At 35.0% G+C, this 65,051-nt stretch overlaps 3 protein-coding genes, 1 long non-coding RNA gene and 1 other non-coding gene across 13 annotated transcripts; 3 read left to right on the forward strand and 2 right to left on the reverse strand.

Moving 5' to 3' along the window:
- Window positions 1-4,727: 4,727 nt before the first annotated feature.
- Window positions 4,728-4,800, reverse strand: TRNAF-GAA (transfer RNA phenylalanine (anticodon GAA)). Its single transcript has one exon. It is a non-coding gene; the product is annotated as a tRNA-Phe (tRNA).
- A 1,577-nt stretch (window positions 4,801-6,377) lies between these two features.
- On the reverse strand, window positions 6,378-9,821 carry LOC130727529 (GTP-binding protein At2g22870). The gene is made up of 4 exons (XM_057578683.1): window positions 9,183-9,821; window positions 8,907-8,976; window positions 8,093-8,255; window positions 6,378-6,838 (listed from the first exon to the last, which is right to left on the reverse strand). The coding sequence occupies exons 1-4, from the start codon at window positions 9,607-9,609 to the stop codon at window positions 6,620-6,622; spliced, it is 879 nt and encodes a 292-aa protein (XP_057434666.1). The 5' UTR covers window positions 9,610-9,821; the 3' UTR covers window positions 6,378-6,619.
- Window positions 9,822-11,971: 2,150 nt separating this feature from the next.
- Window positions 11,972-15,546, forward strand: LOC130727530 (uncharacterized). Of its 9 annotated transcripts, none has more exons than XR_009015330.1 (8): window positions 11,972-12,426; window positions 12,524-12,657; window positions 12,883-13,543; window positions 13,705-13,818; window positions 13,934-13,985; window positions 14,210-14,520; window positions 14,704-14,795; window positions 15,358-15,546. It is a non-coding gene; the product is annotated as an uncharacterized LOC130727530 (long non-coding RNA). The 9 variants fall into 9 exon arrangements; XR_009015336.1 differs by lacking the exons at window positions 14,704-14,795; window positions 15,358-15,546 and having other exon boundaries at window positions 12,883-12,992; window positions 13,146-13,272; window positions 13,362-13,543; window positions 14,210-14,665; XR_009015331.1 differs by lacking the exon at window positions 14,704-14,795 and having other exon boundaries at window positions 15,358-15,544.
- Window positions 15,547-18,328: 2,782 nt separating this feature from the next.
- On the forward strand, window positions 18,329-26,182 carry LOC130727531 (beta-adaptin-like protein A). Its single transcript, XM_057578685.1, has 11 exons — window positions 18,329-18,634; window positions 19,112-19,628; window positions 20,651-20,775; window positions 21,267-21,465; window positions 22,033-22,261; window positions 22,340-22,506; window positions 22,711-22,920; window positions 23,836-23,946; window positions 24,052-24,228; window positions 24,672-25,112; window positions 25,446-26,182. Exons 1-11 carry the CDS (start codon window positions 18,585-18,587, stop codon window positions 25,734-25,736), a joined length of 2,517 nt encoding a protein of 838 aa, XP_057434668.1. The 5' UTR covers window positions 18,329-18,584; the 3' UTR covers window positions 25,737-26,182.
- A 1,809-nt stretch (window positions 26,183-27,991) lies between these two features.
- LOC130727532 (signal peptide peptidase) lies at window positions 27,992-33,729 on the forward strand. The gene is made up of 12 exons (XM_057578686.1): window positions 27,992-28,174; window positions 28,297-28,412; window positions 28,843-28,958; window positions 29,053-29,204; window positions 29,309-29,394; window positions 29,915-30,042; window positions 30,760-30,810; window positions 31,223-31,309; window positions 31,392-31,461; window positions 32,641-32,777; window positions 32,966-33,043; window positions 33,495-33,729. Exons 2-12 carry the CDS (start codon window positions 28,373-28,375, stop codon window positions 33,573-33,575), a joined length of 1,026 nt encoding a protein of 341 aa, XP_057434669.1. The 5' UTR covers window positions 27,992-28,174; window positions 28,297-28,372; the 3' UTR covers window positions 33,576-33,729.
- Window positions 33,730-65,051: the final 31,322 nt, after the last annotated feature.

Here is a 65,051-nt window from a genome sequence, read left to right on the forward strand (position 1 = left end):
CATTATGTTCTTTTTTATCCTATTCTCTCTTTGCTTAATTTGGTGTTAGTTTAATCCCTAATCACCAACATATTAGAGATTTTAATAATTCATTTAAATTGATTCACAAATAAAAAAATAAAAATAAAAAATTCACTTGGATGGGTCAAAACCTGAATTATGCATTTTGTGGCACTTAAAGGATGCCAGTACTGTTTGAGCCTAATTCAATGGTTGGTGTATTTCGTGGCATTTAAAAGATGCCAATACCAGTTGTGGCATACAAAACCGGCATTTAAGCAAAAAATGCCACAAAACAGTTGTGGCACCTGTAATAGAGGCACTTAAAGGTGAATGCCACTAATAACACTTGGGGCATTTAATAAATGCCACAACTTAACAATATCAATGCCACTAAAAATGCATTTTTTTGTAGTGACTAGTTCATTTAATCTTTATTGATTCATGGTTGATTTAAGATAAGATTTTATTAATTTTAACTTTGGGGCACTTTTTTACTTAGTAAAAAAATTGGGGACCTTTTTTACTTAGTGAGAGAAAAATTAGGGGGCCCCTTCCTTAGATGGCTTTACCTTTGAGCTAACCGTGATCTTATATTTTAAACTAATACTAACAAGCAAAAGACAAAAAAAAAAACAAGCATCCGTCAAATATAAGTATCTCAGACAATACATCAATATATATTAGAAAATAACAACTACTATCAGCTAATTTGATGACGTGGCAACTCCTGGTGCAATCTGCTCCCAGATTAATTCTCCTAAAAAAATTTCACGTGTCATGTCATTAGATAGTTTCTCTTCTCTTGACATGTGTCATTCTATTAGATAACTTCCCTTCTGTTGACACGTGTTCCCTGATTTCAAAACAAATCTTGAAATCGAATTTTAAAAGATTTGTCTTAATTATCTAAAATTTACCTAGATTACTCCTTACTAAATTTATTTCCAAAACAAATTTTGAAACCGTTTTAATTATCTCTTCAAATTAGGAAAAGTCTCAAGCTTAATTTACTGCATATTTACATGAATTCATCGATTTCTCCTTTTATTCTTTCTCATGATCTACAATATAAAAATAAAATATGTAGTGCTGATGAGATTATAAAACATTAAAATTTTAAAAAAAAATTCCCTAATTATCTAAGATACTGCATCAGCCATCTCCTCCCCTATATATACTCGTCAAACCCTCATCCTTCTCTAATCACTTGACAATTTTTTTGAATGTGATAATTTAATCAATCTTGATTTAAACAGGTTATAAATATATTTAATTATTTTGGGTTATTAAAGTAGTTATTATTTGATGGATACGGGGAAGATTACAATATTTGTTTTGATTGGTTTCCAAATATTTAAGAAAATGAAAGTTCTTAATAATCATTCCAGAAATAAGAAATTAATAAAGAAAAAAAATGGGGAAAGAGGAATTTGAAAGAAGGGATGATGGGAGGGAGAGAGAGCCGTGAATTGGGGGTTGGGGGGGAGAGAAGGACAATTAATGGGGAAAGAGGAAAAAATATAGGGAAACTAAAAATTTAAAATGTCATATGAGGGAAACGAGAGAGGAACAAAATTAGGGGTGAAAAAAGACAATTAAGGGGGAATTAATGGAGAAAGAAGAGAGCACATATTGGGAACAACTTAAAAAAAAAAACACAAATTATGAGAAAAAACATGTGGATCAATTTGGAGGCAATGAATATGAGGCTTCCACCTAGGATTTTCACTTAACATATGAACCAATAAAAAAAGCAGATTTATCAGGAACACATAAGCAATTGGGTCTTATAACCCATCTTGCGATAGCAAATTCCCTTGCACTAAGTTTTAAAAATGATGATATCTCAGAAGTTAACGCTTCCAAAGATACATGGGCAGTTGTTGCTACGCTCATTCGGTTGTGGGTAGTCTCAAGCTTCTCTAAGAAGAAATTGCCCCACTCCATGGAATTAGTGCTGATGGATGCAAATGTATTAATAAGTTCTTGATTTCTGTTTATTTTATTGAATCTTCATTGTCCATTCAAATCCTAATATTTTCTTAAATTAATATATGGCTTGTACGATCTATGCTTCTGTAAGGCAGTCTATGATTTACAAGTTACAACTTTTACTTAACGAGGGATCCGTTTATCACATTTCCTTCTTTGGAGTGGGGGAAAGCGGAACAGATTTTAGAACAACCTCCCATGCAAAATCCTGATTTGTATGACTTGGTATAAACACAATGATGTCATACTTTATGATTTATCTTTCACAATCCTGATTTGTGCTACTATTACATTTTTTTCATGATTAATATGTGTTTATCGGCTGCTTTATTGGTGATTCCTTATATCTATGATTTGTGCTATTGTCTTCATGTTACGAGTTCCTGATGATCTCGATAAGGCTTAGAAGAGAAGTCTTTTTGTCAACTTTGCTTAGCATTTCAAACTCTTCTATTTCATCAGCTGTTTAATATATTTTTAATAATCAAGGGATTGATTGATGTATCAAATACAATAGCCATATTCTCCGTGCAACGCACGGGAAAAAAACACTAGTATTGAAGAAATCAATTTAATTGATAAAAACGAATTAAAAAACATAAATATAAATATAAAAATATAGATACTGAAAATATTCAATTAATAATAAACTATTAATTAGTAGTGGGCTAAGTCGACCCAAATCTAGATTAATGATTTGCGCCAGTCTACATTGGTTACGTTATCTCACTCAAACAAAGGCTTATATTAAGTTAAATTTATATGAGAAAAAAAATGTGATGGTCTAGTGTCAAGTTGACGCTAATTAGCATCAGTGTTATGTCTGATATCACAATTTATAGATAATTTATTAAAGCAAAAATCGCATTATAATAACAGTAGTTACAATTAGTAGAGGTTTAAACCGCTGTAAAATCTTGCTTTGATAGTAAAATAGATGCAGTTTGTCGTAACTGACAGAAAAACCACCAGTATATGACCGTCCCAAAAACCACAACTTAATTAATTTAGTGGTGGTTTAGACTGCAACGAATTCATTGACAAACTAACACATTGTGATATGACATATATATGTTTGATTGGAGTTGCTAGTAGTCACTTATAATTCACAATACTTTTGGATGCTGCACTGCATGTCTCTTACTTATAATCTTTGATCTAAATAGTGATTGTTATATGTGAACAAGCTTGCAGTTCTAGTCCTTTGCTTAATTAGGACGTTATCATTCTTTTCCACTGTGTGACCACAAAACAGAGTTTGGGATTGGGGCTGATAACTAACTAACGAACTTTAATTTCAAATCAAATCACATCTTCAGTCACCCCACTCACTTGTTATGTATTAAAAGCTTTTAGATTAAGCTTGACGCTAACTATCATATTGAAACTTGAAAGCTGAATTTCTTCTATCTAATTTAAGCTTTGTTAGATACAGGTTCTATATTTAATTTGAGTTATCATTTGCTTCGTACCTCACTCCTCCCTTTTATTTCCTTGCTTTGCAATTGACTCGTCAAACTACCAATTATTCACACACACAAAAATTGTTGTGTAAAAAATATATAAATAATTTCGTTTTTTTTTATTGAGTTATTGGTAACCAAAGTTTTTTTTTTCGAACTGCAGCAAAATTATTTATTAAAAACCAAAGTTATAATTATTATATTACAATCATCATTTTTAAACACAATATAAAAGACATTTTACATTCATTTCACTATTTTTTTTTATTTTCCTCATATCAAATCACAATATATGTCAAAAATCACTTTACTTCTCATTCCATTTCATTTAATTTTAACTCATTTTCTCAAAATCACATATTATATCTTTCATTTCTCTATTTTTTCTTCCTAATTCTATTTTGGTGTAGTTTGATTTGGAGTGTGATGCATGAATAAAACTTTAATATTATTTTCTCTCATTTTTATTTGGGTGTAATGTAAAGACTTCAAAATATTCTCCATAATAATAACAAGCCATTACATAGTAATAATTAAAGTGATAAAGTAAGATCTAGTGATGTAAAACGGCAGTAAAAAAGGGAACACCGATTGTTATACTCAGTGACGAATCCAGAAATTTGATATTATGAGGGAAAAATTTACATATAAATTTGTATAAATTTTTTTAATATAAACTATTAGAAGTGGGTGCATTTTTTACTAAAGGAAACACACATGAGGACATTTTTTAATAAAGAAGTTATAAAAAAACCACATACTTTTACTATTCAAATGAGAACATTTAACAATGTAGAATACAAGTGAGGGCATTTAGCAATATGGAACACAAGTGAGAACATTTTTTACTAAAAAACTATAAAAAAACCACATACTTTTACTATTCAATTTTGTTTTCTAATGATTTTTTCAAAAAAAAGTGAGGGCACATGCCCTCATGGTGTTACACTTGGATCCGTCCCTGGTTATACTTTTGTGTTAGCACAAACACGTTGAAGGTACACATTGTCACTTCTCATTATCATCATATTGCTGTCTCCACTCGCTAGTTGCACCCGACACTGAATCCACACGAACATCTATCAGTTTTTTCCTTTTAGTACAATCTCTGACTCTATTGCGTGAGAATCTGACAAGATTAAAGAGATATAAAAGGAAAAAAAGCATTCAGTTCCAACTTGCAACCACTCTCAAGTCTCAACTTGCATACACTTTCCTCTGTATAATGATTTGACAAGAAGTGAAAACCAGAGAAATGAAAAATCAAAATGCGGTGAGCGTGGATCGAACACGCGACCTTCAGATCTTCAGTCTGACGCTCTCCCAACTGAGCTATCCCCGCGATGTACTCTAGTCAATGTTATATTATAATTCGAATGTTAACCAGGTCTATTCTAGCATCCCAAGTTCTATAGGTTGAGTAGTAAAATTTAAAGATATATCAAATTAATTGTTGATTCAAAAGTCTATATTTAGAAGAAATGTTATGTACCACTAAACACATGGAAATATGGAATAGATCTTAACAAAAAAAAAACACATGGAATAGATCGACTTGGAGTAATTGATCTAGCTTAACAAAAAATGAGTTTTTTTTTTCTTCTAGTGTGCAATAAAAAAATGGGTTGAAAATACCATAATCTAGTTATTATCATTTTTTTTTTGGTGACAATTATTAGGCATCCTTTTGTGTGTGATTGGAGGTAATAGTGCATTTCTCATTATTTTTGCAACAAATAAATGTGATGGTTTTCTAACAAAAAGACGTGTAAATGTTGATTGTGATAGTTTAGCCAATTGGTTGATTGATAATTAATCCACGAGTCCAAATAAAATGACCGATCCATAGCATTTGAGTTTGTTGGACTTGATTAAATCGAGTTAGGCCTTGTCTTAAATAGTTTGTGTTTTTCTCAAGGAGCTACAATCAACTTGATCTTTCCAAACTAAAAATAATTCCTTTGACATTGAGACAGAGAATAAAATCAATTTTGATCGAGTGACATCACAATTATCTCTCAAAACTTAACCTTAGGAGTAATTTTCAGTAGTCTCTTTCTCAGAAATAGACCATTATCTTTTTTTATTTACAAATAAGACAAAAGACAAAATAAAACTATGTAAAGACAAAACTTAACCATAAATGACGAGCAAGCTCAATTTTCTGCATACCTTTTTCTCATGAATTCCATACAATTTATTGATAAGAACTAATTCCTAAGTTATGAACCTCCTGACAAGTGTCAAGATCCTAACATGAGGAATATTCTAGAAGTATAATTAGGATTAGATATAATTTAGAGTCATTTGGGTCTATTTGTATTTCTTCTGGGCCTTTCAGTAGTCATCCCAGCTGTGTGTGAATTGGGCTCAATGGGCTCGCTATCACTAAACCAATCAATAAATGGTTTTTTTTCACTTATAGCTATGATCTTTAGTTTAACAGTATGTATGCATCCTCTATTGAGAGGATTCTATTTGACCCGAGTGTGGTAAAGATCAAAGGTCTCTCTCTAAGAGCTCGTCTCCTAAGGATTGAACTTTAGACCTCAGGTCAAACAACTTTTAAGTACTCATTGGGTCACTTGTAGGCTTGTACTGTGTTGGAAGAAGAATTTGAGAGAGCAAGCAATTTTTTTAAAGCAAGTATCATTAATACTTTTCCAGTAATTAATAGCAGCCACTCAAAATCCAAACCGACAAATTTATTGAAAATGTTGGACAATTGAACAGGGCTGAAGTAGAACCTCAAGCTTTGTTGTAAATGATTCTTTATCTAGCTTTGTCACTTGCTTTAGGCCCTGTAAGTAAACTGGACAATGCAGAAATAGAACACCATGGAATACAGGTAGATTGATAACCATATTAACTGGTAATCAGCCAAATCTATCAGTAAACGTGTATCTGCAATGATAAATATGAAATAAATAAAACATGCACTTGTTGTAAAAATGCGATACATTTGAGTTTTGATACAATGTAAAGTGTTAATTTAAAGCCATTTCTCTGTTCCTATAAACATAAAATTGAATAATCCGCTGGATATACTGAGTCTCACCTACGAATTGACACTATGAAGAAAAAGATGTAGTGACTTAAACTATAGTCATTTAAGAACTCAAGGTTTTGATGTACCAGCACTAACAACAGGGTGCCATGAACTAGTGCTTCAGCCAGTAATTCCGTAGCTGGGCCATATGGAGGAGTATCTCATCACGACCCTGATGGGTGACACTACTGGTCATGATCCATGGAGGCACTGTTTGAAAGAAGCCACGTATCAAGTCCTGAAAATCATTGACATTTTCTTCTGGTCTTTTGCCTCCGTTCTTTACCTTCTTCCGTTTATCACATTTGGTGAAGATTAATGTCATCGGGATCTGAAAGAAAAACTACATTAACCCTACTCTTATTACCAAACAAACTTATGAACTCTGCAGTTAAGTTTGGAAGTAGAGGGCCAGAGGCTTTCAAGTGGTAGTAGAGCCTGGTTGTCCATCATTGTTTAGATGGACGGATCTTTTCAACACAACGCGACTGACATAGAAGTGTAAGGCAAAACATGGAGCTCCTATTTAAATAGAGGCACTCTGTTCTTAAGAGCTTACATGTACAAACTCTTTAGTTCAAAGAAGGGGAGAGGAGGAGGGGAAAAACAAAACTCCCTTGTTTAGTTTGACATTTACACTTTACAGACTCACTGTCCTGATTCTTCTGAACCTTTATTTTCCCACACCTTATTGGGTTTGGAAGGGGGAGGAAGTGGAAGGAAAAATAGAATTAATATACTTTTATACCCTCGAAAAAGGTGGAGGAAAGGAAGCAGTAAAAACCTTAACTCACATGACCCGAACTAATGTGAAGATGCTAAAGAATTGAGGCTTGCATGATGTGAAATTGAATGAGCTGATCACTTACTAGGGATAATATATGGAAGAATAGTTTTGAAACTAAAAAATAACAAAGGATAGTTTAGTTAGCATAATCCACAAATTATAAGTCACTTGTCATCCACTCCAAATCCCTCCAATTTTGGAGGAAAGGTAAAATATGGATACCCGCCCTCCCTCACCCACCACACATACTACACATTTCCCTCTCAAAATTTGTGAACCAAATTAGGGATTTTTATAAAACTCCTCTCCTCCCCTCTATTACCCGCCACCCCCCCCCCCCAAAACCAAACAGTTAGGTGACTATACATTACTTCTGTACTCATATCATATAGATAGCTCCTAATATAAGTTGTAACTATACATTATTTCTCTTCCATATAGATGAGTTCTAGCTGAGCAAAGCCAGCTTACTTAAAGATGTCATTAAATTATAATCATTTCAGTGATTTCAGCTTACATAACTAAAGGGCATCCCATGCGCACATTATCTACAGGAAAAGATGAAGTGACAGTAAGATAGATACTCAGATGTGCCAGTTAACTGTTATATATCAGGAATTCTATTTAGAAATATCTTGTCTGCAGCTGCATTTAGACAGATAAAGGTAGAAGACAAAGATGAGCCAGACTTCCGCATAACTCATGCCATGACCATTGGTTAGCATATGCAGGATTGATAGGAAACAAAAAGCATTGGCTTCATTAAAACATTTGCTAATAAGAAAAATGATATATTACCTGATTCTGACCCAACCAACTGGCATAATCGAGATCAATTTTTTTAGCGGGAATGCTAGCATCTATTAGAAGGAAAACAGAAACTAAGGTTGACCGGTTAAGGAAATAGTCTTTGGAAAATTTCTCCCAATCCATTCTAAGTTCCTTTGGTGCAGATGCGTACCTAATAAACGAAAAAGTGGTTTATAACTCCCATCGGCTATAAGAATAACGAATAGGATAAAATTATCCATAAGAAGCTATCCTAAAAAAGGCACAAACTATAACTTAAAGAAAGGCCTTCATATAAATAAAAAGTCAAAATAGAACTTGAGCATTTCAAGAACTAACATGGATAATATCTATAGGACAGAAAATGTTTTATACAAATCACAAGACAATACCATATGGATTTCAACCTTGTATAATCTACCCACTAACCAGAGAGAAGTAAAAATACAATAGAATCCCACTGTTCTAAAGTCAGAGACTCAAATTTCATAACTAACATTTGAACACACAGTACATATCAAACATATTAGCCACAAATTCCTTCCAATCTTTAACATGCAGTGAAGGTCCGAATCTTTACCATAAAGTAAGACGTCATGAGCATAGCAGAAGAGAAATGCTAGCAACATACTCTTTTAAACACACATCATGTGATCGGGTTAATTTTAAAAAAGCCAACACTTTGTTTAAAACGTTGTCGATTAATGAGGCAAATGTGTTGAGTTTTTTTAAAATAGATCAGTCATACGGAGTGTGGAAGAGTGTGTCGCTAGCCGTTTTCATAGCACGATTGAGTTTATATAGTAGTAAGTCACAGTCATACCCATATCCAGGCAAATCAACCAGGTACCAGCTATTATTAATCCGAAAATGGTTAATGCATTGAGTCTTCCCTGCAACAGAAAAAGTTCAATACTGTCAATGAATGAATGCATAGAGCAAAAAATAATAATTCAAACAACCTACAAATAAAAAATCCATCAAATTTCTTCACTAAACCTAATTATCATGTGATAACTGACACGAAATGGCACACATGGAAGTAGTAGTTTAGAGCATAAGCACAAGATCAAAGGGAAGCAAGGGTTTAATGGCGGACCAGGTTTCTTCGAAGTCAAGGCGAGTTTCTTGCGGCGAACAAGAGAGTTGAGGAGCGAGGATTTGCCGACATTGGAGCGACCAACGAGGGCGAACTCAGGGAGGCCATCGGAGGGGCAAGCGTCGGTTTCGACGCTGCTTTTGACGAAGTCGGCTTGCAGGACCTGAGCGTCGGAGGCGTAGTCGCTGAGGAGGATGTTGGAGCCGTTGAGAATTCTGGCGGCGGCGGCGTCGAGAGGGAGTTTTGTCTCCGGCGGGATGAAGAGTTTGTCGAGGGGGAAGGGTGGTGGGGAAGAAGGGGTTAGGGTGGTGGTGAGGGTGGATTTGGGTTGGAATAAGAGGGTGGTTTTGGAATAGTGTCGGAGTGAGAGTGATGGGGATAAGGTTAATAAGGAGAAGGGGAATCTGGAGGGGTGAAGAAGAACCATTTCCCTGTAAGGTTGAACAGTGCCACTGTAGGAGAATACACACACCTCTCTTCTCTGCTGAGTGCTGACTGAACTGTGTACTGTGTAGTATACAAGGCAGGAATTGCTCTCTCTGTAATTGAGTCGGAGTGTGGCGGGGGAAGAGAAGGGGAAATATCTCAAGAGGAAGTAATCCTATTTGGATTTGGATGAAGAAGTGAAAATGTAATGAAGGAATATAAGAAGAAATAATATAAAGAGATAGACAAAAGAAAATGAAGTGATTTTAAGTTGTTTGAATTGAGGAGGAAAAAAAGAAAAATGAGTGTAATGAAAATGATACATGATTGTTATTTTATCCATACCACATACCATGAATGAGGAAGTACATCACGAAGTTCGGATATGTAGTTGTTAGGAGCAAGAAGGTCATGGTGTCGTCGTCATTCTCCTCATCTCATCAGCTTCCTCCATTGTTTTGGAAGGGGTTGTGGAAGGTACTAGCACTTTCTCGTTGTAAAGATTTGATCTGGCGTGGGTGCTTGAAGATCCTCCTAGTTCGGGAAGCGCTACGTGCTCGCGGTGTGGAGGTGGATGAGTTGTGTCCTTTTTTGTGGTGGTGGTTTGGAAACTATGGACATGTGTTGTTGTTTTGTCTAATGACTCGAAGTTGGTGGTTTGCAACTCCACTTAGTTTGCGGCTTTGAGGATGAGTTGGAGTTCCATGTGTTCGTTCGGAAGCTGATTCAGAGGCTTGATGTTTGGAGTGTGGTGAAGCTCTGGGTTCTGCTATGTGATTTGGGAAGCGAAGAACAACTTGGTGTTTCTTTGTGGGTTCTGTTATGTTATTTGAAGATCTTGCGCCTGATGTGGCTCATTTGTCATGATTTTGTGCCTTATATCTTGCTGTGTCACTAAAGAGAAATGGTTTCGTCTACGACCTGTAGCAGGTGCATCCTGCATCCAAAGACTACCCTTCATTGTACGAGAGACTTTGGTTGAAGATGTAGATTGGGGTCAACCATCAATCTTCTCGTTATCTAATCCTTTTGATTGGGCGAAAGCCTTGTTAGGAGCGACTTAGTTCACAACATGGATGTGATTCAGGTCGTTTGGTGCAAGCACTGATATATGGCGGAAGAATACCCGTGATGGCTTGCTTATGGCGTCCATCTTAGTGCATAAGACTTGCATTCAGGATGTAGGAGTTCGGGAGCAAGTGTTTGTGCAGCCCAAATGAGTTGCACAGATCCCTCTTGAGGCCTCTAGTATTGCCATCAATGTTGATGGTAGTTGTTGTGGTAGCCTAGTGAGATGAGTTTGGAGGTTACCTTTAAGATGGTGTGAGGGAGTGAGTTTCCTTTCATTCGGAGGTGCGTCAAACATGATTCATATAGAGCTTGCCACCATGCATGGGTTAAAGTTGGCCTAGGACTAAAGTTTAGAAAGGTGGTGCCCTACTATGATTCATTGCAATAAGTCTCTACTCTCAGTGGCGGAACCATGAATTTTGTGAAGCATGGACAAATTTAAGAACCGCAAATCCACGCATGACACAATATATAAATAGTTATAAATTGAAATAAAAAAGACTGGCAATTTTGCTAACAAAAGTGTAACTAACCCGAGTTTCAATCCATTTACACGTGACACGTCTAAGAAGACAATACAAGATAAGAAAAAATGGAAGATACCAATAGTATGCCCTTTTCACTTCGTCTTGAATATTCGGAGCATGCTCATTAATTTGTTTCCTACGACCTAGATCACGCACAATCTTATTTGGATTAAACTCATTGACAACATTAGGCGGAGACTCTACTTTGGGTTTCGGTTGCACAACATTCACATTCTCTATACTTACTCTATCAACCAAAAACATTCTCATCTCTAAAATTTAATAGTCTAAAGTTAATATTCAACGATATAGAAAAAAAAATAACTAATAAATCAAAACCAATTTTTTGTGCTGCTTTTCAAGATCTCCGATTCTCTTGTCTTGAAAAGGGATAATTCTAAAAACAAAACTCTAGAAAGATAACATCACTTCATTTACACTAGCATAAGTTATTTCACAAAAACTTCTTATTTGTCTTTCCCTTCATAAGTGGAAATTCCATAATCCAACAAAATACTTTCACTAAAAATATGAAAGCTAATTTGATGTTCACCTCAATCTATCTATAATCTATAATATATATAAAAGCAAAGTTTCTGCAGCCTTGAGGGCAAAAAAGTCCTTCAATAATTTATTCCAAAAACTATGAAAGCTGGGCATGGATATATTTGTAAAAAAACATTTTATTTCACTCAGATTTGATCTCAGCCGTTGATTCACAATTGTATCAGTTTCACTCCTTCTTTCATTCAATCTGAAACGATTTTCAGTTTAAAAAAATAGAAACGCTTCCCCTTTCACCTTACCTTCGTTCATTTTCTCCTTCTCTGAGCCGTTTCTCTAGGGTTTCAAAATCATTTAAAACCTTCCTCAGAGAATTTCATGTATCTGGCTGCTTCAGTCAAGGATTCGCATTCTTTAGATTATCAGTTTCATTCGCACCCTTTTCTCCCAAAATTTTCAGCGCGCCGTTTGAGAGGAAGAAAGAAGCTTTGGATGATTCGTGATAACTGAGAGTTTGTGAAGCCATGGGCTCTGAACAAGGCGAGGATTGAGTAAGGGTTTTGTGAGTCGGTGAGACGAACTCGGGTGGAGATGCTGGAAGCGGTTTCAGGGGAGAAGTTGAAGTTGTTGATGAGGTAGTTGGTGGTGAATGAGTGTTGTTTGGAGGAGGAAAAGTGGTGAAGAAATGAGGGGGTTTTGATGATGGTGATGTTGAGGTTAGGGCAGAAAAGTTGATGTTTTTTTTGTTACAATCAGATTTTTCAGATCCTTTTTTTTATCATAATTGATGGTTTTGGTTTTATAATTGTTCAGGTGAAGTTGATAAAGGATGGGAGCTTTGATGTTGAGGTTAAGGTCCATGTGATTCGCTGCAATGGAGTATAAGATTGTGGTGGCTGGGTTTGATAATGCTGCAAAGATCACCACCATTTATAAATTGCATTTGGGTGAGGTTCTAATTCCTTCTGTTTTTTTTTTGTATATTATAATCGCCTCTGTTTGATTCTCCATTTTGCCAAATAATCTCTCTTTTGCAACCTTTTGTTTATTACTCTTTGTTTCTCTTCCAAAGTTTGGTTGTGTTTTTTAAGTGGGTGGGATTTGGTTAATGGTTTGAGAGAATTCCTGAATTCCTGATTCCTTCTTTGTTTGGTGATATTGCATGAGTTCAGTGCATATGACTATGGCTGAGGTTTGGCACCGGAAATAGTTCCTTCAATGGTGGTTGTGGCTGGGTGATAGGGTTTTCATGGTGCATTTGGGTTTTTCCGCAATTTTTCAGGTTTGTTTCTCTTTCTGGCGGTTGGGATTCGTTCTCGCGGCTGGCACCCAATCTAAGCTGTTGATTACCTTTGAATCCAAAAATGACTTCTCTCTATTGTAGTTTTAAAGGAAAAAATGTAACACATAACTCCAATTCAATTTTACGTTACAGTCTTATAGATACTTTGAAATTTGAATAGCCTGAAAGTCTGAAACTCCTCCTCAATGCCATTACTAATTAATAACCAATACGGGAACGATTACCATTTCTTCTCACTGCGATTCATCTTCCATATCAGGTAAGGAAATTTCTTTTTATGCATTCTTTCTTCTTCTGATTTTGCCTCACCCCATATTTCTACTCAATACTGTTATCATGCGTTGCCAGTTTGTGTGCAGCGCCGCCACGAACCCATTCACAGTAGGTGTTTCTCTCCGCGTGTTTATATGAGATTTGGTTCTGTAAGTTTCCCATCTTTCAGCTTAATTGAATCCACATGAATTCATTCCTCCATTTGTTCCTTTGCTCCATTTTGCAGGTACTGTGGTACCTATGTGACCCATGATTTTGTAAGTTTTTCACTTCACCTAGCTCATCTTGCTGATTGCTTGCGCCTGAGTTATTTAGGGTTAAATTTATTCTTAAAATGTAATATTTAGGACTACCTAAAATTGGACGGAACAAGTACTATCTTTTCATTTATAATCTTCATTGACTGAATTATTTTCAGACTGCTGTGACTGAATTTAACCATGCTATTGGAGCTCAAGGAATTATGAGTGTAGAATATAAGGAAATTGTTGCTCAATATGGAGAGCTGATTTGGGATCACTTGGTATCAGGGGTAAGTTCTATTGTCCACCCTTTCAACTTTTAGTTTATGGCTTCCTGCTCTTTCCTCTCCTGCAAATTTACTCCTGGACCTTAATGTCAAATGAGAGTTTGATATGGATTTGCAGGTATGTTCACAATTTGCAACTCCCAGAAAACTGCATTCCCATGTCTGATAAGGTACAACAGCTTCACCATATGTTTCTGTTTATAATTGGCATGGTTACTCTTCTCAAGTGTACAACCTTGGATACTGTTATGGGACATCAAGCAAGAAAGTTGAATTACCTACTCGGAGTGATCTGATATACATAAGAGTATCATTATTTGTTTCCAAAAATCAACAATGCAAAACTTGAAGAAAAGTTGAGCATGTACTTGCTGACCTTGGTTCTTTTGGTTAGGGTGGAGAGCATGTGGAACTCCAAATTCAAAAGGAGAAAACAATGGACAATGACCAGGGATCAGGGATGGGCTGTGGCCAGTCAAGGGACAACCGTACAAGAAGGACAACACAGGGCAATCGAGGCACATTTATTATGTGCCTTGATGAACATGACCAGTGGAAGAATAAGGCTAGAGATAAAGGGATTTTGCAAAGAATGGCTGATTTATAAGCAAGAACTCCAAACGCCATACCATTGTAATCGCCTGATACTGTCAGGAGTTAATGTGGTCATCCAAATGGAGAATTTCTTCATGTATCGTTGCTAAAGTGAGTGAATGACAACACTCATCACCTCACTTTAGAGTAATGTGACTAAATCATGAAAAAGACTATTCGTATAGCATTAATATTCATAATGTACTCATCTTCATTGTTAACATAAAATGTAATTTCTAATGTACTGCTTGAACTACTTGAGTCTCATTGTTAATTTACTTAAACTCTTCCAAGTGCTTGGAGCTGGAACTACAAGCTATAACTTTGCACTGACACAAATTGCTTCTTTTACCACGGACATCAAATTGTCCTCCTTGGTGTAACAGGTAGTGAACTCATGGTGTGAACTCTTAACTTATGTTAGCTAGAAATTACTATGTAACCATCGATCCATCCTCATTTAATCTGATAGTCCCTCCTCCCCTTTCCTTTAATTCGTTTGTTGCATCCATTCTTTGAAGAAACAACTGCACGCACTAAGCTAAGTTTGTGTAATATTAGAGTTAGTTGTTCAATTTAAGTCAGTTGTTCAGTTTTAAATTATGTTTGTAATCTCTATAAGTTCAGACACAAGACACTAATGAAAACTGATTCATTTTTCCTTTTTCAATTGCATTTCATCTTCTAAAGTGATGTGATTCATGTTTGGATACAATTACCAGAAAAGCTTTATGATAATTTTGTTTGGATTACTTTTAGTGGAATTTCTTATAGATGTGTAATTGCTAAAATGGGTACGAATGCCCTTTTTTTTGGTACATGCACATAAAAACTGAACATTGTTCCAAACTTATCATCTTTATTAGTCGTGTCAAGTTAATGGAAATATTACTAGCTGCACCTTTCCTTACATACTTCTCACGCTGTGTATTGGTACTACTTTTTCAGGTATGAGGCATTCTCTGTAGCATATTGAAAGCGGATTGGAAAGCAAGCTTACACATGAGTTGATCTGGATAGTTATTTTTATGCTCTTTTGTTTGCTAAGAAAATTCTTTGCTCATAATATTTTCATTCACTTGCATGCCATTAGTGAGGGAAAAAGGATTAATGGCATTCAAATAAAATTATTTCAATTTTAATTGGTGTTTAAATATCCAGTTCAGCTTCAGTTTAAATTAAAATTTCACTGTTACGGTTTGAATAACATTTAACCAGTTCTCAATAGCTTTTAACCTCACCTTTACTACTCTAATTGTAAATATAGCTGTTAGAATAGAATAAGTCAGATTTTATGATTATTTGATTGAATTAATATGTAACCACTTCTATAATATGTAACTTTGACTATATAACTTTAGACACTTCTTAATCAATAATCTTTAGGCACTTTTATGATAGATTAGTCAATAACTTTTTAACTCCTATGTAAATATAGTGGTTACATATTATTATGAATTAATATCATTTAGGAGTTATATAGAAGTTAAAAAGTTATAAACTATAAAGAATGTATTTAAATCTCACTTGCAAAGTGCCTAAAGATGACACAAAAATAAATAATTTGACCCATGGACAAAAACTTTTCCACTTTTACAATTCTATTCACGTGTGCTTACTATTATATAGAAGTTATACTTAAAAAAAAAGTTATAAAATAAAATTACAATTGTTAACATGGTCTTTCATTTTGTTTGTAAATTAAAATACATAAAATTCAAGAGGATTTTAAAAACAACAATGTAATTTTAAAATAAAAAATATGATTAAAAATAAGAATTTAATGGTAATACACTGTCGGTGTAAGTTTTTTTTACACAAACATCCAATGATGGACTGTCAAATCAGAAAATAAGCTTTAAATTTAATTAAAATAAAAATGAACATAAATGCTTTTGAACACGTGACATTAAGTTATTGGATGTTTGTGTAAAAATAATTTACACTGTCTGTACACAACCATTAAACTCTTAAAATAAATCTTAAAACTTCATATTGTTATACATCTACAATTAACATATTTAAAATTAAAAATATAAGCATAAAAATAGTGGTTACATTCTAGGAATTAATTGCTTTTATCATTTAGGAATCATCCTACTTCAAAGTGCCTGATGATGACAAAAAATTAAATAATTTAATTCATGTGACAATATTTTTTTTTTACTTCATCGAAAAAAACAGGGAAAAAACCTATTAATCTCATTGGAAAACATATATTTCTAACGTAAACTAATATTGTTTAAATGTTATGCTATTTTCAATTTAATTTGACTGAAGGAATATTTTAAAATGGAAGTTTAAATAAGTAGTTTACTAATTACTATACATAATTATTAATGGCACTAACAATAATACTTCTTTTTGGACCAATATTAGGTACTTTCACTAAAAAAAGACATGAGGCTCTATACTGGAAGCTTAATTAGATACTGAAAATGTCGAGCTAATTTTTTTCCATATTGGATATTAAGTATAGAGAACATAAACGTAATTTTTTCGATGTACTAAAAAAAATTGGACAAAAAACATAGATAGATAGGCGATGAAATTAGCCTGAACATCCCTCATGAATTTTTTATCACACATTCATGTCTTTCGATGATTCTTATAGTCCAGTCTTCTTATATATTTTTTCTTAAAAAATTCTCTTAATTTTTTCAGCATCGTGCTATTTTATCCCTAAATTAATGAGTTTTTGAATAGAATAAACTCTTTAGGTTTGCCTAATGATCAATTAAGGCTAAAAATTGGTGTTCCAATAATGATTATAAGAAATATTGATCTAGCAGTTGGAATGTCTAACGGGAAACGTTGATAGTTACTCGAATGAGAATACAATCCACTATATTGCCAAGGCAACACACAAACGACAAGGATTGTACAACAAGACAAGTGTGTGGTGTGTCGTCACAGGGAAGACAAGACACCGCTTACACATTAAATTCATTACTATGCCACGACTAAATAAAAAAAAACACATTTATCACAAAAAAAACATTAAAAAATTCTAATGTAAAAATAATATATTAATACAAAAATATCTTTTAGAAAATAACACAAAAATCATAAAAACACACAAAATAAATAAAAATGAATATCCCCGTGCATCGCACGGGTAAAAAATACTAGTATTCTCATACAAATGAAGAGCAAGTTATATTTCACAAAAACATTGTATAAATTATGTTATGATCTTAAATATTGTATTCTTCAATAAAAATGCTAAAAGTAATTCTACAGGACAAGTCTTATTCTTTTTGTCAAAGTTAGGAGATGTTTCATTGAAATGGGCTCAGCCCGAAGGATACATCAAGATGACAAATAAACGGCCAAGAAATACAAATATACAATGCTAAGCACATAGAATGCCACCTAGACTAGAAGCAAACAAAAAAGGGACAAAAGACAGTCGATGGAACCAAGGGCCAGAGACCACGTGAAGAAGCATTTCAGCTTTCTATCTCATTCCTGGACTCCTAACGAATCACTACAAGTCTTGCCCAATTATTTTTTGCCCAAATATTTTATTTTTTTTCACCCAAAAGGGCCATACGGCCCAAATAAAAAATTGTTTTTTGGCCTTGGAGCCTGGGCACGGGCCCAGGCAGGCCAGGTGGTAAATCCGCCTATGTCTACTCTCAAGAACGTTCCTTCCCCAACCATACTTATGTTTTTTTAATTTGAAATGTGAATGATCTAATGTGCGAGTGGACTTTCTTTCTAACCACATTGACGTACAAAAGATGCTCAATAAGCCTTGAAGTTAGCTTATAAAAAATAAAAAAAACCTTTATGTTTTTTTTTTTAGTTCATATCACACTTTAGATGTTCAACCATCCTGTGTGGATGGATGCTATAGCTAGTTTATTAGAGTGTAATTTCCTAATTTCCTTTTCCCCTTCCTTAAAAAAAAGAAAAAAGAAAGAAAGAAAGAGGCACCAGATAGATCTTGCCACTTCAGCTTCTCACACGTCGAAATAATCAAATTTCCCCTCTTTCTTTCTGTTAATTTTTTTTCTACTTCCCTTCATTCACCACTCGGATTCCATTTTTGACAAAAAAAATTTACAAGCCACTGCAACTACAATAATCGATCATTCTTCTATCTCCGTTCAGATCTTACTTCATCGGCGACCAAATCGTGTGGCTATCCTACTCAACCTGCAGTGGCCATGGCTCCACCGCAGTCTCAGCGATCTCCATCGCCCTCTCAACCATCAGGGTCAGTTCCCAACTTCACAATTTCATTTCTCTGTTTGAATAATTTGCAATTTCAATTTGGACTCATCGACGGAAGCCATTGCATAGAAATCGCCACCTGACAAACCCGAAATTTCCCATGTTTTGGTTTTACATCGTAACATGTCTGCAATTACTAGTACTCGCACTTTCTTAACTTTCGCTAGCTTGTCATCAACATTGAATTTCCTCGAGTTTTGTCCTATTTGGCGTGCTATTGTGAAATTCACTCTACTTGAAATGAGTATATGATTTAAGCTCTACACACTGAGCTACAGAACAGAAGAATGTACATGTAATCTTCCGGATTAATCAACATTGGGAGATGCTATGTTTACTTCACTGAGTTGGTGCACTAGCTATTTATGCCCTTGTTATTTATTGCTATCACAATCTCTTATGTCCATATGGTTGATTCTATATTCTTAACTTCAACTCTTGACCTATTTAATTGAACCAGGAAGAGTGAAGTGTCCGATTTGAAATTACAGCTCCGGCAGCTGGCTGGGAGCCGAGCTCCGGGTACTGATGATTTGAAGAGGGATCTCTTCAAGAAGGTGATATCCAACATGACTATAGGCATTGATGTATCGTCTCTCTTTGGGGAGATGGTGATGTGCTCAGCAACATCAGATATTGTTCTGAAAAAGATGTGCTACCTGTATGTTGGGAACTATGCCAAGGGCAACCCTGAACTCGCTCTTTTGACAATTAATTTTCTGCAAAGAGATTGCAAGGACATGGATCCGATGATTCGGGGACTAGCACTGAGGAGTCTGTGTACACTCCGAGTGGAAAACTTGGTGGAGTATTTGGTTGGGCCATTAGGGTCTGGGTTGAAGGACAATAATAGTTATGTCAGGATGGTGGCGGTTATTGGGGTTTTGAAACTATATCATATATCAGCTTCCACTTGCATCGATGCAGATTTTCCAGCAACGCTGAAGCATTTGATGCTTAATGACCCAGATACTCAGGTTAGGATTCTGTTTTTGGGATGATTTCATTTTCTTCCTCAATCTATGATAAATCATAACAGTTCTGTTCAACTTTTTGAAGAGTTTAGAGTTTTACTTAGAAACAAGCTGATTGACTTAGCACAATGATTAATGAATTGCATAGCACACAGTCCTTAAAATAATACTATGGTTGGTTTTGCTTTCCTTTTTGGTCAGGTAAAGAATGCATTCATCTCCTAATTTCTAAATTATCATTTTCCTAAATTATATTAGTGTCCCTGGATGGTGTCTTTGTACACATATCAATATATCATGTTGGAAATTTTGTTGCATGGAAATCTTGTATGACACTTGCAAGAGAGAGAGAGAGAGAGAGAGAGAGAGAGAGAGAGCTTATCCTGCATAATAATTAATACACTGATAACCCGTTCTTTTGAAAGTTGGACTTTTATATTATCTGGCCCACTTGAAGGTAAATTTTATTTATTCAAAAGAGTGTGTTCAGTTTGTACACTTTAGAAGGCTGTAAACGGGTTGTTCCTTTGAGATCTAATTTTTTATAATATTCCTGTTCTTTTAAGAAGGGAAATGATTGATATTTTTAATGTATTTTTTGTATAGTTAGGAAATGAAATGTTTGATTTTTAGGTTAGAAGCATGTATTTGTACTTAATGAGCTTATCATGTATTTTTGTTCTTTTAGTTAGTAATACTATTATCAAGCTCTGCAACATGTTCTGTGAGTTCTTATATTTTCATCTTTATAGCTTCATCGGAGATAATTTGATTTCCTTAACCTTAACAAACATCATAAAAGTGGGAAGCTCTTCTAAATTTTTTGTTCACTTGTCCTTTGTTTGATCTTTAAACTGAAAATTATTTACCTATTTAAGATAAACTTCTATCTACTTATTGCTTTTCATTTGTTATTCACCCATATAAGGATTTCATAAGTCTTCCTATTTCAAAAATTTAAAACAACTGCAGTCACCAAATGGCTTGTACTTCACATGTGTAAATGGTCATGTTTGTTTCATCAGGTAGTTGCAAATTGTCTGTCTGCTTTACAAGAAATCTGGACCTTAGAGTCAGGCTCGTCAGAGGAAGCAGCCAGAGAGAGAGAAGCTGTGCATAGCAAGCCAGTTATATATTATCTTTTGAATCGGTAATCTTTTTTATTTCTTGCTGTCCAATACTTTGTTAAATTATTTGGGTAAGCAGTAAGATGTGGTACTTAATTGACGGTGTTCCTTAAAGGACAGTGCTGTTTGATCTTTGAGATATTTAGCATTCACGGGCACATACCAGAGAAACTGAAGCTTCTCAATCCTAGGATTCCCTTTAAAAGTTTTCTTTTTAATCTATTTGCCATTATGAAAAGGGCTTACAGTTACCGTATAATATGCCAGCATATTAGTTTCTTCGTCCTTGTATACATTATAACTCCATTATATGGAGTATGATTGTGGGAGTACAAGGTTGATTTGAGTAGTTTCTTTACAAATGTAAATGAGAATATTTTAATACATTTAAGTGTTAACTAAAAATCTGTCTTTCATTGTGGCAGACATCGGAGACAAAAAGAAACCATCTGTAATATCTTGCAAAAATACTGATTTTAAACAACTTAAAAATTCATTTTCTTTGTACTTGCAGCATTAAGGAATTTAGTGAATGGTCTCAATGTGTTGTGCTTGAATTGGTGGCCAAGTATGTTCCATCAGATAACAGTGAAATATTTGATATAATGAATCTCCTTGAAGATAGACTCCAGCATGCAAACGGTGCTGTTGTCTTGGCAACTACAAAAGTATTTCTACATTTGACTTTATCTATGGCTGATGTTCACCAGCAGGTATGTATTCTTGTGATGCCAATTTGTGTTCTCAGAAATAGGAGTGGGGTTTTCTTGTGAGCGAAGAAATAATATGATAGAGGCTTACAAATGAGGGGAAAAGTGAGAATACTACTAGCATCTCACACTCGATAAGTAAATCTCTCCAACAGTGAGGACAATATTTTTTCGGTGGTCCTATGACCCTCCCAAAAAAATTCTCTCTCCTCTGATTGACTCTCATCCAAATCACTTACACATTTCTCTCTTAAATCTCTCCTATTTACATTTCTTCTCTGAGTCCGCCTAACGAAATGAAGCATAAACTACTTGGGCTTGGATTGTTCATTAAACGAACTGGGGACTGCAGCATTTTACCTCAATCCTAGGTCAGCTTCAAGCATAGGTTTGGCTGTGTTTGCATATGGCTTGGCCATGCTCTGTTTGATTAGTTACCCATTTATTTGAACTACCATTGTTATGATTTAAACCTTTTAGTTTGATCTTTTAGTTATTTTGCCTGTATCTTGTCACTTTGGCTTCTTCCCTAAAACTTGGTAATTTCTGATGCAAATTCCTTTTGTTCAGGTTTATGAGCGTATCAAAGCCCCTCTGTTAACTCAAGTGAGCTCAGGAAGTCCAGAACAATCTTATGCAATTTTAAGCCACCTACATCTTTTGGTCATGCGTGCACCTTATATATTTTCCTCAGATTACAAACATTTCTATTGCCAGTATAATGAGCCATCATATGTCAAAAAGTTGAAGCTTGAAATGCTGACAGCAGTTGCAAATGAAAGTAACACCTATGAGATAGGTAGGTAACTCCCTGGTCTGCATTGCCCTCATTCTTTTCGGTATGACTTATTCAAGAACTTCTTGTGTCCCATTTCAGTGACAGAATTATGTGAATATGCTGCAAATGTTGACATTCCAATTGCAAGGGAATCAATACGGGCTGTTGGAAAGATAGCATTGCAACAGTATGATGTCAACGCTATTGTTGACCGTCTTCTACAGTTTCTTGAGATGGAAAAGGACTATGTTACTGCTGAAGCTCTGGTAAACATGACAATTACCTGCTACATACCCTGGAATTGGCCTAAGAGTAGTATTTTTCTGCTTCCTGTTATTATGTGAACATTTATGCAATGTATGGCATTTTAATTCGACTTGGTTATGGTTGGATAACTAACAGAGTTTGCATTTTAATTCGACTTAGTTATGGTTGGATAACTAACAGAGTTTGAAAGTTCATTTATGCAGGTGCTTGTGAAAGATCTGTTGAGAAAATATCCACAATGGAGTCAAGATTGTATTGCTGTTGTTGGGAATATCAGTAGCAAAAATGTCCAAGAACCCAAGGCTAAGGCAGCTCTCATATGGATGCTGGGGGAATATTCTCAAGACATGAATGATGCTCCATATGTATTGGAGAGCCTTGTTGAAAATTGGGACGAGGAGCATTCTGCTGAGGTAGTATACAAAACTTTTTATGGTTATTAGACTTGTAATGTCCAGATTTGAGATTTAGATTTCCATACTTGGTTTTGCAGTATTTATTTGTTTTCAAATATACATTATCAATTTCTTTAGAAGGTTTAATTTCTTGTGTCCTGCCAATTTATGACATGGCATAGGCACATGCATTATTCTCTTGATCTTTGGACACTTGAAAATCCCTCTGCTTCAAGAACTCCCTTCTGTCCCAGCAGAAACAGAAGAGAAAAATCATTTTCGGATTTCAGGAAAAGAAAATAAAAAATCAACCAAAAGAATTAAAAGAATGGAATGTATTATTGAAAAACTGAAAGAAAATGGACAATGAAATTCTCCCCAAGGGTTTCCCCTTCACAAATGATTTCTGCTTTTACTCTCAAACCATCATTTATACAGAATGAATCCTCTCTAATCTGATTTGCTTCTTTTTATTTACATAATCCTCTCCTACTACTCACTAACTAGTAACTATACTATAACAGCCCTAACTACTATAAAAGCCCCTAAGTAGTTTTCCCTTCTCTTACATCCTAACATGGCATGTATCATCTTAATATGTTTATGGAGAACATCAGGAGGAAGGAATTGACCAGTCCTTGCATCCCCTCCCTGGCCGTACCATGAATACCCACGTCTGCCATGGAATCATAGTTTGGTTTGATCAGGGTGTGATTCTAATTTGATTGTCCTATAATTATGTCCTTATAATGAATAGAAATATGCCATTGACACCACCTGGAAGTTGCCTGTTAGTCACCAAACCTTTGTTTAATTTGAGAAAGAAAAAAGACCTATAATGGCATCTCGTGTAAAGTATTGCAGTGGGGGGAGTATGAGCATGCCTTTATGTTACCTGATTATACCTTGAACAATTGCTGTGTCATGATGCAGGTTCGCTTACATCTTCTTACTGCAGTTATGAAGTGTTTCTTTAAGAGACCCCCTGAGACTCAGAAAGCATTAGGAGCTGCACTAGCTGCTGGTCTTGCTGACTTTCACCAGGTTTGAGTTGTTGCTTGCTACTACTTCTTATTTGAATTGTCCAAATAATGCAATATTAAATATTTGCTTGCAGTGTAGTCTTACATGAGCTTTTGTTGATCGCAGGATGTTCATGATAGGGCCTTATTTTATTACAGGCTTCTGCAATACAAAGTGTCAGTGGCAGAAAGCGTGGTGAATCCCCCAAAGCAAGCAGTTTCAGTATTTGCTGATACTCAGAACAGTGAAGTCAAAGATCGCATATTTGATGAATTCAACAGTTTGTCTGTTGTATACCAAAAGGTAATCAATGACTCAATCCCCCCAAGTGGTTTTGAACGATGAACCCAAATTAATCATTGAGTTCGGATGAGTTTTAATAACTTGAAGCCATTCTAAAACCTAATTTTTTAATGAAATAACTTTTTCCATTTTAAACAGATTTAAAATAAAAATGAGGGAAGATTATAATAAATGTTTCCTCCTACCATGCATAGTTATCAACTGTGTTTTTGTATGTTTCTTCCCTGTAGAATGTGTCTGACTTGAGTGAATTTGTTGTTAAGATTTGAAAAATATAAAACCTCATTCATCTAAACTTGTGCCTCAATGCGATGAGGGTTACACTACACCTTGCAACTACTGTTATTTTAAACATGTTTGTAATGATCCTTTTCAATTTTCCCTCCCTCTGTTATGAGCTGTATATTTAATTATGTTAAACTAATCATAGCAAATTCTTGCAGCCTTCTTATATGTTCACTGATAAGGAACACCGAGGGATACTTGAATTTTCAGATGAACTTGGAAATCTATCTATTAGTGTAGAATCTGGAGATTCTGTTGTTCCAGCTCAGAGGGTGGAGGAAAATGACAAGGATCTGCTTCTAAGTACCACAGAAAAAGATGAAGTTAGAGATCCCGGTAGCAATGGTTCTGCCTATAATGCTCCTTCCTATGATGCTGCTATTTCACAACCGCTTGCAGATTTGGCATTACCAAGTACTGGCTTAACTGGGCAAGCTCCAGCATCTAGCTTGGCAATTGATGATCTGCTTGGTTTAGGTTTTCCAGTTGGGACTGCAGCCACACCTTCACCTCCTCCATTGAACCTCAACCCAAAAGCAGTATTGGATCCTGGCACATTTCAGCAGAAATGGCGTCAACTGCCAATATCCTTATCAGAGGTTTGCTTTAAAATTATAATCTCAGTTTCATTAATAAAGTAGCATTGGCTTAGAATAATAATTTTAATTTGAACGCTGTTATTATAAAAAAGTTTTATACTGTTATCTAGCCACATCACTCAAACTCATTAAATAATGTGGCAACACATTAATGGGTGGTAGTATAAAATTGTAAATTTTTCTTTAACTGAGTGCGCTACCGTTGAACTCTAGAAATACTTTACTATGTTTTTGATGCCATCTTTCTCTTTTGCTTCGGCTGCCTGCCCATTGACCAAAAATGTTGAGCATTTTAGTTTATTTGCAGCATTTAACATTCGTGATCTGATGCAGGAATATTCTTTAAGTCCTCAAGGAATTGTGTCGTTGACAGCTCCCAATGCACTCCTCCGACACATGCAAAGTCATTCAATACAGTGCATTGCCTCCGGTCGTCAGTCGCCTAACTTCAAGTTCTTTTTCTTTGCTCAAAAAGCGGACGAAGCATCAGTGTACCTTGTAGAGTGTATAATCAACACATCATCGGGCAAGTCGCAGATTAATATAAAAGCTGATGATCAAAGTTCTTCCCAGGCATTCTCAACTTTATTCCAATCAGCCTTGTCCAAATTTGGTTTGCCTTGAAACTTGATGCTGCATCCTTTTGTACTGTGGAGTAGGCAGTCATGAAATTTTGGAATCCCTGCTTGAATATATAAAAAACGGTGATAGATATTGGGTCCACATCCTTTCCCCTTCAAGAAAAGGGGGAAATCAGGTCAGTGTATAAGCAGAGGGATTCCATTGGCTAAAAGATTTTGTAGTTGTTTTATATCCGATCCAACGTGGTGATTCATTGGAAGATATTCAGTTTGAAAAACTGAGTCTGGTTTGCAAGTTTGTAGAGGTTTTATGTTGATTTTCGGACATTTATCCAAGCGTTTACAGAAATGTGGAATTTAACTCATTAACAATTGACTGCTGATTGGAAATCTATAATAATGCTTGATGCCTGTAGTGTTGCCACTTCTGTGTTGGCAGTAGGTAATTTTTTAAGAGGGCCATCTATTTCAATTCTGCTGTTAAACGAAGTTACTATTGACATCATAAGTTTTAAGGTCACAAGGTCACGTAATCTTTCACTTAATTTTGCAAGTTTGATTTTCTTAGCTAACTAAATTAGAGATATAAATACATTGCATTTTAAATTTTTGCTTAGTATAATGTCTAATAGTATAAGACATGATAGTAAATTTTTGCTTTTGATATGTTGTATAGTATAATGTCTAATAGTTTAAGACATGATAGTACAAAGACATGATAGAATAATGTGTGATAAAAATATAATACTATCCCATGTTTGGCAGACACTATAACTGTCCATATCATTTAAATTAATAGTGACGGTAGCTGTGGTGGTGATTATGGTGGTGGAGGTCGATTTAATAGTTTCAACTAGCTTATTCGTCACAATCTTATCAGGTTCATCTCTCCTCTATAGGTTGGACTAACAAATTCATCATTTTAATGTACCAGAGTGAATTGAATGATAAGATTATACAATACAATGTAAGCATTGACGTTTCCTTATTATCATTGCCCAAACGAGCTCTCTGTATTAGGCATGATAGTATAAACTTATACAATACATTGAGTAATGTTTGGTGCTTACATTTGTACTATATAGTTTTATCAACCAATCCACTCTTATACATTAAAATGGTAGATTATTTAATCCAACCTATAGAGAGTGGATAAAGCCTAATATGATTGTGACGTATAGGCTACTTTAAAATACTTAATCCACTGTGGTCTCAAGGTCTTGCAGAATCAGTCTCATGACTGCCGACATTGGGGATAGGAAACCAAAAAATACTTAATCCACTACCACAGTCGCCACCACCGCCTCCCCACCACCCTCCACTATCATAATTATCGCCATCTCTGTCACCGTCGCCATCATCACCACCTCCCATTGTTGCCCTACCACCCTCCACCACAACCAACTGTATCGCCATCGTCACTACTACCAACATTGCCACTAATGCCACCATCATCACCGCAATTGTCATTACCGCCATTGTCTACTGTCGCTATCACCGCCGCCGCCTCTACCACCACCTCCACCATCACCCACCAGACATATGATTTTATAATTTAAATGATATAAAAAGTTATACAATATATGATCAAGCGTTAGATAATATTAATTTTTTTTATCATCATTATCCTATCAGACCTAATATTTTAATATCTGGTACTATCAGAGTTTAACCCTAAAAGACATCAAACAGGAATATTGGTAACATACTAACATGCTCAGGTAATATTTGTTGTATTTTGACAATGAAATTTATCGGTTGCTCTTTAATATGAAGGAAAATAAGTTGTTAATTCGAAAAAAAAACATGCTTGGGTAAAACCAGAATCGATTATTGTGAAAAAGCGATCCAATCTTTTGATTTATTAATCATAAAATATAAATATATACATAATTTACATTTTTAATATTTAAACTGTTAGGTTCTACTCCAATTTATATGATTTTTTAATTTACTCAAACATATAAATAAATAAATATCATTACAAATAAAAAATAACTCCAATCGCTTTTCTGCGTGTATATCCCAAAATTTAAAAATCCTAGGTGTCAGTTTGCAGGTTTCTGATTGGGTAACCGACCTGAATCCACGTGGTTCATTCAGAAGAACCGAAAGTGATTCTGCAGTTATCGTTTTTTCACCCTCGTAAGTAACCGCGTCCCCCAAACACTTACCAAATATTTTTCATTTTTTCTCACAATTCACAGCTCGCCACGTCAGCAAAAACTCGTTTTTCCTCTATTCTGATTGGTAGTGACACAACACAAAACAAGTTTTCCCTTAAACGGTTTTTCTTCCTCTCTCGTTTGACTCTCAAACCCGTAAAAAAAAAAAGTAAAACTTCAAAACCCTAACCCTTCAAATCCATTTTCCCCCAAATCAAATCAAATCAAATCCTCTTCAATTTCTCCGATCTGCTGCTACTGCTTCTTCGCGTTCTTCTTCCCTGCCTGCTCCTGCAATTCTCTCTCGCGATTCCAGGTTTCTTCTTCTTTCTTTCCCCAACTCAATCTACGTTTCAATTTTCTCTTTTGCAATTCGTTTTCGCATTGATCGATCATGCGTTTTTAATTTCAATTACTCTTGTTGTTTCTCGATCGCAGTTGGGGCAACGTGTGTGTGATTCCGCCAGATCCATAGTTTTTCAGACTCACATTGGGGAAGAGTTTCAGGAGAAGAATGAAGAACACCGAGCGACTTGCGAATTTCGCTTTACTAGGTTTGCTTCTCAATACCCTTATTCAGATACTGCGTTTCTCTAGTGTAGTATTTGAAAAGAAACCCCAATTATAAGTAAAGTTCTGTTCTTTAAAAAAAATCCCCAATTATAAGTATAGTTCTGTGGACTTTGAAACCTACTGTAGGATTTAAATTGAGCATTTGGGCATTCTACTAGACTGCAGTTGCTCATTCTATCATTTCTGCAGATTGAAATTAAGGGCTTGGGGTTTTGATGGGCTTAAACAGAAAATGAACCATATAAGGTTATCGGAATTTGGTTTTGAAATTGTTGTATTATGTTTTGTAGTTTTCGTTAATTTGATCGGTCGTACCTTCTTCAATAATGTTAGTGGATCAGTAGAGGGAAGGTGGGTCATTTTCTTTTCTTTGATCAATCGATGTTAATGGAATTTTGTATGTCATTGCAGGTTTAACCTTGGCACCGCTTGTTGTGAAAGTGGATCCGAATTTAAATGTTATTTTGACTGCCTGCATCACTGTGTTTGTCGGATGTTATCGTTCTGTCAAACCAACCCCACCAACTGTAAGTTGTAGCTTTGCCCATTCTCTGCTTCACATTGCGCTATTCGTTACTAGAGATCTGATTTTTCTGGACTATGTTGTGAACAATTATGCAGGAGACGATGTCCAATGAGCATGCCATGCGGTTTCCCTTTGTTGGGAGTGCAATGTTGCTATCACTTTTCTTACTCTTTAAGTTTCTCTCAAAGGACTTGGTGAACACTGTTTTGACAGGCTACTTCTTTGTACTTGGGATTGTTGCGCTCTCGTATGTTATTTTCTTTGTTTTCATTGTACTTGTTATGTAGTCCATAGAATCATTTTTTACATATATGCTATTTTATCGCTCATTTTTTCTTCTACTGTCTACAGGGCAACATTATTGCCATCCATTAAACGCTTTCTGCCAAATCATTGGAATGACGACAACATAGTCTGGCGTTTTCCATATTTTCGTTGTATGTGACATTCTGCCTCCTTATTTTTCTTTTGCTTTGATAGATGTTTTTCTCTTCTTCCTTTGAGTTTGTAGTTCAATGATGGCATTCTTTGGCTATTATCAATCATAACACCGATAGCTGCAACTTGTTCTGTGATGTACCTAATTGAATATCAAAATGTTTGGGAGTTCTTTATTTATTGACAATGCATATACTGTTTCAACTAGATGTTTCATTCTAAGTTTTAACCCTTTTTTTAGTGAAATTACTTAATATCTAAGAGTAGGTCATGGTGCATGTTTGTATCTATTTTTTAATGCTCCTTGCACATAAAAATTCATTCCCAAATGAATCGTGAACTATTCTTGAAAAGGGATTTTAAAATTACCAAGTAGAACAAAGAATAATGCTTAATGCATTCATTCCTTGTTAAAGTGTGTTGTTTTTGCTACTTTCAGCTGTTTGCACTTGATCTAGTTGACATTAAGTTGCTTCTATCATGCAGAATGATATTTTTCCTTACACCTTTCTTAAACAGCTTTAGAGGTTGAGTTTACAAGATCACAGATAGTTGCTGCAATCCCTGGGACATTTTTTTGTGCTTGGTATGCTTTGCGGAAGCATTGGTTGGCAAATAATATATTGGGTCTTGCTTTCTGTATTCAGGTTTGGCACTTTACCTGCATTTATGTAATAATATGTACATCTATGTTTGTATATATAAAATTTAATTGATTGGTACACAACCAATCAGAAACAACTGATTTTAAATAAAAATCTGCATACTAACAACCAGTTATAGCTTTTATTCATGCCGATTATAAATAGATTGAAACTGGTCGAATTATAAATCGATTGAAACTGATAGATAATAGAAAACCTGTATGCCGGCAGTTTTACTTAATAAACTTATATATTTATGGAATTATGGTATCTAATTGACAATAAAAAATGGACAGCATTATTCAAGGTTCGATAGTGGTAGGTTTGCTTACAGATTTTGAGAGTATAGATACCAATTTACTTGACAAATATCAAATGACAACAATTAGAAAATGTACATATACATGTCCATCAACCATTAATTATTTTAAGGATACTGAACCAATTATATTTGCATGTCCATCAACCATTTCCTATAATAATTCATTTTTGTCAATTGAACCAGTAAGTCATGCATTTTATACGATTAATGGTGTACATTTACATGTCCATCAACCATTAATTATTTTAAGGATACTGAACCAATTATATTTGCATGTCCATCAACCATGTCCTATAATAATTCATTTTTATCAGTTGAACCAGTAAGTCATGCATTTTATACGATTTAAATCAGTAAACAGGATGTGATACCTATTACTTCATCCTTGACATTTACAGGGAATTGAAATGCTTTCTCTTGGGTCTTTCAAGACTGGTGCTATTCTCTTGGTAGGTATTTTTAACTGTAATTAATGGTGCTCAAGGCTTCAATATTTTTAAAACCATTTAATTGCATGTTTTAAAAGATCTTGTTTTCTATACCAAAAATCCGTTTGCTGCAGATAAACCTGTCCACTCATCTTTGTCTGTTTCTTTTAAGAAATTTTAGAGAATCATGTGGCTTTTGTGGTTGTTATAAAATACAATAAAATGGACTTGAGCTTGATTTACTTGCTCTCTATTGGTTTGTCCATTTACTTTTGAGTTTTGACCATCTCAATCACATGTAAACTCATAAAATGCCTGATTAGATTGCCTTCTATATTTTTTCCCATGTATATAATCAAATCTTACCTTCCAAAAGCATGTGATTTTTCCCATGTATATTATTCTTTGACTTTTAAATTCATGTATTTTGCAGGCTGGTCTTTTTGTCTATGACATTTTCTGGGTTTTCTTCACTCCTGTGATGGTTAGCGTTGCCAAATCATTCGATGCTCCAATTAAGGTTAAAATCTCGCGAACCAAAATTGAACTTTTTGTTTCAGATGAAAAATGTAACAATTTTTCTGATACATTTTTTTTTCCAGCTATTGTTCCCTACAGCAGATGCTGTGAGGCCATTTTCAATGCTTGGGCTTGGTGATATTGTTATCCCTGGTAGGATGACTCATTGATGCCGTATTGATTTTTTTTTCCTTTTTGGTGAAATTACCTGTAATAATGTAGTTCTAAGTATATATCTGCGATTGGATTTTTTAACCTGTGTTTGGAAGATTTTGGGAGAAGGGGATAGAATGGAAAAGGGATCAAATGAACGTTAATCATAGGGAAAGAGAGTTTCACATCGCTGTCATGTGATGAGTTCGCATTTGTGAGGCTAACGATTCCCTCTAATTTGCCGGGCCTGTTGTGAAAAAAGCCTGCTTGGACCAGTCCAGTGGAACTTCCATACTAAAGAAAAATGGAAAGGGAAGGGGTGGGGTGGAGTGGAAAAGAGATATGTTCCCTTGTTTCCCCCTGTTTGGATGATTAAATTAAATGAGGGAAGGAAGAGGAAGGTAAAGGTCGCGTGTGTAGAGTTTCCTCATAACCTACATTGGAGGGGAACAAAAAGTGGGGGGGAAGGGCTTTCCCCAAATTCTCTTCCCCCCCACAAGTTTTTGGAATTCCAAACAAACAAGGCGACTTATCCCCATTTCTACCTTTTAATTCTCTAACAGTAAGAGAACAAATACGGCAACCAACTAGAAAACAACAGAGAGAGACTGAGAGGGAGATAACACATATCTCTAACATAGTTCAATTCTCCCATTATTCCTCATGCAAGTGACGATACAATCCAACTCCCTCGGTATCTAGGGCTTCAAAGTTCTCCTAGTTTTAGTCATGAGACATTGTCGTGTCCCTTATTTTTTCCATTATGAAAAACTTTTTGTTGAATTAAATTTGTCTTTGCTTGATTGGACAAACTGTAGCATGTGGTGGTAGGAGACTGTTTTTAAAGAGGACTTTACAAATATTTTTTGCTTCTTATGAATTTAAAATACTGATTTTAAGTTGTAAGTCAGATTATATGCTACTTCATGCTTTTGCTTTCAAGATAATTTCAGTTATTAGTTTACTGCCTCAAATTAGAGTGGCGATGCTTCTCGTTGGATGTGTCAGAAATTAGTCTGTATCAATAAAGACTAGTGTTATTTAAAAATTTTGAAATGTGTATATGCATGCAGTCAATTGATGTGTAGAATCCATTCATACATATATGCAAAAGTAAATAGTTTATCTACAATCACTTGGTTGTTACATCTATTTTGACCACAAATGTTTTCTCTTCAGGTATTTTTGTAGCATTGGCTTTACGGTTTGATGTGTCCAGAGGAAAACAGCCCCAGTATTTCAAAAGTGCATTTTTAGGATACGCTGTTGGTGTGATCCTTACAATTGTAGTGATGAATTGGTTTCAGGCTGCACAGGTGACTGATAGTTCCATTTTATTCCTTTTTTATTGATAGTTTTTTTTGGGGGGGGGGGTCAGGGTTGTAATCATTATTGCCCAATGCACTACTAATACATGGATACCTTAGTTTGTGGAACTATCATGGATTTTGGAGACTATCCTTCTCTACTAACGTTTTCCCCTTTATTGTATTCTTGTTGTCAGCCTGCTCTTTTGTATATTGTACCTTCTGTAATTGGATTTTTGGCTGCTCATTGCGTATGGAATGGTGAAGTCAAACAGGTTTGTTTCTCTTTTCTCATATCAGTGTTACTCCATCCTTTTTATGTGTTTTATTTGCTTCATGTTTTTTTTATATAGCATGTATAATGGAAATAGTGAATATTATTTTCAATGTAACCCCATTAAGAAATGATAAAGTGCCACATATTGCTGTAAAATCTTTTGGCAGTTTCTTAAAAAGGATTATATGAGGCATGAAATCGGCCACTGATAGTGCCATACATGGAACTCATTGCCAGTAGACCAACTTTATCCCATATAGCAATAATTGACATCATCTTTGGCACCACTAGCAAGAGAGTATATTTTCTAAATAGCCTTCTATATTGAAAATTATCATAGACATGGTTGTGTGATTTAAGAATTTTGCAGTGGATGCCTGGCATTTATGCTTGCTAGAGGTGGTTTAGCTAAGTTAGTTCTGACAACTTTTTCATTTTTACTTATGCAGTTGTTGGAGTTCGATGAGTCAAAGACTGCCAATTCATCCCAAGAAGAAGTTGATGCTAAAGTTACCAAAAAGGATGAATAAGTCAGCATCCCCAATACCAAATACTTCTGAGTCATAGAAGAGACACTGTTATTTTTGTTTTTTGGGAACGCCATGACTTTTTGAGCTAACTTATTTAGCAGCACACCTCTGTAACAGATTGTGTTTAAAAGAAATATGTTGGTGTTGCTTTTCAGTTTGCAATTTTGCCTTTACTTTTTGACGGCCCAATCATCACATATATTTCCCTCTTCCCTTCCGATCTCTCATTGTAAAATCATGCGGATGACTAGATTTCTCAAAGGATTAATCATACAGAAAGGAGTCTCATTAGTCACGGTGATACATCCCAATCATAAAGGGACCATGTTTAGCTAGAGCATCTTGTGTTTTTTGTCAAAAGTTAGAGCATATTCAACCACATGTTATGGACCAAAAAGAAAACACTTGTGCCGAAAAATATAGGGTACTCTAATACTTTCTCGAATGAGTGAGTTCAACAAACTCTAAGCTCTTGCTTTAAGCCCAAAATTGTTTTTGCCAAAACAACTAGAGCTATTTACCTATTAAATACTACTTACTGAGCTATTTGCCCAAAATTAATATCGTAAACAGTCAAATGTATCCAAGTCCCCGAAATATGAATTTCTTCTAAACTCTATTTGCCTGTTTACGATATTAGGCTGCAAAGTACTATATAAATATCTTTCATTTTGGTGAGTAACTATTAAGTATCTTATGCATTATGGAATTTTGTTAAAATTTTAAAATTAACACCAGAAAAAAATATTTAAGGGATAAGATATCTAATATGATTGATATATATAAATTACAGAGATGGAATATTTTAAATTGTAAAAAATTTATGAGATAAATTATGTGAATGGAATTATACCATCATTTGTGTCTATTAATTTATGGTTAAAAAAATGATTTGAAACAAAATATATCAAAATAACAATAAAAATGATGTTTGGTTTTAAAAAAAATGTTAACACACCAAAAATAAGGGAAAATTATTAATTCTCATTCAAAATTGAAGACTCATATTTTAATTTTGTCTTTAACATATATGATATCACTCGTTCGAAAAATGATTACATGTAAATGCCTTTTTGGGATTTAAACTTGTCCTTTCATTCTTACACTAGTGTTTTTTACCCGCGCGTTGCACGGGGAATTTGTCTATTGTATTTGAAACATCAATCAATATTTTAAATTATAAAAAATTTAAGATACTAAGAATGTAAGAACAATCATAATAAATATGTAAATATTTAAAGAGCATAAATTCAGACACTCAATTCTAGTGTTTTGTAAGCATATACTGAATTAACTAATATAAAGTGTCCAAAAAGATAAACTATCATCAAGACTTATTTTGGCTTCTAGATGTTGTGTAGAAATTATATCAAAACTTATTTCTCTATGCTCGTTCCCCTCGTGTGAACTTTTAATTCTTTAAACATAAATAAATATAAATTATATATGTACTAATGTTTTCTAATCTCCGCACAAAAAAAGTTATCATCAAATTGAGAGTTGCCCAAAAATAAAAACATGATATTGTGTTGTATAATATAGAAATTATATCAAAACTTATTTCTCTATTAAATTTTTTATGCTTGTTCCCCTTGTATGAACTTTTAATTCTTTAAACATAAATAAATATAAATTATATATGTACTAATACTTTCTAATCACCGCACAAATATTTTCATCATCAAATTATCAAACGGTTAATTATATTTACATCTAAAGTTGGTTTTAAAAACTAAAAAAAAGTACTGAAATGATATTAAAATTAATTTTTATGTCAGTTTTAACATGAAATTATTTGTATGCGAATATATTAATAGTTCTCTAGTCGTCGTACGACACATAATTTTAAATGTTACACTGAGATTAGTTTATGGAGCATAAGCCATAAATTACATACATGGAAGTGAAGAGAGATTTTCCATGACATAATTCACTTTCAAGCAGTGGCGGAGGCACAGGGGTGACTTGTCCATGCTTAGTCACCCTTGAATTTTAGGAATGTCTCAAAAAAAATTGAAGCAGTGTGAGACTTGAGAAGGAGAGGAGGGAGGGGAAAGTTGAGCTGAGAGGAAGGGGTGATCTCTATGTTGTTTGCGTTTCTCTTTCAGATTCAGTAGACATTCTTTTGAACCTCTGTGTTATCCACTAACAATTGAAATTAGAAATAGATATTAGAGTTTTGTTACATATGAGCCTTTTTTATTAGACGTGAAAGCTATTGGGCTACACTTTTTTTGACATTAGAGTTGCACCTCCTTCCAACATAGTAATAAAAAATATAAAAGAATAGTTTTAACTTATACGAAGCATTTGATAGCATTTTTTTGTGTTAATTTTTAAACAATCCTCTAAAACTATTTGAATTCAATTTGAATATGTGATATTTAAGGTAAATATAAATTTAACTTCTCAGTTAAAATTTGGTAATTATTTAATATCAATTTTTGTAATCTACTATATTATTTTTTAAAATGATATATTTAATTTATAGCGGCTATACCGGTCATACCACAATTCAACTACGATTGATCTAATGAACGGTGAACCAATTCCCTCACCGATTTGATCAACGGTCCAGTTTTAATAACCTTGTTAATCAGTTTGATTATATGAGATTAAATTTGTGGTTCTTGTGTTTTGCTTGTAAAAAAAGTTATAAAAATTATGCACACCAACAGTTTGTAAAATGTCCCCTTTAAGTTTTGACCTTCAACAAAGGAGTTTTTTCTTAGGTTGGGCTGCTACTTCATTCTTGTTTTGTTTATGTTTTTTTTTCACATTCTTTAGTTGATAAAAATTGAAATTTTCTTACAAATTATGTTCATTTATATCTTAGTCCCCCCTTTCTGAAATTCATGCCTCCGCCCCTGCTTTCAAGTCAAATAATATACACCATTAAACTACCATTTAATAGTTAGATTGTCCTAATATTATGATGCATCACCGACTAATAAACTTGGAAGAAAATAGCAAAGTTATTCTAACACAAAAACACAGTTCACTGAAAGTTTGTCTTTTAATCAAAAAGCCTGGATTAAATATAAAATATGATACAAAACCTTCTATATTCTACAACTAAAAGAAACTATTCACTACAAATACCATAACAACTTTTCTTTGGACTTTGAGATGAGATCAATCCCCATTCTCCCAAAACTTTCTTTCACTAGAAAAGATTTAGTGAAGAAAAGATTTGAATTTCATCATTTAAGCGTTCTCATCTTATCTCGGCTAGCAAATTAACTCAAAAGAGAAGGAACATCAATTAATTAGCCTTCATGCATCATAACCAACTTGAAAAGAAATATAATGAATGATTCAACATAAAAGAGATCTTTAATACCAAATATCTGAGTTGAAGTTATAGGGAAAATCAGCAAGCAGCTCCGAGTACCTGTAACTTGGAGTCTCCACAATCTAGCATGAATCTCACCAATGAAGTAATCACAATTTAGAGGGGAAAAGTTTATAAAAAAATTCTCACATCGAACCTGAATTAGAAACTCACCACTCACACGAACTTAGATTCTTCTTTCTTCTCTTGTCAATTATTGGATTCCTATAGTTTCTTCTCGTTAGGAGACTCTTCCTCCTACTCAAAAAATAACAAAGAAATAAAATGAAAACAGAAAATAAGAACCCAAATAAATATTGATAATCCAAAGCAAGAAGAGAAAGAGTAGAGAACTGAATACCTTGAAACGCGAGATTGAGATTTGACTCATACAGGAAGACACCGCAAGCTCCTTCTTTTTTGAAAAAAAAAAACCAGGGAAGAAGATGAATTAGTTTCAATTGTAAAATTCAGATAAGGAACATTGGAACAAATATATCAAAAGAGGATGAAGAAAATAATCTAATTACTGAATTTTCGGATTTTTATTTAATTAAGAATTTTAAGATAAATTAAGATAAAATCAAGAAATAAACAACATAAATCCTAATCAAATCTAAAATTTAAAAAGGTAATAAATAAAGATAGATAAAAACTACAAAAATCTAGCAAATCACAATAAAAACTCATAAAATCCTGAATTAATTAAAAATCCAAAAATTCAACAAAAATACCATAAAAATTAATTAATACTTTAAAAACAAATAATAAGATAAATTAAGATAAAATCATGAAATAAACAACCTAAATCCTAATCAAATCTAAAATTTAAAAATATACTAAATAAATATAGATAAAAACTATCAAAATATAGCAAATCACAATAAAAACTCATAAAATCTTGAATTAATTAAAAATCCGAAAATTCAATAAAATTCCATAAAAATTAATTAATACTCTAAAAATAAATCAAAAATAAATTAAGATAAAATCAAGAAATAAACAACCTAAATTCTAATCAAATCTAAAATTTAAAAATGTATTTTTTTATGAGAATTAACCTGAGAATGACACGTGGAATTTTTTTATGAGAATTAACGAAAAAAATTTACGTGAGAATGACACGTCACTAAATCAGCCTGATAGAAGTTCTTCTTTTCTAATAAAATCCGAAAATTCAACAAAAATACCATAAAAATGAATTAATACTCTAAAAATAAATAAAAAGATAAATTAAGATAAAATCATGAAATAAACAACCTAAATCCTAATCAAATCTAAAATTTAAAAAGGTACTAAATAAATATAGATAAAAACTATCAAAATCTAGCAAATCACAATAAAAACTCATAAAATTATGAATTAATTAATAATCCAGAAACTCAATAAAAATACCATAAAAATTAATTAATACTCTAAAAGTAAATCAAAAATAAATTAATATAAACTCAAGAAATAAACAACCTAAATCCTAATCAAATCTAAAATTTAAAAATGTATTTTTTTATGAGAATTAACTTGAAAATGACACGTGAATTTTTTTTATGAGAATTAGCGTGAGAATAACACGTAACTAAGAATTAACGTGAGAATGACACGTCACTAAATCAGCCTGATGAGAGTTCTTCTTTTCTAATATATATATATTGATTGATATTGATGTGTGATAGTGTTACTCTAAAAATTTGTTTTACATTTACAAATACATTGAGCTAAAAAATGTCATAATCTTAATAAAATATTTTCTTCGATCGATTCCAAAAACAAAAAACCAATCTGAAATTTTGCTATTGATACATTGGACCGACTTGTAAGTTCCGTGCAGCCATTGTCCATGAAGTAAATAAGGCTGCTTGAAGCTGATTCGACTATTATTCTTCACTAAAAAAATATATTATCTTCCTGAATTCTCACAGCTTAAGCAGCCTAATTAGATCAATAAAAATAGTCCGTAACTCATTTCCGCCTACATGGCAGAATCTTATCTTTTAATTGTTAATTACTACTTAATTATCCTTGACAAAAAAAATGTAATAACTACTTATCATTGTAGACCTGACATAATAATATCTTGTCCTATATAAATAAAATTTTATTCTTTTACATTTTTTGAGGGACATTGGATATGGGGATATACCCCACCAATACTACAACCTCAGTATATGGGGGAGTAACGTCTCAACATATATCATTATATAAATGCTGCAGATAGACTTTGAAGGATATGCAGAAGCCCCATGCAAATTTGTCTAAACAATGCAGTGAATGCACTCTATCAACACGTGATACAAAGGGGGAGGAAAGTCTAATAAATTAGAGTGATTATTCAATTTGGCGGTTAAAAATTATATGTAGATTGAATGTCCCTGAAAATTCATATGTCGGAGTAACATTAGCCAATTGGATAAAAAAATTAATGTAATTTTATATTATTATTTTTCATCCCTTTCTTACTGGTCTGATATGGGCGTATCAATACATAAAATATTTGGGCTGACTGTTTGTACATTAAATGGGCCGGGCAACCCATGGTTCGTTCGGACCAAAACCCAAGCTATAAATAACAGGAACCACCCCAGCGGTGGAGATCCTATCATTTTCACGCATTTTCACTTATCTTGTTTACTTCTTGTTCGCCTTATACTTTGATTAGCCCGCTGACTAGTTCCATTCCGGAACATTGGCGCCCACCGTGGGGCCGAAGGATACTTTCCTAGGCTTCATTTTTTCACCGCAATGGTGACTCGATCCGGGGCGAACGGAGAGAGGAATCATGTTCAACAAAATGATGTTCCTCCCGATGTTCTTCAGCGGATCATGGATGATCTCAATGAACTTCGTCAACACAATCAACAGTTACAAAATCAACTTACTGATCTCAATCAGACTCAGGGGTTACGAGAGGGCGATCGAAGAATGGCTGAGACAGTGGTGGACTTTCAACCTTTTACAGAGGAAATAGCGAACACCGCCGTCCCAGATAATTTGAAGACGTTAAAGCTTGATTCTTACTATGACGACTCAGATCCAAAAGACCATTTAGTGTATTTTAACACAAAAATGGTTATTGTAGGCGCATCAGACGCGTTGAAGTGCAAAATGCTGCCATCAACTTTTAAGAAGTCAACGATGATTTGGTTTACAACTTTGCCTTCAAGGTCAATTGTCAATTTCACGGAGTTATCAACAAAATTCTTGTCTCAATTTTCTACCAGTCGTGCACAAAAAGTGACTCCGGCGACATTATTCAATGTTCGTCAAGGACCAAATGAGACTTTGCAGTCTTACATGGTGCATTTCAATCAATTATCTGTTCATTTGGAGGATAAGATGCCGGAAATATGCATTGCAACTTTTGAGTTGGGTTTGAAGCCGGGTGGATTAAACAGTAATTTAAGTAGAAAACCAGTGGAGACAATGGCGCATTTGCGCGAAAGGGTGCAAGGGTACATCAGGGAGAAGCAGAGCGACCAGATCAAAAACAACCGCCCAAATGCAGCGGTTACAGGACAGAAACAGCAGTTTGAGGCGAAAAAGGGAGCGGTTGCGGATCAGTATTCGAAGGGATGGACTGAACGTGAAAACGCAGGGTATAACAATCGCAACCGTTATGATAGTCGATTTGATAACCGTTCTAATTTCAAAAATCGTGCTCAACCGTATGGAGTGCGTGGGCCAGAACATTCGATGACGTGGACTCGGAATCAAAATGATCGTGCAGTACCTTTGGCGGTTAATTTGACTGAAGCTTTGCACACGTGTTTGGAGGCGAACGTTATCCGTTTTCCGCGGCAGCCAAAGCCGTCAACAGGTTATGTGGATAAGAAGAAGTGGTGTGAGTATCATAGGATTTCGGGACACAATACTGATGATTGTTTCACTCTGAAGAAGGAGATAGATAAATTGGAGAAGGCTGGATGTATGAAATAGCTTGAAGGACGAAGCAATTCAGATGAAGCTGGAACTTCAACAAGGCGAGCTGAAGATGGAAAAGAAGTTGAGTGCGATGGTCAAAACAGACAACCAGAAGGGAAAGCGAAGGGGCGAATTCATTCCATCTTTGGTGGATTTCGAGGTGGAGGAGTAACTAATTCAGCTCGAAAGAGGTATGTTCATTCAATCAATGATGTTTATTCTAATGATTGGGGAAGTTGGGCAACCAACCAGCCAGATATTACTTTCACTGTGCGAGATTTCGAGGGCGTTCAGCCTCACGAAGACGATCCAATTGTGGTGATGCTGACGATCGCTGAATACGAAATTGAGAGGGTACTGTTAGATCAAGGGAGTTCAGCAGATTTAATTTATGGAGATGCTTTTGAAAAATTGGGGCTGACAGAATCTGATTTACAACCTTATGATGGATCTTTGGTGGGTTTTTCTGGTGAAAAAGTGTTTGTGAGAGGCTATGTGGAATTGACGACTGTTTTTGGCGAAGGGAAAAACGCGGAGACATTTGCTATTAAGTTCTTAGTAGTAAAATGTACTTCGCCGTATAATGTGCTCATTGGGAGACCCTCGTTGAATAGATTGGGGGCGATTATTTCAACTAGACATTTGACAATCAAGTATCCACTAAGTAAAGGAGGAGTTGGAGTCATGAAGGCTGATCAAATTATAGCCAGAAAATGCTATTCAGAAAGCTTCAAACAGTATGGACATATGGGCAAAAAAGCTGTGAAAGAGGGGCATCGGGTTTATGAGGTTGAAGTGGATCAGGGCGAAGCAAGTTTGGATCCTCGTGATGGGTTTATAGAAAACAAGATGACATCAGAAGAAGAGACTAAAGTTGTGGTCATTGGCGAAAGGAGTCTGAAAGTCGGTATGAGCTTAACAACGAGTCAGCAAGACAGGTTGGTGAAACTTTTGGCTGAGAACATGGATTTGTTTGCATGGAGTGCAAAAGACCTTCCAGGAATTGATCCGGAATTTATCTGTCATAAGTTAGCTTTGAATCCAGGTGCAAAACCAATTGTTCAATTCAAAAGGAAAATGGGCGAAGAAAAGGCAGAAGTTGTAAAGGTAGAGACTAACAAGTTATTGGAAGCTGGGTTTATCAGAGAGGTAAAGTATCCAACGTGGTTAGCGAATGTGGTTATGGTGTAAAAGGCTAATGGGAAATGGAGAATGTGTACTGATTATACGGATTTGAACAAACATTGTCCAAAGGATTCGTATCCTCTGCCGAATATTGACAAACTTGTGGATAGAGCATCTGGATTTGGAATGCTTAGCCTGATGGATGCATACTCGAGATATCATCAAATAAGAATGTACGAACCAGATGAAGAGAAAACAGCTTTCATGACAAATCAGGCAAACTATTGCTATCAATCTATGCCTTTTGGGCTCAAGAATGCAGGTGCAACTTATCAAAGGTTGATGGACAAAGTTTTTGACAAGCAAGTGGGGCGAAACATGGAGATTTACGTTGATGACATGGTGGTTAAATCAGATGAAATGTTAACACATTGTTCGGATTTGGGCGAAGCTTTTGGGGAACTCAGGAAGCATAATATGAGACTTAATCCGGAAAAGTGTTCATTTGGGATTCAGAGTGGAAAGTTTCTGGGTTTTATGATCACAAGAAGGGGAATCGAAGTAAATCCTGACAAGTGTAAGGTCATTCTTGAAATGCAAAGCCCTTCCTTAGTGAAAGATGTGCAGAAATTAACTGGAAGAATTGCAGCTCTAGCAAGATTCCTGCCGTGCTCTCGAGATAAATCCGCTCCATTTTTTCAATGTTTAAGGAAAAATAAGGTGTTTCAATGGACAGAAAAATGTGAAGTGGCGTTTCAAAATCTAAAGGAGCATTTATCAAAGCCACCAATATTATTTCCATATCTGATAATGCTTTTAGCTCAGTCTTGTTGCAAGAAATTAAAGATGATTTGAGGATCATATATTTTGTGAGTCATGCACTCCAAGGAGCAGAAGTGAGATATCAAAAAATTGAAAAGGCTGCCTTAGCCTTGATTATATCCGCCAGGAAATTAAGACCTTATTTCCAAGGCTTTCCAGTGGTAGTCAAAACTGATTTGCCACTTCGCCAAGTGTTGCAAAAGCCTGATCTGGCGGGAAGAATGGTTTCATGGGCAGTGGAATTGTCAGAGTTTGGGATTTCATTTGAGAAAAAAGGGCAGGTTAAAGCACCGACTTTGATTGATTTTGTTAATGAGATGTCTCCAGAAGAAAATCATGAAGAACAAAGTGAGTGGAGCTTGTCAGTGGATGGTTCATCTAATGTCAAAGGCAGTGGAGCTGGAGTGATTCTGGAAGGACCCGGAGGCGTGACAATTGAACAATCATTAAAGTTTGATTTCAAGGCAAAGAATAATCAAGCAGAGTACGAAGCCATAATTGCAGGTTTGAGGCTCGTAATTGAAATGGGCGTACAGAATATCAGAATCAAAACAGATTCACAGATAGTTTCAAGACAAATTCAAGGAGAGTATCAGGCAAAGGATGCACAAATGACCAAGTATTTGATAAAAGCGCAGAATTTGATGAAACAGGTGGCGAAAGTGCAGATTAATCATGTTCCGCGAGAGGAGAATACAAGGGCGGACATATTGTCAAAATTGGCAAGCACTAAGAAACCGGGAAATAACAAATCAGTAATTCAGGAAGTTATAAATAGCCCAAGTGTGGAAAATGAGGAAGTTATGGCTATTCCAATGGTGATTGATCAGGATTGGATGAGTCAAATTAAGTTATGTTTGGAAGCAGAGGGAACTGATTTGCATTTGTTCACTAAAGATCATATTCGTGAAGCAAGCCATTATACTCTTTTGGGCGATCAATTATACAGAAGAGGAGTCGGGGTTCCATTGTTGAGATGTGTTTCAAAGGAGGAGGCTGATAGAATCATGTTTGAGGTGCATGAGGGAGTTTGTGCGAGTCATGTGGGTGGAAGATCTTTGGCTGCAAAAGTTTTGAGGGCAGGATTTTATTGGCCAACACTGGGGTCAGATTGCATGGAATATGCAAAAAGGTGTGAAAAGTGTCAGTTGTACGCAGATTTGCACAGAGCACCACCAGAAACATTAAGTTCGATGAGTTCATCGTGGCCATTTGCAATGTGGGGCGTAGATATCTTGGGACCTTTCACTCCAGCAGGTTCACAAGTTAGATTCGTCCTAGTTGCAGTGGATTATTTTACCAAGTGGATTGAGGCGGAATTAATAGCGAAGATAATAGCAGAGAAAGTTAAGAAGCTTTATTGGAGGAAAATAATTTGTAGATTTGGTGTTCCGGCCACAATCATTTCAGATAATGAGACACAGTTTACTAGCAGAAGTGTGAAGAATTTTTGTGCAGAAATGGGTATTGAGATTCGTTTTGCTTCTGTGGAGCACCCGCAGTCACATGGGCAGGTGGAGTCTGCAAACAAGGTAATTCTGAATGGAATCAAGAAACGATTGGGTGAAGCAAAAGGATTATGGGCTGATGAATTGATTACTGTTATTTGGGCATATAATACAACACCACAATCAACCACTGGCGAGTCACCATTTAAGTTAACTTATGGAGTGGACGCGATGATTCCTGTAGAGGTGCAAGATATGACGTTCAGGGTGGCAACGTATAGTGAGGAACATAATGACGTAAATAGGCTGGTGGATTTGAATTTGGCAGAGGAAACTAATGCAGAAGTTCGTTTGAGACAAGCAGGGGTAAAGCAAAGATCATAAAGGCGTTACAATTCAAAAGTAGTCCCAAGGCAAATGGAAGTGGGCGACTTAGTGCTGAGAAGAAAAACAAGAGGACCAGATGATTCAAAGCTGTCACCAAATTGGGAAGGACCTTATAGAATTCGCTGGGAATTGGGACAAGGGGCGTATCATTTGGAAGAATTGTCTGGGCAGGAGAGTTTTTAACGAGGCGTCAACTATTAATGAATAACAGGTATGCACTCTTTTCTCTACCCCAGGCGGGAGAGTTTTTAACGAGGCATAACCTTTTTTTTTTAAAAAAAAAAGTTCAAGGGCGCAACATTTCATTTTACCTATAGCGGAAACTAATATCAACTAAGGTCTATCAATTGGGCGACGTCAGACAATTGAGAAACGAGTAAGTCTTTTAAAACAAGAGCATTTGACCACGAATTCATAAGCACAACCTTAAATTGGATTTAAGCTTGTCCAAACTAAGTGCAAGTCTCCACGCGAGCATATTAATGAAATCAAATATCGTGACTTTGATTTCCATGAATAACTATGTCGAACATGAAAAATTCGACTAAGTTATATACACAAAGGCCTTATGATTCCAAAGTAGTTGATGAAGTTTAAACTTCGCAAAATTTGTGAGATTCACTCAAGAGTATTTTACTATATACAGTAAAATGAGAAAGTGATGTGCTCGACTAATGGTTAAGGCAGATCAATTCTGATGAAAAGGTTAGTGAATGAAATTTACGTTAAGTTATGTTTTGAACTTTAGTATATTGAGGTTATATGTTCGCTTTGGTGATCGGGTACAATAATGTTTAGTCATAGAATTAGTTATTATGGCGATTCTTAGTGTCAATGAGGGAATAATGTGATTTCGAAGGTATGAAAGTTTACGGCGAAACAATTAGAATATGAAGCAATGTTGGAGGGTAAAGAATTTAAGGCATTCTTTTACATAAAGAAAATTCATTACGTTAAGGGAAAAGTTTGTTACATGAAAGCAAGGGGAATAAAGGAGCAGGAAAATTAAAAAGAGACCGGAGGTCTTTTACATAATTTGCTGAAAGAAAACAGAGCAAGAATTATAGCTAGTGGTTTTCCCCTTCTCCTTCTTTGGTGTTGACATTTTCTTCTTCATTTTTCTCTCCTTCATTGGCTTCTTCTTCTTCTTTTTCTTCTTCTTCTCCTTCTTCATCCGCGTTATCCGGGCTGATCAGTTTACCATCCACGATGCGGGCATAGGGGTTTGAACCCTCCAAGTTGATCGCCAGGTCAGGATTGAGGAAGGAGATTTGAGTCAATGCTTTGGCGAAGCCAGCCTCAAATTGATCCAGAACAGAGCATTGTAATTCAACAATTTCTGTTTTCATTTTAGAATTCTCGTCCAGAGTTTGGTTGTGCACGGTAGTAATCTGGGCGAGATCAGCTTTCACTTTGTCATTTTCTTCAGTCAATGCCTGAACAGAAGCTTTGTAACCTTCAGCAGTCTTCTTCGCATTCTCAATCTCTAAAGCCAAATCAGCGGCTTTCTTCTCATTGGCTTTGTTGGATTTATCTAACAACTTCAACGTTGCTTTCAGCTTTCCAATTTCTTTTTCTTTTTCTTCAACAAGTTTGGCATTGGCGAGGCCATCGAATCCGTTGGATTCTAAGTCAATCATCTTGGCGACTGCAGCAATCTCCAAACCTTTGGTCATCATAGCTTGACACGCTTCTTTCAAACCCATCTTCCTCATTTTCTCACGATCAGCCTCAAATACCAAGTTTGTCTCCACCAAAGAATTGAAATCTATCTTTGAATCCCAAAGTGAAGTTACTTCAGTGGAGGTTAGTTCCTCGAACTCCTTCAACAAGTTTTTCCAGCAAATAGGCTGAGCGCTTGATGAACAGCCTTTGTTCGCCCCGGGAGAGTCATTTCTGTTCATGAATTGTTCCAAAGAGGGCTGGTTCGAAGCTTTGTTTTTCTGAGACGTAGGTTCTTCATTCTTTTTCTTTTTCTTAGTAGGGCGACCAACTTCAGTGCCAGAATGGCTGGTATCTTGGTCGGCGATAGATTTTGAGGGGTTCCTTTTTTCACGAGCAGCCTGTTGTTCACGGCGAAAGCGGAGGAGGTCTTCTTCAGTGAGGCGAGTCATTTTCCCTGCAATAATATAGAAGTGTTAGAATATAAGAAGATTTTTACATAAAGGGGGATGGTAAAATGCATAATGAGATGTCTTACCAATATATTTACCCACTTCATTCTTAGAAAGGGCGGCCATAAAATCTGCAAGGTTCAATCCTAAGCCAGATAGAAGTTGGCAATCTACTAATTCTTCTTTAGTCAAGGCATCCTCGGGAATTTTGATGATGCCTTCATATTGGTTCGTCCAGTAGAACAGAAACCGGGGACTCCCGTCATCAAAGTAAAATATATCTTTGCAGGGTTCTGATTCACGAAGTTTGAAAAACTTTCCTTTGAAATGTTTATAGTGACTTTTGAATAAAGTAAATAGCCCTAGACCCCTAGCAGTAGCAAGCGAAACATATTCACCTCTAACGTTTCTCCCACATGTTTCAAAGAAGTAGAAAAACTTATTACTGGTGGGTTCGATTTTTAGAGTTAGGCATAAAATCTCAAAGGCTTTTAAATACGCCCAAGCATTGCCATGAAGTTGGGTGGGAGCTACATTTAGAAGGGTTAACACGGAGCAAGTGAAATCAGAAAAAGGCAGAGTGTATTTCAAATCGGAGAATAAATTTTCGAAGAGATAGGTAAAGTTTCGCCCTTGATTATCTGGCCCCCCAAAACAACACGGCTCATCAGGGGCGCAGGGAATTATATCCAAATGTGCATCTAGGCCATCTTTCCTAAAGTTGTATTTAGTGACTAAATCTATAATAGCTTTTGGAGTACAGTTTTTAGAAAATTGTTTTTTGATTTTACTGGCCACCCATAGGGAATCGGCGGTAGGTGGGACACTAGGGGTAGAAGCCTCTTTACGGGTACGTTTAGGAACCATTTTCAGAGTATCCTGAAAGTGAAAGGTTTAGAAGTGAGATGAAGATGGAATAGAGTATAAGTTTTTAGTTTAAAATGCAAGATTTATGCAGTGTTTTCTGGGTAGAGAAAGAGTCATGGGTGTTAAAGGTAGGAACTTTCATGCGCAAGTTCATGTGAAAGGATGGAAATAAAGAAGAAGAAAGAAAAGGATTGTTACCTGAGAGAAAGATTGGAACTTGGAAGACTGCTGGGATGGTCGATGTTGAGTGCAGGAAGTAGAGAAACGGGTTTGGCAGAGAAGAAGTAGAGTGTGGATTTTTCCTTGAAGAGAATATGGGTAGTAAGAAATTGCAGGTAAATGATGAGAGGAGTAAAATATGGGGCTTTATATAGAGAAGGAAGGAGGGGTGAAGGGATGAGATGAAAAGGTGAATTAATTAGCAGATGAGTGGACGCGTGCTTACATGTGGATACTCAAGGGTCAGGTTTGATGTTTAGATTAAAGGGACACGTTGATCAAGAATTCGAATTTGAACGGATGTGATTCATTGTAAAAGTCAAGTGGAAATGACATTTTAGTCCGGCAAACATGACGCTTCAAGGGCCATTGGAACGGGCACAACTTTTCGTGTTTGAATTTATTTCGTGTGCTTTTAATTATATTTATTTCTCATGATGGTAATTATGTCAGTGGGATTTAAAGACGCGGTAATGTTGCGGCTCAAGTTCCCAAATATTTGTGGATATCTGTTGATGTAATTGTAGCAGGAAAAACAATGATGACTCTTGCCACAGTAAGGGCGTAGCAGGTAATAGGCACAGAGATTTGACAGGTTCGATTCAACACGCAAGAAAAGGAGAAGAGGAAAGAGCTAGTATGACGTGGTTATTGTTATTTGCTTTTATCCAAATGAACATGTGTTATGATTCATACGCCCATTTTAATTACATTATGAGTGCTTTAATGATTGTGGGCTGATTAAAGACACTTTCGTCTTATTTTAAGCCTTAGTGTCTTGTGGGCTTGTGGTCTGATATGGGCGTATCAATACATAAGATATTTGGGCTGACCGTTTGTACAGTAAATGGGCCGGGCAACCCATGGTTCGTTCGGGCCAAAACCCAAGCTATAAATAACAGGAACCACCCCAGCGGTGGAGATCCTATCATTTTCACGCATTTTCACTTATCTTGTTTACTTCTTGTTCGCCTTATACTTTGATTAGCCCGCTGACTAGTTCCATTCCGGAACACTTACCTATGTTATAACTCCTCCATCTTTTGCCATCATATGTAACTCATTATTTGAATAGACAAATTCTTATCCTCAAGCTGAAGCTTTTTTCATGTACATGTTGAATCACTCAATATTTCCCCATGTTGACTATATGAACTTCGTGTTTGGCTGCTAAAACGTTCCCATAATTGATTTTGTATAAAATAAAATTTAAAATAAAATTATTTATGTTTTAATATATTTATGAAAAAAGGTGTTCTCATAGGATAGTATTATAAAATTTCTATTGTAAAATTACATAATTCAATATGTTTATTGCAAAAGCTACGATTTCTACATTTTCACATGATTGAATTTAGGGCTAACATCAAATTTTCTTAAACTGAGTCCAAATATTTATACAATCATCAACAAATAATTTTATCCAATTAAAATTATTTCTTAGGTTATCCGACATGGCAACCAAACTCACCCAAATAATAATGCAAATGTAGGGCATTAAATTATCAATAGGAAAACAAAATAAATGTACATACTGCAATTCTTATTAGTTAAAAAAATCAATGCCACATGCTACTGGTGAATTCTCTCTCTTCCCAACAGTTCGCAACTCAACTATAGATATCAATAATGTTGGGAATGTGACATGGACAATATTTTAAGTTTCTTATGATTCTTAAGATATATGTAGTCGGGACTTATTGAGTGCATAGGTCTCTTCTTAAAAATTATTTTTGATATGCGTTGTTAAAAAATTGATCCCTAAGTTAGACGTTTAGAGTAACTATCTAGCAATTTTGTTAGGCTATATGATATTGTAAATTTCAATAACTCAACCAAGGTCTATTTTATGCAATTTAGACCAATATTTAAGAGAGAAAAAACAGCCGGGGTTGCCCACTTGTGTGTGCGAGAGTAGGAGATTCCTCCGTCTCCGACCATCATGTAGTGGGCCACAACATGACTCAGTCAAAAAAAAAAAAAAAAACGATGTATAATTCAATTTCTTATCATTTAATAGTATAAGCTAAGGTTCGTTTGCTTAAATCCTTGTTCATACTTGCAACTTCATTTGATATTTTAACGTAAGAAGAAACATTCCCTTAGTTCAGATGAATCTGGACATATATATGCACCAATTCTTGTTTGAATTATCATATATATATATATATTGGTGTTTTTAAAATCTGATGGGATGTATATTCCTTAGTTTAAATGTTCCTATCGTCAATTATTTAGTTATATTTTTTTTGACTAATTTATCCATTATTATTATTATCTTGATTTATGTCCAATCATAAACTTGGTGACTGAATTAATAATGGAATTATGAAATAAAATTCCCATTTGAATATCTAATTATCCATTATAATTATCTCATTTTCAAAAATACTGACCTTCATAGGTCCAACAATTCCCTTCAATCTAGGAATGTGTTCGACGTAACACTTATTTGTCCAAGAATCCGGATCCTCTCCAGCCTTTATTTCTGTCTTGCCCCTCCAGCACAAATGTGGTTCGTTTGATGCATCCAAGGCCGGGTTCAGATAATTTCAGCATTAAAATTATAATAAATTATATTTTGAAAACTGATCTCAGCTATAAGATTAATCCAAGGGTTGAAATTAAATAGGTTTAATCCAGTGTTTCCTGCCTTCGTTCTCGCTCCCAGCCGCTGCTAGATAACTCATGCCCATGTAACCCGCTCCTCCTCTCATCTTGGTCTGATCTTTCATTCTCAAGAGACCCTCCCTCCGTCCACGAATTGCTGGATTGTGCCCTTTTTTAACAGTCACAGTATAATATAGTATGAGTTTCCCTTCTTTCTCTGTTTAACGTCTTTGCATAAATATCCAAATTCTTCTTCATTTTAATGGTGCCCACTTCTAAATTTGCTTCCTTTCTTGCAAAATATTGGTCACCAGAAATAGAATCGCATCAAGAAAAAAAAGAAAAATGGGTCAGGGTCTGCAATCACAGCAAGAGACCACCATGGAGACCAAGAACAAAAAGCAGCAACATAGGCGCAGGAATGTAGGGGAGAAAAAACCTTTTTCCCGTTTTTTTTCCTGCACCGCTAGATGGATCTAATGGTTGTCTTTTAATGTCTAACTTTTTTTAGTCATTTTATTATAGTTATTTTTCTAAACCCTTGGATGCATCAAACGAACCACATTTGTGCTGGAGGGGAAGGACATAAATATTGGCTGGAGAGAATCCAGATTCATTTTCCAATCAACTATCCTAGGAGTAGATTATTTGATCATGCTATCCTTCGCGCCGCTTCCTTCCTTCAAAAGAGAAAAATTACCAAATTTATATTTCTTTTTTGTACATCAATTTATAGTATCTTTTAATATTACAAATATACTACCTCGGTTCACTCTAAAAATATTTTTTTATTTCTATATTTATTTAAAATTTTAATAGAACATTAATTAGTATTTTTTCCAAATAAATGCATTTGTGAAAGTCGTATATTTCATAATGTGTAAGTCACAATAAAAGATAAAACTTTCACATATCACAATGACAACTTTTAATTTAATATAAGAGGAATACAAACTTATATAAAAGTTGTCAATACAATCATCAACCTCAAAAAAATAATCAATGTCAAATAAGTACCGCATAATGCATTGGTAACAAATGTTACTTCAAAAGTCTTCACTTTTAAAAGACAATTTCAAATGAATAAAATAAAGGTAATTGTTGTGGTACCTTAAATTAGACGAGAAGGTATGATACTCAAAATGAGTTGACATAGTAATAAAGATATGGAAGTTGTTATTCGTTCGTAACCATCCCCGACATCTATTAAGACCCACAGAAAATTCAGGAACCCGAAAACACCCATTTCGAACGCACTTTCGACCTCAATTTGTAAATGCGATGGTGACGCACTTTGAGCGTGCGTCGGTGACGCACTTGGAGGGTGCGTTTGAAACACATCGGCTTTTGACCATAACTCACTAATCGGTAAAAGCATTAAATGTATATGTTATTTCCTATGTTATTTCGTTACTTCCTATGCTGGTTCGAGTTCTATAAATAGGGCATCTTTCTTCCTTCATTTTCACACAAATTTCTCCCTTAATCCTCTTATACTCTTCCTTTTTCATACATCTTATGGTTTAGGGTTATCAATGGTTGGGGTGATGTGGATATTATCCCCAACATTAGCTAGTTTGTGTACTTTGAAAGTGAATACTCGAATTCAGAGTGCCAAACTAGCTAATGTAGGGGTCACCATCCTTGGTTATTAAGAGTACTCAAACTAGCTAAATAGAATGAGTCCAAGCTCCTGTAGAAAGGGCCTCTCTGGAGACCATTTGTGATGATGCTCTACACTGGGCCTAAAGAAGAGGAAAGGACCGAAATAAGAGGAAGAGGATCAGAAGAAGAGGAAGAATAAAATAGTCATTGTACTTGTATGAGTTGAAGTATTCTAATATGGAATCCCTTGTAGTATATGTTAAATTTTTAGAAATAAAGCTGCAAATGTTATGTTCCATATATGTTTCTGTTCATGTTCTATTTGTTTTTGTTTATATTTCATACTTATGATTATTTTCGCACTTTACACGTGTGTGACCAACGCACTTAAGTAGTGTGTTACTGACGCACGTTGAAAGTGTGATAAATGACAAATAGAAGCCTGACCCAGGTCACATGTGATATTTATGCACTGTCCAGTTGCGACAGTGACGCACGTCCAAAGTGCGATGGAAAACTCGCACTTTACAAGGGCGTTGGTAAGACACCTTGATAGTGCGTTGGTCACGCACTTTTGAAACAGAAACAGAGGCATTACATAACCATAAAAAATGTTACACTACAACAATAACATTACAAGGCTACATTACAACTAACACAACAATAACATTACATTATTACAACATTAACATAATGTCAACCAAGCTAGTCATATGTGAGATCTACGATTTCATCGTTCTTTGGTGCATTTGAGTTTTGCTCCGCAAGAATTTCCCTGAATCTAGCCATGCAGTCCAGGTATGGTTGTTCCCAACCCCGAGCGTTAACGATACAATGAGAACGCCGTTGTGGATTAGTGATTGACATAGGAAAGTCACTTGACATATGAGCCTACAAAATGACGATTTATATTGTTAAGTACCTTATAATGTTTTGTAATGTAAATTCAGAGTAAAAGTAATGATGCACAGTACATTCACCCAATGGTTGTTGTTGAGAATTAGTAAACATATTATCTGGTGCTCTGACGGATGTGGCACTGGCCCGGTAAGAGGAAAGTAAGTGGCGCACCCCTTAAATGACAAGGTCACAAACACAATTTGGTACGTCGTAGCAACAATGTGGCCCATATCCGGCATGTTTAACCACTTCTCCTCTGCTCCAATATCCTTCGGAGCAAGATGCAAGGCTTGTAGTACCTCTTCGTAATGTTTGTTGGTGGTATACAAATCAAGTTAAATTGCATTCCGTATTGTAAGCTCCTTTATTAGAGCTTATCGCACGTCACGTCAGTTATTTTCTCTCATACCCATCAACGAAGCAATACATCTATATCCACAATTCTCATCTCCATCAACATTCACAATGTCAATTACACAATCACGGAGGAATTCAGGCACTTCATGAATGTAGTTGGCCGAGTAAACCTTGGGTTTTAGGGGCGATGGGGGGAGCTGAGGCGAGTTGGTTGCCATCTTCTTGCCCTTCTTGTTGGTTGCAGATTGTTTCGGGGTTAAGCTCTTCCGCTTTTGTGAACCTTTAGTAGCGCGGCCCGTAGGCACTTTAGTGTATGGAAGGGTTGAGTTGCTAGCTTGCAGTGACTCAACCATTGCATCAACGTGCTCCCAAGCCGAAGGATTCCTTCGGGTTGAATCCATAGCTTCTCTGGGCGGGCCCCGTGTAGGCAATTTGTTTGGAGGAGGACACACAGAAGTCCGATATGGGTAAACAATCTCTCGAAGCCTCTCTTTGATAACTTATCTTCTTGGAACAGTAGCTTATTCAAACATCTTCGATGTCACCTCCTACTCTGTCGCAATGCTCAATCCCAAAACAGGTTGAGATTCATCAAGTGCGATTGTTGATGTAAGCCTCTTCCAATGTTGGTCCACCGTTAACAATGAAACAAAAGTTGTCTTACCAAGCTGGCATGAACAAGGGAGGTCGTGCGTCCTCCTGATAGTACAACCACATTTACCAACACGCGCTTTCTCCTTTGCGATCAGCATAAGTGCATATCTTGAGATTACACCACGCAGGTTGTCATACAACTTCTCCTTGAATGTATGCTCCCTTATGAATATACTGGCCTCAAAAGCAGCATTAATCCTCGTATCTTGGAGAAGTGTGCACCTATGTATAACACTCCAAGCCGCACACAAGTTGCTTTTGCTATCTTTGATGCACGCTTTGAGTTTTGTGTGTGCACCTTCAACCCTGTGCAAAAGAATAACATTAATATTAACGGTTAATAGCATACAATGGAATGAAATGTCAGTGTATAAGAATGTACTGTAGTTGTGTTCCCCATGTGAATATAATGATCAATAACATACTTCATAAACTTTTGTTTAAACGACAACCAAGTTTCCTTGATGTATTGGATGAACTCAGAGTGCTCCCCACAAAGTGAACGCAAGAAGTTCATACTCGCATTAAACTCCTCCGCAGATGCAGAATACATGACATTACTTCATGCGTCCCCGACATCTTCCCTCATCTCCTTCGATTGGATAGTAAGCTTGCACTTTGCCTTCACATTCTTAGCTATATGAAATTGGTATAGCAAGTGAGTAGTAGTAGGAAATGTGGATGCAGCTGCATTCATCAAAGCATTATCTTTGTCAGCAACCATGACCTTTGGCATATCCTCCTCCCTAAGTATCAACCCTTTCAACTTTTGAAGCGCCCATGTAACTTCAGATTCACGCTCATTGCACATTTAGCCAAAAGCGGTGGTGTATGTGTATCCAACTTATGTCATACCAAGCATCTCCGGCAATGATATCCTATACTTGTTGATTTTGTACGTACTATCAATCAAGACAACAGTAGGATATTGGTTAAACAACTGGATGGAAACTGGATGTTCCCAGAATAGAGAGCGAATAACAGTTGAACCTTCTTCATATTTGGCCTAGTGCATGTACTTTTCTTCCTCCAACAACCTCATCAAATGTTGGATCTCTGTTAAAGCTCCCCTCTTGGCCATAATGTGTGTCAATCGCTCATTGTGCACTTGCCTTATGGTAGTCAGATTTTGATGGTTGGCATTCTTCAATGCCAGCAACATGTTACCTGGCTTAACTTTGTTGTCAACTATTTGACCCACCATCGCTTGTTCTTCACTTGTAAAGCAACCAGGGCCGGCCTTGGGCCTGTGCAAGCAGGCCCACAGCCCAGGACCTCCAAAAAGAAGGGGCCCAAAAAAAATTCTCATTAAACTTTCCCTTAAAAAACAATTTAGTTATAATAATTATTGTTTAAGATGTTATTAATGACTTGAGCTGGTCTAGTGGTTAGTAATTGTATATGTTACTTTTATGTACCGGGTTCGAACCCCACCTTTTGGCTTTTGACATGTTATTTGTTAATTAATTTGAATTGAAAGAATACAAAAATTAAAGCAAAATGCTGCGTTGCTTGAATTCGAACACGCGACCCCTGGCGGGTTGCAAGAGACCAGTTGTCAAACGAACCAACATAATGGTTCTGATGAAATTTCGAACGTTAAAATTATTAGGGGTCCATTTTTATTATTTGCCCAGGGCCTCCAAAATATCAGGACCGGCCCTGAAGGCGACCTACATAGGCATGACCGAGGAGGTTTCCGGCTGGCTCATGGTTGTGGTATCCACGTACTACAGTCAACCTCCATAAACCATCTTATGTTGTGTGTCTCGCCTTGAGCCTGAATGGACAATCACAGTTTTTGGTTCTTGTTCCCTTCCGCTTCAACTCAGGCTTGTACTGAATGTACTTGCCACCCCGCTCGCACCCCAATATAACCAACTGCCTATTTTTACTCCTAGGGCCCTTGCTCCCGCAATCTGACATTTTTATAATAATTACGAAGCCTAATTGCCTTCCTACATTCAAACCCAATCCAGAACCTCATCCCCACTAGCAAAAATCTACACACATTCACGCATACAGATATCACATATAAATTCAGCCCATATCATAGTTACTTATCAGTGAAGGTACATGAATATGAAGCTACCTTATCTGTGGTATATTGTTGAGGGTAGCCGGCGGCAATTGGCACATCTCCTCCGACGTCTACATTTGCTAACTGTTTGTCTTTCCTCTTTCCTTCAGGCATGTCCACTTCGTATGATTTAGGGAGACTCATTCTATAATGACCAAAAACAAACAAACAAATAGTAAGCAAAGCAAACAACAACTGTGTACTGCAATATATCGCACGTTGAAAGTGCGTTCCAGTCGCACTCATGGAGTGTGACATAAACACTATTACGAAGTGCGAAGGAAATATCACACGCTAACAAAGAGTGCGATAATAACGCTATCTACTGAATGCGATAGTAACACTCTTAAAAAGTACGAGAAATCAAGATCGGAAAATTCCAGTAATTTATCTTTAGACCAGGAAATGGAGGAGGTCGGTTAGGGGAGGCGACTGATGACGACAGCGAAGAACCAGACTTCGGCGGCGGACGATGGTGGTGGCGGCGGTGGTGGTGGCCGGAGACAGGAGTTGGGGGAGGTTGGGAAGAGAGAGAGAGAGAGAGAGAGAGAGAGAGAGAGAGAGAGAGAGAGAGAGAGATATGGGGTGGGGGTGTTTGAAGAAGAAAGAGGAGAGAGAATGTGAGGATGAAGGTAAATCACTTTTTAAATTTTTTTCATTAAGGGCATTTTAGACTTTACACACATTAATGGGGGTCTGAATATATGTGAGAGAGTTTTAATAACAACTCCCTAAAGATATATGTATCACATGAGTCAGCAATTGCATTTTCCAAATAATGGACCTTAAGATTAATAGCGTCGATTCATGTTAGGCATCTCCCTTGATCTTAATCATGTTACTAGACTTAACCGCTTAAAGGTCGTTGTGGACGTCAACAAAGGTTGTCAGAGGACAGTTGAGTTGCCCAGTGAACAAGGGAACTTTTGCACTCGAATTATAACTTTGAAAATTATAATTTCAATTATCACATGTCATTAATCTACTAATTCACTAATATGGATATCACACAAAAAAATGCGGATAGCAACAGAATTAAACTTTCTCTTTTCTGTTTTGTTTAAAAATTAGGAAATGGGAAAGAAAAAGCCGTCAAATCTCACATGTTGAAATCATCTCAGGAAATTTGAATCAATGGTGTTCTGATAAAATCATAAAAATTAAAACGACCCACGTGAGCGTCGTGAATACATATCCAAGATATACATCTTAGATTTTTATATACAAGAATATATTTTATGATGGATATAGCCAAGATATGAATACATATCCACCCAGCTCAGATCCTACATCGCGAAGATTCGAATCTGAACGACATGCGTCAACGAGTACGATAACGATACAAACAGAAATGACTCCAAGTCCAGCTATGTCTACTCATATAAAACATAAATGCTTAATTGTACTTTTGGTCCCCCAATTTTAGCCTTCTTGAAAAATCTTTCCCAAACTTTAAAATCAGCAAAAAAGTCACTAACGTTTACACCCGATGCAAAATTGGTTTTCCGTCAAATTCCATCAAAAAAACTAACGGAATATTCCTCAAAAAATTAATTAAAAAATTTAGTCTCTGAAACATTCATCATCTTCATATTAAAAACCCAGAAATTCGTAATCTTCATCAGATTTTTCCTTCGTCTTCATATAAATGAGTAAATCAAAATTAAGCTTTCTCATCCAAAAATATTAACCAAAAAAGCAAAAATCTTCTCTCTCATGTAGTCACACTCCCTTCCTCTTGCATAGAACTGAAACAAATTTCTCCACAAATATCAATATTCTCCAAAACTTGCAAATTGACAAACTAGATCTTGAAAAATACTCACTTCTCCATCAAAATTCTCTCACTTCTCTACGCAATCAGGTCTGGAAAAACTTCAGAGGCATCACAGATCCAACATATATGAAAAAATACACACTTCTCCAAGTTTTCGTATGCATCACAAGTGAGGAGGAATTTCGTGAATTGATGATTTTACTCAACTCTGAGTCTCTTATTAGGTGAAGGTGAGGGACGAATCTTCATCAATTCTAGATCTAGAGCCCAAATTGAAAAACCACCATTGAAGGGGAAGGTTGAATCTGGAAACCGTTGATTTCATCAAATCCCATGAACAAAACTCAATCTTGTGGAATATGGAAGGTGAAGACCGAGTATTGGGTTTGTTGTGTTAAAAAGTTTCAAGTTTTAATATTTCTAATTTGATTTGGGTTGAAAAGCTTGAAGCTTTTGTTCCTGTGTTTGAAGGAAAAGAGAAGTGAGAAGGTAGAAGGAGTGAAGACCGGATCTGCATTGGTGTTTTGGGGTTCTATGAGTTTTGTTGGTGGTTGGGGTATGGTGGTGGCTCGGTGTGGGTGAGGTTGGGGGTGGTGGCTCGGTTGTTGCTTCTTCATTATTTATGGGTTGCTTGGTTCTTTGAAGAAGATGAACATTCATCAATTTCTAGGTTTTTGTTTTATATTTTTTCCAGAATTCGTTAAATATTGGATGGAATTGGAAGGAAAATCAATTTTGCAACTGGGTGTAAATGTTAGGGACGTTTTTTTGCTAATTTTAAAGTTTGAGAACGATTTTCGCAGGAAGGCCAAAGTTGGGGGATCAAAAGTGCAATTAAATAAAATTATGAATTTTAATAATGTACTTCTGTTCATTTTTTATTTTTTACCCATAAATATAGTCATCCTTTTCATGTATAAATTTTTTTACATGGGAAAGATAAATTGCATTCTCCAGAAATCGATCTCTGGATCTCCTCTTACCCAATTCATATGTCTCCCAGCTCATATTACTTGGGCTATCATATGAGGTCTTTCTTGTATAAATGTGTATGATGGTATGTTTACTATGGAGAAGTAAGAGGAAAAAATGAAAATAAAAAGATTAAAGAAAAAGATATATATGGTCGAAAATGAATTTTAAAAGAAAAAGAAATTAAATGATACTCCAAAAAACAAGAATATTATGTACTTTTTAATTATACTTTTTGATAAAAATAACTAAATGGTATTTTTTGTGAAAGTAAGAATATTAATGAAAAAATTTAATTTATGTGTGGTTACAATTTCAGTACCCAAAAAATGTGTTATTACAATTTTAGTATCCCAAGAATGCGTTATTACAATTTTAAATCCATTATATATTCAATTGAATCAAAGTGAATGTTTATTTGATGAGTTTAATTTTGATGCACCGACGGTGTAAAGTTTTTTTACACCGTCAACCAATTAGATTTCAAGGATGTGTCATGTCAATTAATGAAATTAAATAAAAAGAGAGATTTTCTCACATCCTTGAAATCTGATTGGTTGACGGTGTAAAAAAACTTTACACCGTCGGTGCATCAAACTTTTTCTCTTATTTGATTTGATAGTCAGAGTAGCTTATCTTATCTTGGAAGGCCGTATGTTATTGATAAATGAATAAACACGTTGAGTGTACCATGAATCATGTACGATAGGTGATAGGTCTCTGTTCCTTATTTGACTGAAAAAGTTCACTTGATTACGTAAGAAAAAAAAGAAGGGTCTTGCCTGCTGAACTTAGATTAACTTCATTTTTTTTTATTTAGATTAATTTTATGAATTTAATTTTTTTTAAAATTAAGTTTTAAATGATTGATCAACGTGTGATTGATTCAAGTAATAAATGTTTACTTTTTCTTAAGCTATGTCTCATATACATATTCCAGTCTAAATCGATTAAAGATGAAAAAAAACTCGGCCGAAAAAGTTTGTCCAACCATGATACGAATATTTCCGGTCCGAGTAAAATTGCCTCCCATAAAAGTACATATAAGCACCAAATAAGTTTTAAATGGAATAGTTTATGAGTTTAATGGATATGCACTGTCAGTGTAAAACAGTTTTACACTGACAACCAATCACAACATGCCACATAGGAGGAATAGTAAATATCATTTTAAATTCTAATTAAAACAAAGATATATTTTATGATGTGGCGGAATTTAATTGGGCGTCTGTGTAAAAAAAGTTTACACTGACGGTGTATTTCCATTAAACTCATAGTTTATATTAACATGGAATTGATTTAACTTTCAAATTTTTTTGGTGTTCATATGTGATTTTTACATCATTTTTAGTCACTTGAAATTCTCTTCAATCATTTATGGGTGATTGCCGGGAAGGAGAGGGGGAAGAAGAAGAGAAAAATGGGAAAAAAAAGAGACAAAGTATTATTAATTAATAAGATTACGCGTAGACACCTAGTTATATCTAACTAAAATTGTTGAATCATTCAATAGGTGAGAAAATATTTCAAAAATGTTTTATAACGTCACAAAAACTATTTCAAATCAATCAAAACTCCTCAAGGGTCCCTGAATAGTAGTTCAAGTAGTGAGAGCTGAGTAGCATATAAGTTGTGTAGGGGAATCAATCTTTGAAGGTTGTCATTTATCTTTCTGATGTAAAAAAAAAACTAAAACAAAACTCCTCAAGGACAAAAAAGATAAGTTTTTGTTCAGGATCATTTTAAATTCATGTGTACAAGTTAAAGAAAAGTAAAAACATATTAACTCAAAATATAATTTTGAAGGATTTAAACAATTACTGAAATCTCTATTAGGATTAAAATGAGATATACTCTACATTTAATATTATCAAACTAATTACAATTTAGTTTACAAATCTTAATTTTTTGGTACATCGGAAAATTAAAATAAGAAGAAAAAAGCTACAAAGCTAACAAATCCCTAGCCAAGATGAGATTAAGCTCAGGAGGAGGAGCCTCTAAGCAAAGATAGGAGAGCACTAACAAGCTGGACCCAGACCAGCTAGTCAATCAGCAACATCATTTTCATTCCTCGGGACATGCACAAGGAGAACATTCCAGTCATGCTGAAGCAAATATTTGATGTCCATTAGCTCAGAAGCTAGTTCATGGAAGTAGAGACGATCCCCATGGAGAGCATCCACCAACTCTTTACAATCCACCTCACAAATGGCACTCCCAATATCCGCCTCCCATACAAATCTTAATTATACTAACCTTTAAACTTAAAAAAAAAAACTTAAAAAATGATACAAACTTAATTCTACTAAACTCAATTTTTCTCCGTTATTTATTAGATTTTGATTCCGTTATACTCATAATTTCAATACTATTAATAAAGTGCTAGTTTAGTGATAGTCTGGTAGGCAAGTTAGATCTCCATAAAAGTAAAGACATAAGATTAAATCGATCATATACCATTTGATAAGTTATTTGATAAGAGAAATGATTAAAGTTTTTTTTTTTTTAATTTCAAAGTAAAAATGAAATAAAATAAAATATACCATTTGGAAAAAAATGTTGACCACTTTTATCAGCCAATTTACAGTTCAAAACCATATGCATGTTGACCACTTCATAATGTTTAAAATAAAGCAGTAATAATGTGAAGAAAACATAATATTGAAATAAGTTGTGCCTTACCCCTCCATTTAACCAAAAAAGAAAAATAAAAGGCTAGACATATTGCGCTGTTGCTCTCAGACACGTGAGATAATAGTAATGAAAAAGAAAAAACATCAACAACCAGAGTGAAATTATTTCATGAATAAAAGATATATTATTATTTTGAATAAAATTAAAAATAAATGCAAATGTTCCTTGTACGTGACTAAATATTATTGGTTGTCACTTCAAAGTTATGTAATACTGACTTCACAGTGAAACACAAGGAAATCAAAATAGAAAATTATAAAAATTAAAATTAGAACCGCATCTTGACCACTTTAATAATCAGCTAATTTAAATAGTAGAAATAAAAACCATATGCTTAAAATAAAACAGTAACAATTTAAAGGTACGTTCAAAAAAAAGTAGGTAACATAAATATTAAAATAAAAGTAATAATACAGAAACTATAGTTTATAATTTATAAAAATATCAATGATTAGATAGGAAAAATGAGAAAAATAAATGTTAAAATTAAGAATAAAAATACTACATATGTTGCGATGTCAGTACTCTCGGACACGTGGCGGGTCCCCTATTATATGATTGATTGATATCCCTTTTGGATATCGCCATTCTTCCCACGGCTCGGGGTCAATGTTCTGAAAACCGGACCGGACCGGCCGGTTCGACCGAGAAACGGACATCCCACCGATCCGGAAGGCTTTAAAAACCGGGAATTATTGAACCGGAGAAAAATCATAAAAACCGGTTAGAAACCGGTCAGAACCGGTAAAACCGGGCGGTTCTGCGGTTTAACCGGTTGGTAAAAAAACCATTTCTTTTTTTGAAATGAAAAAAAAAAACCATTTTCCAAACAGTACCTATACGATCAACGTTAATAGCTGGCGGGCACCCCCTTGATTTCCACCCTCTGACAATTAGTATTAGTCATTTCCATAAAAAACTGAGCATTTATTATTTTTTTGAAATAGAACATTTAATACTCACTCCTTTGATAAACCAAAAAGAATAGGTAATAAATAAATTGTATAGTTACCAGATATTGTACAAGCCAACTTTCCGATTTTCAAGAAATTAATGCAATGATTGAGAAAAAAAAGGAAGGAAAATTAAACGTAATTGAATCATTTCCTAGGTAGTTTAAAAAAAAACAATTTTAGGTGGCTCTCTATCATTTCATTTATATGGAAGTTCTATTTTATTTAAATATAGCTTTTTTTTTTAAATTCTCATATTTAAGATAGTATAAATTATATTTTTAATAGTATTTATAATTAATATTTATTTTTAAATACTATTTAAATATCACCGGTTGGACCTCGGTTTGACCCCGGTTGAACCTTTAAACCTTAAATCAGTGCTTCCACCGGTTCAGTGACCGGTCCGGTTTTCAGAACATTGCTCGGGGTCCATACAAATTTAAAAGAGGATAAAATTGATATAATTAAGTGTCAGAAAAAGGGTTAAAAATGTATACCCGTTAGTTTAATGGTTGACCTGAAATTTATGAAACAAAATTCTTACTTTTTCATATTCTATTTTTTAACGAAAGAAAGAGAAGAAATAAGATGAGTAGTAAAAAAAATCGAAATATGAAATAGATTTTGTAAGTATTTAGTATTGATAGAGATAAAAGAAAAATAAATGCGAGTGGATCATTTTTTTATTTTATTTTATCAAAAAGAAATTTTTAGTCACATATACTCCCTCCGTTCCAAAATGTAAGTTATTTTAGAATTTGTACTATATTTCAAAATATAAGTTGTTTTGCAAAACCAATGCATTTTTTTCTCTTTCTTCCTTATATACCCTTATTTAATATTATATCTCTTAATTATCACCTTCAATTTTCACCTATCACAAGTCTCACTATCCACTTAACCAATAATAACATTTCTCTCTCCTTAATATCAACAACTTTAAATGGGGGTATTTCAATCAAAATATTTATGAATTAATGAACTCTTGAACAATGTGCACAACCTAAAACAACTTATATTTTGGAATATAAGCAATATTTTGTTGGCAGATGATAACTAACAATGTTTGGACATAACATGAAAAGGAAAAAATAAATAAATAAACAAAACTTCAAAGCGCATTTTCTTCACAAATTGAAGATCAAGATGAGGAAAAAAATGCATGTGCCCCGCTTCATGCCGCCTATCTCTCCTTTGCTTATACAGAATCAAACACGGTTGGTTTGTTATCTCTTCCCAACTTTCATCTTCACAATCACTCATTAGCACTTTGGTTTTGTTTGGTTTAAAAGATAGAAAGAAAAAAGAGAAAAAGAGAAGAAAAAAGATGAATAAAGAGTAAAAGAAGTAAAATAGATTTATAATTTTTTTTGTATGCTAGAAACAGATAAAAAAGAATAATGTGAAATAGAGGAAGATTTTTTTTTTATAAAAATACATTTTTATAGAATCTGGTGTTTCTTGTATACTTTTATGATGTTTATTATCCCTAGGCTACTAACCGAAAAGAGAGAGAAAAAAAAGACATGCACTTACGAGTTGCGATAGAGTTTCTCTCCAATTTAAAGAGATTTGGAAAAGCAATGAGAACCACTACTATGATCTCTTTATGCCCGATAGTTGGAAGAACCAAATGGATGTGATTTAATCTCTCTCGCTGAATTCTTTCTTCACAAACTCTTTCACCCAAATTATGTTGTATCAAACACATCTTTTATGCTCAATGGTAGATCACTCTATTGACTATAGTATATGGGGTATTCCACAAACTTTTTCAAGCTTTTTTAATATTTATGTGTTGTTTGTATTATTTACCTTATAAATTTTGTATGTTCTTAATACTCTTTGTAATTTTTTTCTCTCACTACATATTTATATGTGTATGTATATATTGCTTCACAACTCAAAATTTATGGATGCATTACTCTAACAAATAAATACCCAAACTTATCACTAGTCTTATAATATATTTGTATTTTCATCAGTGCACTTTTCAGAGGAAATTCGAATATTCTTTTAACTAATTCACGTTCTCTTGTTAATTGGACCAAATGTAGCAATTTGAAGGTAAAAAACTAAAAATATAAACACACATTCAATGTATTTGGACCTACTAACAAAGTTGGACCTTTTATGTATAAAAACATGTTGACAAGATTTTAAAATTCAACGATGTGATTAATTAAAAAGTACTTCAATTTGTTACGAGAGGTATAAAAATTATTTTAGTGATCTCTACGTCTTAAAAAGAATCAGTTTCTGGTCATCGTTTTCACACAAAGGAAAAGAAAGTACTGCCTGGATCTCACCTGGGACCATTTAAAATTCGATAATGCAAATAAGTCAGACAGCAAAACTGGTCCGTATCATGCCTTTCCCCCCTCATTTTACGGTTCTTCGTACCATAGACACCTAACCTTTGGCACGTAGGTTCATTAATGGCCATTATTGAGATGTCTCTTGCATTTATTTTATTAACAGTTAGTTGGATTAAAAAAAACACACAATAACAATAGTAATATTTTTTTTTTGAAATTAATCATTATCAGGGATAATATCAAAAGTTTTTTTTCTGACAAATCATTCTTCATATATCACACTGTTAAAAGATTTAATTTTCAGCTAATACTTCAAAAG

The sequence above is a fragment of the Lotus japonicus genome, chromosome 1 (genome assembly GCF_012489685.1).
Source record: "Lotus japonicus ecotype B-129 chromosome 1, LjGifu_v1.2".
In the NCBI taxonomy this organism is placed as follows: domain Eukaryota; kingdom Viridiplantae; phylum Streptophyta; class Magnoliopsida; order Fabales; family Fabaceae; genus Lotus; species Lotus japonicus.

Coding starts and splice junctions, on each gene's coding strand:
- LOC130727529 (XM_057578683.1), bottom strand. CDS start 9,609: ATGGTTCTTCTTCACCCCTCCAGATTCCCCTTCTCCTTATTAACCTTA. Junction 8,256..8,906: donor GTTGATTTGCCTGGATATGG/GTATGACTGTGA, acceptor TTCGTTTATTAG/GTACGCATCTGCACCAAAGG. Junction 6,839..8,092: donor GTTGGTTGGGTCAGAATCAG/GTAATATATCAT, acceptor TTTTTCTTTCAG/ATCCCGATGACATTAATCTT.
- LOC130727531 (XM_057578685.1), top strand. CDS start 18,585: ATGGCTCCACCGCAGTCTCAGCGATCTCCATCGCCCTCTCAACCATCA. Junction 20,776..21,266: donor ATATATTATCTTTTGAATCG/GTAATCTTTTTT, acceptor TTGTACTTGCAG/CATTAAGGAATTTAGTGAAT. Junction 21,466..22,032: donor TGGCTGATGTTCACCAGCAG/GTATGTATTCTT, acceptor CCTTTTGTTCAG/GTTTATGAGCGTATCAAAGC.
- LOC130727532 (XM_057578686.1), top strand. CDS start 28,373: ATGAAGAACACCGAGCGACTTGCGAATTTCGCTTTACTAG. Junction 28,413..28,842: donor TGCGAATTTCGCTTTACTAG/GTTTGCTTCTCA, acceptor ATGTCATTGCAG/GTTTAACCTTGGCACCGCTT. Junction 28,959..29,052: donor TCAAACCAACCCCACCAACT/GTAAGTTGTAGC, acceptor ACAATTATGCAG/GAGACGATGTCCAATGAGCA.